At 43.9% G+C, this 61,100-nt stretch overlaps 1 protein-coding gene across 1 annotated transcript; it reads right to left on the reverse strand.

Moving 5' to 3' along the window:
- Positions 1-15,689: 15,689 nt before the first annotated feature.
- LOC147882922 (prohibitin-1, mitochondrial-like) lies at positions 15,690-57,320 on the reverse strand. Its single transcript, XM_087400550.1, has 5 exons — positions 57,042-57,320; positions 37,837-37,953; positions 16,631-16,801; positions 16,233-16,445; positions 15,690-16,063 (listed from the first exon to the last, which is right to left on the reverse strand). The coding sequence occupies exons 1-5, from the start codon at positions 57,213-57,215 to the stop codon at positions 15,860-15,862; spliced, it is 879 nt and encodes a 292-aa protein (XP_087256676.1). The 5' UTR covers positions 57,216-57,320; the 3' UTR covers positions 15,690-15,859.
- Between the last annotated feature and the right edge of the window lie 3,780 nt (positions 57,321-61,100).

Raw genomic sequence — 61,100 nt, forward strand, 5'->3', positions numbered from 1 at the left:
AAATGCTCTTAACACAAAGAAGAAAATAAGGTAGGCTTGCAAAAATACTAAGAAAAGTCAAGCTTTTTTAAATCTAGACTTAACCTAAAAAAACCTTAAAATTTGAAATCTATGACTATTAATAGCTAACAATCAAAAGCAAGAAATTGAAAAGGGTAGCAAAACATGCCATGAAAGATCAAAAAGAAAATAAAGCTCTCTCCATAACATCAAGAAGCAAAGAAACAAGAAGCCAACAGATAGAGAGTTGCTCCTCATCTGAGATTCAAAAGGCTAGAGATGTAGGAGAAGAGCACAATCTCAAGTGCAACAAAGAAGAAAATGGTGCCAAGCTACCAAGCTATCACACCCCACTGGCTCCCCTCTACCTATAATAATAAGATGCTAAATGCCACCGCCGAAAGAAGAACATCAAATCTCCATAAAATCTAATCAAAATGAATCATGATCAATAGAAGCTTACATACCAAAGTAATAAAAATGTTTTTTAAAAACTTGGATGAAACTTTAAGCAAAAATGAAATAACCTTTAGTGCCCCTACATCATATGCTAATTATTGTCACCCCATGAGCCACCTAACCTAGTAAAACATTAAAAGCTAATAGAGCAAGCTAAGAATCTTAGAAAGGAGAAAGCATTGAAGAAAAGGCCCTGAACACAAAGAAGCACATATGCCACCACTCATATAATACTAAGATAAATCAAGCTTCCTTTTACAAAACTAAAGAATTAGACTTAGCCCCCAATAAAAATGGAATCTATATATTAGCCCTCAGGTCAGGCTAACATGGAGGGTCGCCACATCATGGAGGTTTTGACGAGGCTCAAATTCTCTCCTACCATTTTGAATTTGCCTGTGACTATTAGCCATCAATTCAGGCTAACACAATAGGGTTCCAAGTGCAATCATCGAGTGCTGACCTACTTAGAAGCGGTGGAGTCCTGAATTGAGCACTATTTTGTAGTAGAGGTGTAGGAGATTATGATAGTTCCACCAATCAACATTAGAAATGTGACACGCTAAGTGCTACTATACTTTAAAGGGGGTTTTGCTTAGCTAGAGGTGATGCGGTTGTAACAGGGAGAAGAGAAGAGAACAAGATAGGATTGTGTTGAGTTGTCTTCCTCTCATTTGAGCTTGCTAGGATAGTAAGCTACTAAGTATTCATTGCATGCCGAGGAAAATTGGTTGTAAACAAATCAATACAATTTGACTCTATTTGTCTATATCCTTGTCTTTGATGGTGTATTGCACTCAGTACTCTCTTGAAGTGTATGTGTAACTCGATATTTGTCTATCACCATACGGTTCTCTTTTGGACAACTAACCTCGAACTCTAAGTGTTAAGGTTGTCATTTGTTCTATCACCCAAGCATGTTATACTTAGGATTCCAAGAGAGAGCATCTTCACCGAGAACAACACCGGGTTGGGTTAACACCACAAACCACCATGGGTGAGTGAACTGAAGTGTCAACATTTTGGCAATCTTGCTAGGAAAGGATCAATTGAATCACAAGTTGACGAGTTGTTAGTCAAGAGATTTAGAGAACCAAGATAGTAAGTTTAGTGTTGAGGTTAGTGAGGTTCATGTTAACTAGTGACAAAGTGAAATAGTTGTTGGGAATTGTGGGCTACGACAAGAAATTTCTCCAAGTAACTCCACACAAGTTGTGTAGTCTGGTGGTGTGCTTGAAGGCCGGCAGGTGGTGGGACACAAAGTATTTGGGTTGCTACTCAGATACTTTCCACCTTAATCAATGGTGGCTGATGCACGTTTGAAAAGAAGAGAAGATACATGACTAGGCACGAAGAGTTCATGTGCCAAAGGAATTGGTTGCATCCTACCATGAGAACTGGAGCAATCTTAGAACTAAAGTTCAATGCCCAAAGGAGCCTTATAGAAGCATCAACTGTCTAGTAGGAGCGATGATAGTGAGGAGAGAGACTTGGCCACCCTACCCTAGGGGTGAAAGTTGATTACTATATGTGGAGTCAAAATGACAAAACGTTGTTATTATGATAAGGCATACCAAAACATTGGTGGTTGAAGGTCTGTCATGGTAAGTGGAGTCTAAGCATTCATCTACAGAAAGCTTGGATTGCGAGCAGATAAACATTTCCTCTAGAACATCAAATTGAACAAGAAGACCAACTTAGAGAATGAAGAGGATGACTTTGACAATACTCGGCTATCATTCTAGAGGAATTACATCAAGAAAGAAATGATGGAAGAAGTCAGCTCAACAGATGGCTGAAGAAACAACTGACAAGAAGAGAGGTGTACTTCTAATGGGAAGAGACACCACCAAAGGCCTGAGGTGAACATGGAGCAACTAAGGCGATTTGCCCAAGTTCCTCTCACAGTGGATAGAAGTTCTACTAGACTTATGCCTACATACATTGAACTATACCTCTAAGGCCTGAAGATAGTATAAACCGATTGTGGGATAGCCAACAACATCATATGCATGAAGGTAGGTATGATCGGTGGAAGCCCAATGACTTAGCCATTCCGAGTGGAAGACCTATCTACTCAGGCTATGTGGCAGAAAAATCTAAGTCCAGCACCAATGTTGACAAGGTAAATTTCCAAATTTTCAAAGGCACTAATGATGAGATCCATATAGTCACTTGCAAAGTTTCTTGCAAGTCTATCACATCAATTGTGCCACCACAAATGAGGAGTACATGGACTATTTCCCATGTATCCTAATAAAAAATTATGAGAGGTGGTTCAATCAGTTTCCAATTAGATATTTCCCCATGTGAGCTCTTATCAACAATCAGTTGAGTACTATTCCATATGACAAGTATATGCAAGCTTGGTTGATCATAGGTTACACTTAGGTAGATTTTTGCAAGCCAAAGATAGTCAATCCGTCTAGACTTATGAAGAATTGCTAGACCAAGCTATCGCTCTAGAAAAGAGTGAAGGCTTGAGACTAAGGAAAAAAAGAAAGATGTTGGAAGTGACACCAAGGAGATGCCAACAAAGAAAGATAAGCTCACAAACTTGAGCTAAAGAAGGCCTGAAAAGAATTGAGCATTCAAGGTAAACCAGGCAATGATGAGAAATGGTGTAACAAGTGTTCTAGGGGTGGACACTTGGAAGAGAAATTTAAAACTAAGTATTGCAATACTTGTACCAAGTTTGGTCATGATTAATCAAAATGTTGGTTCAATGGTAAAAATCACCAAGTGTGAATGAACTAAGTGATGATAACAAATGCCCGACCATCGAACGGTAAGCCACCAAATCTCAAGTAGACAGACAAAGGTAAGAATGGTAAGGAGAAAATAAACCCATCTAAGATCAAGTGTTTTTGTTGTGGGGAAAATCATCTAGGTTTTGAATTTCCAATATGATCTTATCATTTGAAGCTTCTTAAAACTAACATGGCAAGAAAAGAAGTGGATCAAAAATGCCAAGTAGTTTTGTAGCTTGCATACTAGATATAGTTGATGCCCAAGTGGTTACTTGGTCAAAAGGATCAGATACAACCACAAAGACACTGATCCTTCAAGTAAAGACATCAATTGGAAGGCTTGAAATGAGTTAGCCACTAAAATTGCAAGGGAGTTAAAAGAGAAAGCTCTAGTAGATTTAGCAGTCCATTACGGAGCAAGGGGAATTCTTAAGATCTAAGGCAAATGCATCAGAACTGAGTGCTTCTGCACATCCTCTTTAGTGGCAGCATATTTTCTAAACCTACATCCATGTGCAAGTGGTATACCATTGATCATTAGATTGGTTGGCATGCAGGTATGACCTTTCTGTGTGTTTGTGAAAGATCTTATTTTTATACATGCTTTTAGAGTGTGGAATGAAAGTGTGTGGCACAATTATTCATGCAATCATCTATGTGTCTAAGCGAAAGCGTGTGAGTGCACGTGACTTAGCAATAGCTAGGTAGGGACTAACTATATGATTTTTTTGTTGCTGGGATTTCATAGGGCAGCTAGAACTTAGGCATCACTTCTGAGCGCTAGGTTAAAATCGATTGATGCTACCTATATGTGCGAAGATGTACATATGCAAGTGAGTGTTAGCATAGAGCTAGCCTGAGCATGGAAAATACTTAAGAATATGCAAGTCAGTTTGACATTCATTGAGTTAATGCAGATAGCTCCATACTGTCAGGATTTATTTTCTCAACAACTCAAAGAATCATCCGAGCAACCAAAAGAGGTAGATTCTTTAGCCACTATACCTATGATTGACACTCTAGTATGAAGTGCCGCTATACCTGTGATTGACACTCCAGTACTTCATGAGGAAGTGCCAGTATCACCATCAAGTTTAAGAAAGAAACCATACCGATAATGATAATAGATGGAAGTTTTGGGGTCAACATCATTTCTAAAGAAATTTGTAAGAGAATAAAGTTTGAGTCCTACAAACCATCACCTTTCCAAGTACGTATGATAGACCAATGGCCAAGCAATTTGAAAGGTATGTTACAGGATGTCATCTCCATAGGTGGAATCGATTATATGGTTAGTTTTATTGTGATTGCCATGGAGCAGCATGCCTATCAAATACTATTGGGATGACCTTGGCTTAAGAGTGTAAAAGTACTCCATGATAGGGGTTTAGAAGAGATGATCATTAAAATAGATAGTCAAGATGTGTACATTCTTACAAATCCTTGAAAGTTTTCGAGTAGTGGTCGACCAAAGAATTTGGAGGTCGCAAATCCATTCCCTTAAAATGTGGAATCACAATTGATGGAATTACAAATCCTACCTGTAGGAGAGATTGATATTTTTCATGTGGTTATGTAGATATCAAACAGAAGCTGAAAGCAAAGTAGATTGCTAAGCAAAAAGACCTCTTTTACGTAGCTTCATTGAAGACATTGAAGGGGAATGAGAGTTAGCTAAAATGATGTTGTCTGTTACATGACTTAGTACTAAACAATTAGTACCAGATCCAACACAAGAACTAAATCCCAAAACAACAGATAACCCTGCAATGGTAGTGGTAAGTGCCAATCTTTCTTCCAAGCAATTAAGGGTTACAAGGTATTTACTTGTCTAGTATAAGGATGTTTTTGCTTGGAGTTACACTTATTATCTAGAAGGAATTCCTCCTAAGTTGTGTCAACATAAGATACGTTTGCAGCCAGATGCCAAACCAATTCAATAGCATTAAATCCTAACTGTGCTAAGCAGGTTTTTTATTTTTTTCAACTATGCCAAACTAGTAAAAGTCAAGTTAGATCAATTGTTGCATGTTGGTTTTATGAAAAATGGTAGACTCTAAGTCTGTGTAAACTATCAGAAGTTGAATGCCCAGATAGCTCCTAATTTGTTTCCAATACCCTTCATTGATGGAACCTTGGACCAAGTTGTAGGACATGAGATGTATTCATTTATGGACATTTACAGTGGCTAGATAGTTCCTCGTCTATTTCCAATACCCTTCACTGATGGAATCTTGAACCAAGTTACAAGACATGACATGTACTCTTTTATGGATGGTTACAATGGTTATAATTGAATCATTATGGCTCCAGAAGATCAGTCCAAGACTACCTTTATCACAAAATGGGGTGCTTATGCAACCCGAGTAATGCCATTTGGGTTGACAAATTCCTCGTCAACCCTCCAAAAGTTCATGGTAGAAACTTTCTAAGACTCTCTCACCGAGTTCATTGCTATTTTAGATGATTTCTGATAAGGATTATCTTGGTTACCTGGAAAAGATGCAAATAAGTGGCTATTTCATTGAACCTAGCTAAAAGTGTATTCTGTGTCCGTGGGGATAATGCTCAGTCATGTCATATCTCAAGATGGTATCTGAACCGAGCCAGGTAATATTCGAGCCATACAACAAATGCTTGAGCCTCAAAAAATCTAACTCAATTGCATTCTTTTATGGGGTTTATCAGCTTCTATAGATGCTTTATCAAAGATTTTGCCAGCTTGTAGCTCCATTGTATGAGTTGACAAAGAAAATGCCAAGTTTGAGTGGTAAGTTTGAGTGGCTACTGAGTTGACAATAGCTTTTCATGAATTGAAGAACCGAGCAATGGCTACTCCTATTCTAAGGCAATCAAGGTGGGATGTTATGTTCCATGTGCATGTAGATTCTTCTCACTATGACACCCACCGATTCCAACTACAATACCACTGTGTAAGAAGCTTTGAGAATGACATTCAGTATGCAGAAACTAAGGCATTATTTAATTGACAATACTTTTGTGTTCTATGTTGACCACCAAGCAGTGCTTTATTAAGACTGTTATTCAAGGATGCCTTGTGCGCTGGATGCTTCTTCTTTAGGTTCAATTGTAAAATCATTCATAAGCCTAGGAAAACCTATGTAGGAGCTTACTGTTTATCCAAACTTCGTGCACCCGAGGATACTCAAGGGGTCCCTACTATGCTGAACTCTTTGCAGTTGAGTATTATGGGCATGAATGTGTCGAGTTGATGGATTATTTGTCTAAGGGTACATTTCCTAATAAAATGCCTCAAGATAAGCACAGACAACTGGCCTTGAAGACGTGGAATAAACTTTGATTGGTGGACATCTCTATTGTTAATGTGTAGATGGAGCTCTTCGCATATGGGTGATGCCACACAAGCAAGCGACTATTCTATAGGAAACTCACTCGGTCCATCAAGAGGACATTTCCAAGTGGAATTAACTACTAGAAAAGTCTTGCAAGGAGGCTTATGGTCTGAAAGTTTGTTCAAAGATGCTCAAACTAAGTGTATGTATTGTGACATCTATCAACACACTCGACAATTATCGGCCAATCAGTCTATACCAGTACAACCTACTCGTCTGTGGGAAGCCTTTTAAAGATGGGGTTTGGATTTTGATGGCCTTTCAAACTTGCAAGGTTTACACAAAATAAATACATCATTGTAGCCACTGACTACGCTACTAAGTGGGTTGAAGCTAAGGCACTCCGATATCACTCGGCTCAAAATAATGCTAAGTTCATTTTTTTTAATATCATTTGTAGATATGGATGCCCTTTACAACTTGTTAGTGATCAAGGTACACATTTAAGGATGTGGTATAGCTACATGAGATTGAATTCAAAATCATGAATACCACTACTTACTATCCTTGGAGTTGGGGCAAGGTACCTCCCGCTTGCTTTGAGGCTTTTACCACACCCCCCCCCCCCAACACCCCATGCCCCCCCCCCCCCCTCCCACTCCCCATGCCCCCCCCCCCCCCCCAAACACCCCATGCCCCCCCCCCCCTTGTGCGCATGTTGCTTACCCCCCCCCCACCCTCACCCCCACCCCCACCCCTCATGTCCCCCCCCCAACCCACCATGCCCCCCCCTCCTTTGCGCGAGATCCCTCCCACCCCCGCACTCCATGCCCCCTCCCCCCCCCTGCCGTGAGTGTTTAGCGGAACTTGTGACGAGTGGAGCTGCCACCCTGCCTGGCTACCAGCAACTATATTATGGGGAGTGGTTCTCCTGCTTGTGGGCAAAGGCCGACCGTTGAACGAGGGTCGTGGTGTGGTGAGGCGTCTGGTCCCCCACCCCTCTTGTGACTACCGAAGGCTCCATGGGTGGGTGAACCCTTCTCTTCGCTGAACGTTTTGGCCATTTTCGTGCGTGCCCGTCTTGCGAGATTGGGCACGGTCGTTGCAGCCAGCGATCTAGTAGGCGATGAGGGACTGCGAGTAGCGTCTTGGACGTGCGTGCCGCCGTTGGCATGCCACTGTTTGGGTCCTGCATGATCAAGGATTGCATCGGTGCTTCCCGTCGCGGATGGACGTTGTGGCTTGTATACCTACAGAGGGTGGTGAACCTTGTGCGATATGGTGGCAATGGTGAAGTCGAGTCAACGAACAAAACGCTTAAGTTGATCGTTACAAAAATAGTGCAATGAGCCAAGAGTGAATGGGATACCAAATTCCATTCCACTCTATGGGCATATAGAACTGCTTATAATATCATTACATTTCTGGCTCCCTTTCATATGACCTTTGGTTTGGAAGTAGTGTTTCCCTTAAAATTTATTGTTCTTAATCTTTGGATTGCTAGCGAGCATACTTGGATGACTCAGAAGTAATCAAGGGGCGATTGCATCACCTAAGCCACCTAGATGAGCTACGCCTCTAAGCAGCCTGGTCACATCAAGTGATACAATGCCAAAGAAAGGCATGGCATGAGAGGCATATTGTGCCTATGCATTTGAAGAAGGGTATGCTGATATTACCTGTATAATGCAAAGTTGGGGCCTCTCAAAACAAATGTCAAATTGGGAAGCTTTATGGGATGAGCATCAAATTCCAATTGAGGCTTAAGATAAGATGTTGAGACTACCGGTTAACTGAAGTTCTCTCCAATGGGACACTTCAACTTGAAGATTTGCAAGGGAGTATATTCCTCGAGTTGTATAATGGGAGCAAAGTGAAGCTGTACCGAGGAGTGGGTTCCTCGTCAGTACAGACAAGACTTGGATACATATCACTCGGTCAACAATGCCTTGGTGAATTTTATGCCAATGAGAGTACTAGGTAGCTATTCAGTGACAGTAGAAGAGATGCAAGACATGTCGACACATGGCAGTTTAAATGTTGTGGGCACATTAATGCATAATAATCATGCTAAAGAAAGGGATACTCATGCAGCCATCCATCTAATGGAATGTCCAATTTTAGATCCCATTTTGCAACCTTGGTTAGGGACTTTATTCATCGTCTCCATTTGCTTTCTCAATCTTCTACTACTTCCATCTCCATGTCATTCACAATAGCTCCCATATTTCTATCACTTGCAATAGCTTCCTTGTTCCCATCGCCCCCTATCATTTATTGTGCTATCCCATCCTTTTTCTTCATCATCCCCATCCTCACTTAGCTATCTACTGCTGTGCAATTTTTGCACTCATGGAGGAGTGCAGAGAGCATTATGATCACCAAAAGAGGAGAAGGGCACCATCTCATGTGTTGCCTCCACACCCCATCGAAAAGTTCAAAAGTGACATCCTCACAAGAATCTTGCGGAGCAAGAAACTCATAAAGTTTGAACGTCTTCCATGGAGAGAGGTTTGGAATGAATTGCTAGCAAGAGAAATTCTGGACTCCTATGATAAAGAAGACCATAGTGTCATAATCGATGACATCCATGTCCTAGGGCTTCAGCTCACAATTTTTTATTGGAGAAAGCCTTCAAGTTCAAAGCTCACCCAACTCCCAGAAAGCTCACCATTGCCTCAAGATGTGATGTGTACTTTGATGCAGGTAGTTATTTGTCCTAACAAGGCTACCTCATCAGCAAAAGCATTCAATGAAAACTTGAGGATAGCATGTAGATTCTTGTCCAAATTCATTGGGTCGAAGAGGAGTTGTGGACTATGTCCCACAACAACATGTGGTGCAGATGATAGCAGCACTGGAGGACGACTTAGCTATGGACTGGTTCACTATCTTTAAAAAGGTATTCGAGTCCCAGTTGAAGGCAGTGAGTAGGGGTGAGATCCATTGCAAGCTCAAACTACACCTTTGCATGCTACATCACCGTTTTACAATGGGATGGGTTTCATGGCCCAACACGCACCTAGAAGGGTCGAAAAGGGTGCCAAGGAGAAGGCACAAGAGCAGAATGATAAGGGTATTGGAGATGAGGCACAAGAAAAGATGCCAAAGGGGAACAGAACGGTGAGGACACTTCCAAGCAACAGACCCAAGAAAACTCAGAGGGGAACACCGACAAGGGCACCACCAAGGAGCCAGAGAAAGAAAACTTGGAGGGGAATGGCGAGAAGAGCACCTTCAAGGACCCAGGGCAAGGAAACCTAGAGAGGAACAGCGGGAAGTCACCTCCATGAGACAATTGGTGTAAGAATCTGCCAAGGGGGCCGAAGGCAGTGAAAAGCCCGAGCAGAGGGAAGAAGAGGCTATGCACAAGGAACAAAGGAAAGAAGCTGCCGAGGGAGCGGATAAGGGAAACACCAAGCAGCCTGGCCTGTTGAGCAATAACTCAAGCAACAAAATGGTGGTACAACAACTTGGGCCACCACCATTACTTTGCCTTTGCCTCCCTCTTCTCTACAAAGCTTGTCTCTTGTAAAGCCATTTCACCTTGATCCACTGCTAACTTAGAATAGTCATCAGGATCGGGCTGCCACCATCGAGTCCCAATGGCAAGTCCTAAGGGAGCATATAATGCATCCAACACATGAATTCTTAGCCAATCATTGGCTCCCTCCCTAGGTACTGGACACAATCTTTTCCTGCATATGTTGTACCGAGAGGAGATGATGCAATTCTTTAAGGCATAGCTAGAGCTTTATCGTGTGCAACATTCTAGCTGGCAGACATCTCCGGGATTATGTCAATGGAGATGAGACAAGGTTAGAAACTGTTTCTACACCTATCACTCCTACAAGTGGAGGTAGGGGTAGAGGTCAAGGTACAAGACAAGTGGTAGGAGCAGTAGCTACTACTTTGGTGGCTCCCATAGCAAAACAGAAAAGGTGGGATTCACGTGATGCACAAGCTCTTTTTAGTTATTTCCCTTTCTGTCAAGAGGTTTATCATTCCTCACGTTCGGTCATGCAAGACCTCTAAGGCAACTTGGGATATTTTAGAGAGCATGTTTGCAGCAAGAAATGATGCCCTAGTCTCATTCCTAAAGAGAGAGCTATCTCATACACACATGGATGATGGTGATTCCATGAATGCTCACCTCACCAAGCTTCAGGATTTGAGGGAATAGTTGTTGAATATGGTGGCTGGTCCAGATACTACATCCACTCTTGAGGACGACTCGTATGCTTTCCTGACTTGCAACTATGACCCTTCGATGAATGCATGCTCTTTCAGTGTCAATGAGACACTAAACACTTGGTATTTTGATAGTCCAAGCACATAACTTCAAGGAAGAGTCTTTTTGCATCTCTGCATGCACCACCCACTAAAAAGAAGGTGACATGTGCAATATTTCTTCTTATTCAGTGTGTGGAGTAGGTGACATCATACGAGGAGGATGGCACAGATTTCAAAATTATTGATGTTCTTTATGTGCCAGGTATAAAGAAGAATTTACTTTCAGTATCCTCTCTCAATCGAGGAGGATTTTAGGTTATCTTTGATTATGTCAAGTGTGCAGTCCGAGACAAAGAGAATGATTATTCTTTGATGTTGTTTGGCACTTTGTATCGAGGTCTTTTTCAGCTTGATATTTATGAGAAAAGATCCAATCTTGCACTTGCAGTAAGCACTCCCACTGCTGCCATGTAGAATGCAGAGTTTTGGCGTGCCAGACATGGACACATGAGCTATGGCAACTTGATGACACTTCAAAAGCATGCTATGGTTTATGCATTGCCTCCTTTGGAGTCACCTCCTCCTCATACTTGTGAGGGATGCATCCTTGGTAAGATGCATAGAATTCCCTTTAAAAAGCATGGTGAAGTATGAGCTACTCGCAAATTACAACTCATACACAATGATGTCTATGGTCCCATGAGGACACCTGCTTTTGGTGGTTATCTGTATTATGTTACATTTATAGATGACTACACAAATTATACTTGGGTCTATGGCTTGAAGAAAAAATCAGATGTATTTATGCATTTCAAACACTTTGTGGCCATGGTTGAAAATGAGACAAGACTCAAGGTGCAAACACTTCGCACTGACAAAGAGGGGGAGTATATGTCTCATGAATTTGAGGCATTTTTTAAAGGAGAAAGGCTTCACACATCAGCTTACAGTGAGGCTTACCCCTCAACAAAATGGCAAAGCTGAGCGAAAAAATCGCAGTCTCATGGAGATGGATAGATGCATGCTCACTAGCAAGAAGTTGCCTCACAAATTTTGGCTCGAAGGCCTCATGTGTGCCAATTATGTTTTGAATCGGGCTCCCACAAAGGCTTTGAAGACCATCACTCCCTATGAGGCTTGGCATGGGTGAAAGCGTTCACTGGATCACTCTCGTGTTTTTGGTTGTGTTGCATATCCCCACATGCCTGTGGAGTTTCGACATAAGACTTTGTTGGATATAGTGCACAAAGCAAACGCTATCGTCTCTACAATCTTGCCAACACAAGATTTTTGTGAGTAGAGATGTTATTTTTTCAAAGAATTCAGCTCATACACATGCTAAATTCACTATCTTAGCTTCTTTAGATGATGTTTTTGAGGGGATGCTTCCTATCACTTTTAGTTCCCCAACTGAGGCTCATGCTAAAAATCAAAATTTACAGCAACCTCCATCTGGTTCACACGCCACATGCTGATTTTGTTCCTCCACAGGCAGTGGATGATGTTGTCAGACAAGAGATTCAAGAGATACATGCATTACAGCAACCTCCATCTGGTCCACATGCCACATGCTGATTTTGTTCCTCCTCAGGTAGTGGATGATGGTGTCAGACAAGAGATTCAAGAGATATATGCAGCAAAAATAGTTCTAAATTAGTTGCTACAGACTCTTAGGGAGAGTAGACTTGAAGCACCTTTGCCTGGTAGGACTCGTAGTATAGTAAGGCATGCAGGGTGAGCTCTTTCTATTGAGGCAGCTTGTGTAAGTACTCCTCTTGATGAAGAAGAACCTGACACTTTTGAAGAAGCCAAGGATAATGTGCATTGGATGAATGGCATGCATAATGAATTGCAATCCATTGAGAAAAAACAGACTTCGGATGTTGTGGATTTGCCACCACGGAAACATGCCATTGGTACCAAATGGGTTTTCAAAGTGAAAAGGAAGCCAGATGGGTCCATTGAAAGGTACAAGGCACAACTGGTTGCCAAAGGCTATGCTCAGAAAAAGGGCATAAATTATGAGGAGACTTTTGCTCCTACATCCCGAATGACAACCAACAGGTCAGTTATTGCCATGGCTGCAAATTTTGTTTAGAGTGTCCATCAGTTGGACATAAAAACAACTTTCCTTAATGGAAACTTGCAGAAAGAGGTTTATGTCAAACAACCTCCTGGCTTTGAACTTTCAAGCAATGCACTTTAAGTTTGCAAGCTGAATAAAGCTTTATATGAGCTGAAACAAGCCCCACGTGCATGGTATGCCAAGATTGATGCCTTTCTGGCAAGTAAGGGATTACACAATAGTCCTACAAAAAGCACCCTCTACATCAAGAAGGATGGGAGGGGATATTTTGGTCATCATTCTTTATATAGATGGCATGCTACTCACAGGGTCAAATGAGAAAATAATTGCAAATTTCAAGACTGAATTGAAAGCTAAATTTGACATGATAGATTTGGGCATGTTAAATTTCTATTTAGGAATCCAATTCATACAAGACAAGCATGGCATTGTTATGTCTCAATCCAAGTAAGTGCAAAAGCTCTTGGATAGGTTCAACATGCAAGATTGTAAGCCTACAACCACTCCCATGGAGCCTGGGCTGAAGCTTACTATGTATGATGCAGGTGAATCAATGGATGCCACACTTTATAGCTAGGCTGTTAAATGGCTCATTTATTTATGCAATACACGGCCAAATATTCAATATGTAGTATCTCAGGTGAGCAGGTATATGCACAACCCAAAGACAACACATTGACAAGCTGTAAAACGCATCTTCCGTTACTTGCAAGACACAAAGTCTTATGGCTTGATGTTTCTCAGAGGGGTGACTTACAAATGCATGCTTACAGTGACCCAGATTGGGCTAGAGACTATGACATCAGTGGTAATTGTTCAAAACTTGCATTTCTTGGCTGAGCAAGAAACAATCTACTATGCCTACTTCCTCACATGAAGCTGAGCAAAGGACAACTTTCACGACGACAGTTGAATGTGTTTGGTTGCATTGTTTGTTTGCTAATCTTCATCTCTTATCTTCTCCAATTCTGACTAATAATCATAGTGCTTTAGCAGTGGCAAATAATCCTGTGTTTCATGCTCGCACGAAGCACATCGAGGTTCATTATCATTATGTCAGAGAGAAGTTGCATGCAAGGGAGATCAATATGATCTATGAATCAACACATAACAATGTTAATGACATCTTCACCAAAGCACTTTAACGTGAAGTTTGAGGCATTTGCAGTGCCCTGAACTTATCTCCTTTTGGTGACTGATTACTTCCTTGTACATCATCACATTGGCACTACAAGGGGGTGTTAGAATTATTGGCATATTCTAAGCAGTTGCCAATGTAATCCATAAGTGAGTTAGGGACACTTTTCCCTCACTAGAGGTTTTCTCCCCTAACCACAATTAGTAGGTTAGTGTGGTCTTGTCACTTGGACAAAACCACCTCCTCACTTGAACTCACACAATCTTATCTATTCTAGTTCAACGTTTTGCTCTCTACTCACTCTTGATTCTTGCTCCCACCTTTCAACAAGAGAAAGCCAAGGAATCAGTACGATTACAAAAACAAGAATTATCCTTGCATTGTCAATTGTGGAATGTAGCCCTGCAATTGATCATGGAGGTCAAAGGACTTAGCAATGTCAATTAAATAAATCATAACATGACTTATGACATCCTAGCTTTCATATACACAAATTGAATGGATGAGAATAAGGCTTCAATCGTGTCGCTCATAGGATTTGTGTACCTTTTGTTGGTATTTATTATGTTTCCAGCTTTGTTCAAGGGAATTTTTCAACAATCATTCCATAACAAATTCTGGACATAAAATGGGAATCAAAAAGTTTAGGCAGCTTTTCTGTGTAATGAAATGCAAAGGACTGACAAATTAATAATGAATCCTATTCAAAAGTTTAACTCTAGAGAACTTTTGGTTGAGGACAAAAGAATGTTACATCCCCAAAAGATGTAATCAAAATTGATAGGCTAATACTCAAGGTTAAAACTTGAGCTACCACAAGATGGATAATTCGTACATAGAGAAAACCATCATAAGCTAAGGATGGCTTAACTTTTACCCTTCCACCCTCTACTTGGCTTGCATGCACAAACCCAACCATGTGACGAAGGTAGGTATGCATGGTGATATGTAGCAAAAAATAGGTGGCAGGTGCTGTTACCCTTCTGATCAAAGAGTACCTAGATCTACGGAACAGGCCAAGGGCCTCAGAGGGGTCAGTTTGAGGAGCCAATGAGAAACTTTTAGATTCTTATGCCATGTGGATCTAGCGAGTACGTCAGTTTGCGCCCTCTGTGCTGGATCAAGGCGTCTTGGTACCACCAGAGGCAAATGGTTTTTAATAAAGCAGGGCTATAAGAAAATATTAACAGTATTTCTGATCATGACAATGGTACCCAAAAGGATGGAAATCCCTTGCATGAAGATTTCCCTGCTCATTGCCTCAGTTGCCTAACACTCTATTATTAAACTCCAGCACTATCAGTGCAGCCTTAATAAACTATTAAAGCACTTAATTAACCATTAAATCAGGCAAAACAGCTTTCTTTTTCCCAAGCCTACGACTTCTTCCTTTGCCTGAGTCCTTTCCTCCTATTCTCAAGGAAAATGACTACCGAATAGCTAACACCGAGTCTCCTTGGTTCTAAAACATTCAGTTAAATATAGCAGAGCACACAGTTAAGAAAACATAACGAAGGATATCCATGAAGGCTGAAGTATACTTTTGCGAGTATAATTGCGGTGCATCAGGAAATGGACTTAATTAATTGACCAACGCCTGTGACTTCAATCTTTTGACTCATTCCTTGTATCATTTGATATGTAGATCACTGCCCGTTCCATGAAATTGACATGTAGCTGTTCCTAGTTGACCTGAAATCGATGGGGCAGCCAAAAAATGTAGGCTTCACATGCAGTTACAATAGCTTCATTTATAAAAATATTCCAAGCTTCTTAACGAGTCACAACCCCTTCCAAAACTAGGCAGAAATTTTGCAAATAGAGGGGACTACAGTTCCGCAAAAGGCACCTCTGCCCTTCTCAACCAAGCTATTCTATGTCATTTGCGAGAGGGAACTCCTCCATCTCCAATGTTCAATTCATGGAGGTTAAGCAACAGACCATCCGAGCTCAAAAGCACTTTATTTCCCGAGTTAGCAATGGTATTGGCTATCTCCCTGCCGGCTTCAATTTTTCTGAGGGTGATAAAAGCTGGATTATTGGATATAGCTTCTCCGATGAGTTCAGCACTCTTTGCCTCTCCCTATTCACATGAAAACAAAGCATTCATTTCTTCAACCTTCCAAGCCACACAGTAATCAAAACGCTAGCTTAGAAAAAAAAAGACCCCCATATGCACATCTCATGAACTAGGACAAGATACTCTCTCTCTTGGGGAAAAAAAAAAAGGGACAAGATACTCTAGCACTCACCTGAGCACGGACAACGGCACTTCTCTTATCCTGTTCAGCTTTGTCGACTATAAACTTTGCTCTCTCTGCTTCTTGAGCAGCCACCTGCTTTGCCTCAATAGCAGCTGTGAATTCTTTCCCAAATGTAAGATTTATGATTGAAACATCATCCAGAGCTATGTTGAAGTTTGCTGCCCGCTCTGTTAAAATCTTCCTTATTTCTCTACTGACAGCCTGCACAAAACCTTAGATATGCAAATGAACACTGTTCATAATAGCTAGTCCAGTTCTTGTTGTGTATAACATAGCCTGGCATGTACCATGACAGCATATAGTACCAAATAATATGCCAACTTTTAAAAAAAATGGCATGATTCAATCCATATATTTAAGCCATGATAAAACTCTAAACTTTCTACCTCACGCTGAGTGATCAACTGGCTTGCATTGTATTGGGCTACTACTGCTTTCAAAGTTTCATGAATTATGGATGGCAAAACTCTTTCACTGTAGTTTGAGCCTAAATTCCTGTAAATCGTTGGTAGTGTATCAGCCACAGGTCTTGTCAGAACTCGTAGACCAATTTTCACCTGAACAGGACACCCAAGAAAAAAGTATGAATGTTAGCATTCTCAACTCCCCCCCCCCCCCCCGCCTCCCGCCCCCAAAGAAAAGAAAAAGGTTAGCTTTATGCTAGGCTTACATGCAACAAGCATTTTACTACTATATCAACCGCACCATTGTTTTCCTTATGACCACATGACAGCCTATATCCTTTCACATCATCCCCATCCATCAAAGCTACTTCTTCCATGTAAAGCCAGGTAATATGATATATCAATATCGACTCTTAAAATATCAAGTACCAGAGAAGGATGCAGTTTACATAGAATATAGAATAGACAAACTAAAGTAAATCACCACAGCCACGGGTGACATGAGACACATGCATCGGCACACATCTCCCCCCTTCTGCATAATGATGACCAGAATAGAGAATAGCTCAATATCTCAATACAACATTCAAGGTAGGGACTAGTATCTTTAAATTGTAGAAAAACTTAACTGACATAGAAATAACGATTGTTGCCCAAATGAGTGCCCCTAAAGTGTCCCAACAAAGAGCTTCAAACACCATAATGTAAATATGTGGGGCAAGAAAATCCGAATTGCGTGGTGCCTATCCATGTTGCCCAAAAAGAAACCCTGCAGATTCCTTTGTTGAGAGCCTCTAGCTCAGTTTATCCCTGCAAACTGTTGTCATGGATCTGGTGCTTCACAGGTGCTTTGTAATCTGTACATAGGATAGTGATTTGGGTGGACCCCTTTGAAGGTTCTAATTGTAGAAATGGAAAAGAGTTGCAATTCTACAATTTACTTGTAGGCGAGCAGCAGTGCAAGTTTGATACTGATTGTGATGGGTTCGCAACTACTAGCAATCACAGGACTCAATGCAGGAGGTGAATGTGTGAACCAGGCAGCAGGCAGCAGGTAGCGATTAGGTTTATAGAGGTGCCATGTGGCACTGCTGTTGGAGATATAGGGTCAATACCCCACCTGTGAGCCCTGAAATGAGGAGAGATCAAGGGGTCCACACATCTGCACAGCGTAGAAGGGGGATGGACCAAGGCTGCAATGTGGGCAGCAAGATGGCTGCCACATAAACAGCAGACAGATCCTGTTTCGGGTTTATTTGAGGCAGCCCAAAGGGCCATCAAAATCTGTCTTCATGGGCTGGCTGCACAGCTGGAAAGAGCCTAGCCACTAGCCCAAGCAGAGTGCACAGAACTTGCTACAGTGCGTAGCAAGGAAAGCACCCAAAAAAGGGCTGTGACAGTACCTCGTCGGCAGCGACAGTAGGTGTAGCAAGTCTGTACATCAGGTACAGCAAAAGGCGGGCTGTACAACAGGTACAGCAGCAGATACAGGTCCAGGGCAGCAGGCCAATTCCCAGAAAAGGAGCCTGCAGGGGGCCACTTATAGGTGTAGACTCATCAGCAAAAGACCAGTCTGTGGACAGCCAAAAACCAGGGGGGATGCACCTGGGCAGGTTGGCTGATCTGGTCAAGAACTGGTGGGCCAGATCAGGGAGATCGTCTGATCCAGAGGGCATTCAGCCCTATAAATAGGGCATTGCAGGGGTCCAGTTATTCTTGTAGTCCCACCTGCAGGCCACATATTTGGGTGAGGAGCAGAGGGAGAATCAGGGATCTAATCAACACTACTTGCGGGGCAGCCAGTCAGCTATCTGCAACACACTAGGTACAGATCTACACACTGTTGGAGAGCATAAAGTGGTGCAGCAAAGGGAGCTTTATCTGTAGTATAATCAGCGCATATCAAAGGGAGCAAGGCACGAGCAGCTACTGAAGCCTATACAGAGGCACATGGCAAAAGAGGAGTTTCCTTCACAGGGTGCAGAAAACAGAGCCTTGTTTTACCTCAGGGATTGTTTCTAGATGTGTTGGTACATATGTTGGCAAGTATATTCCTACATATCTATTCTGTCTTGGCTCTCCATCTGAGTTCTCTTTCAGATCTGAGTTGCCCATTTTAAATTTAAGTAAGCACATGTATTTGAGTTGTGTTACACGTAAGTATCTTGTGATCTCGGGGTGAGTCTTCGCTGCCTATGAGTGCTGGCCTTAAGCAACCAGCCTCCCTCAACCAGAATCTCTCTCATAAGTACACATATACGCTCAGCATCACGCAGTCTCCAACTCTCGTAGGCCACAACCATAGTTCCAACAAGTTTCAGAAATGGGCAAACGGAGCACAGTGGGAAACAATATTTTGGAATTTTGGCCATCGGAAGAAACGGTGGAAACGGTGTCATACATATATGATTAATGAAGACATTACAAAATCTAGGGCCTAGGCTGAAGCCTCAAAAAGTCACATGACAAAATCCTGGAGTTATATAAGTACTACAATCAATGATGTAGTCAATACAAAACATGATCCATATCGGATCCAAAAATATGATAAAATCCGAGAGGTAAGTGCAGTAGGATGCTCTGAAAAACACTCCTCAAGATCATCGGCATCCATGGAGTCATCTGTCTTCTCCAACTCCTGAGTATCAGCCTCAGATGAAGATAGGAGAGGATCCTACTCCTATGGCTCTACTGAAGTGATAGTGACTGATCCCCCCCTCGATCTCTGGCTCTGAGAGTGAATGGAAGAGCGATGGGTGCGGGTCAATGCTGTCAACTCTTCATAAAGCAAGGTGTACACATCACGCTCATTCTATTGGATCTCTTGGATAAACTTCAACTTCTCGATGTCAATCTTATCCACATTCACCTAAGAAGGCTCCAGGTGCTTGGCATTCTTATCAAGGAGGTGGAGATTGCAATGACAATATAACAACCGCTCTAGCTCAAAGGTACTCAAACAATTTTTCTCTTCTTTGTATGGAGGAGTGCTCAAGTGCTTCAATTCCGATTCCAGCTAAGCTTGAATTCCTTTTTATGCAACCAACTGAATTATCATAAACAAGCCATACCCAGGTACTCTAGAATAATGTGGGTTGCTTTTTGCACTCCTTGGGAGCTGCCATGTGCCCTCCCTAAAGCAGATGTACTAGAGGGTTTCTTGTTGTCCCATAGACCTTTTGGTCTCCAGTGGACATTAATAGACTTTCTTTCTTTCTTTCTTTCTTTCTCTCATCCCACGATAGCCACTCATCTGAGTACACAACGCGTACCAACTCCCTGTGAGCTTGCAGAAGTCTCTCAAGCAATATATGCAAATCTAGTGGATGCAGGCTGCAGTACCTTAATACTACTGTAGGCCCGAAGTATGTTCAAAAATTTTGGCCTCTTCTTCACAAACTTTACCATGCTTCGTGCAATGCGAAAGATGGAATCAACCCATTGTAACTTACCTATGTTCTCAATCAATAAGTCGAGCCCATGTGATGCACAAGGGGTCCACACAATGGCTGCAAACTCATCCTCTAGCATAGAGCCCATGGACTTACAATTGCTCCCATTATCTGTCACTACTTGCACAATATTCTGCCCTATTTGCATGTGACCCTAAATAAATACACCTGCAATTGTGAAACTTGGGAGCGAGGTATCAATGGCTTTCAAAAAGTGCCTTTGCAGCAAGATGCTAAAACATTGTACACATTTTGCCTACGTAGATCTAACCATCCATCACACAATATAGTGGAACCATGCTTCTTCCATGTTTCCTTCAAGGGCTCTAGCTCACTTCTATGCATGCTCTTTTCACTTGAGCTCTTGTACCCGCAAAGCCTCAGATGAAGGACCTTCCCACTCACATCCAATGCAGTTGATGGCCCTTATGTTCTTCCTCTATTGATTTCTATTGACTACATGAAAGGGAATGGCACACTGTATGAACAACCAGGTGAGCTCTCTAGTTGCCTCTGCCATTGCCTGCTTTTGAAAGCTTGGATGTAGGCCTTTCGTACACATTTCTAGGCGATGGAAGAGTGTCTTGTGATACATCCGCTAGCAAAGGATTCTTCTTTGCAAGCATAGCCAACATAGAGGGGGGGGAGAAATGGTGACTCTCTGACTTTGCATCTCTACCCCTCTTTGTTGCCACTGCTTGACTTGAACAAGATTCCTCCTCATCCAATGGCTCCATAGAATCTTGCTCTTTGGGAACAGCCAAACACTTTCGCCTCCACCCTCCAAGGCTATCCTTAACATCTTGAGGAACATGGGGGCATGGCCCTACATATTTGTTAAACACATGGGCAAGATGGTCCTTCACAGGGGTGATACTCCCCGTTTAGTCCATCCCCCATAATATGCATTTCCATTTTTTACAACCACCAAACCCTTCAAAGCTCCCCAATTTCTCTACATATCGCCAAATGGATCCAGAGCCATGTGACCTATGAGTGAACTTAAGGATAGACAGCGTATTCTAGAGCTATTCTAGAAATTGAAACTTGGAGAGGCTACAAGCAAGCTAGATTGGAGAGGCTACAAGCAGGCTGGATGCTGAAGCAAAGGAGAGAAGAAGCAACTGATGAGCAGTCAGCAGAGGAGGAAGAAGGCTGGAGCAAAGGATAGCATGCTCAAGCAAACGAGGGGAAGAACGTTGAAGCAAAGGAGAGCAGAGGAAGAGGAAGGCTAAAGTAAGGTATGGGAGAGAAGCAAGGGATGAGCAAGCTGAAGGCTAAAGTAGGATGAGAGGAGGAAGAAGGCTGAAGCAAAGGAACAAGACTGAGGGCTAAGGGTTGAGGGCAAGGGCAGGCTGAAGGCTGAGAGCTAGAGAGCAACGGCAAACGCGCCAAGCAAAAGGAGCAAAAAACAATGCATCGCGATGCAAAAAAATGCCACACAAAATTTGGGGCAAAAATAGAGCTCCCCAAAACACCGTTAAATGGTGCCGAAAATGGTGTGCTGTTTTGGGGGCCCTGAAACGCCTTTTGAGGCACTATGACCACAGCACAACCATCCTAGTGAAGAACAGCTCCCACACACTCTCCACATGCATGACAATCCACATCAAAAGATTTGTGTAAGTCTGGAACAACAAGCACTGGCTCAATTGTTAACTTTTCTTTGAAAGTGTTGATAGTTGTCCTTTGCCGCTCTCCCCATCTGAAAACTTCAACCTTTTTTGTCAAATCATGTAACAGGGCTGCAATATCAGCAAAGTGTCTAATAAATCATCTATGGTAGCTGGAATGCTCTCTCTCTCTCTCTCTCTCTCTCTCTCTCTCTCTCTCTCTAGCTGGTCATCATTTATGAATCAGATGCCTCTGCTCAGCCATACATCAGCACTCCCATCCCTCTTCTCTTATCGCAGGAATATTGCCAGATTCCACACACGGTCACATACCTTGGCCATAATGAAAGGAGCTTGGCTGAATTTGCCACGACATGCCAGAGTTCGCAGATTTAGTGATTCACAGACAGTCGAGATAGAGGCACATGTAGCCCTACAATGCCCCAAATATGCACATATCAAGGATGATTACCAGCAGATACTCGTAGACACCACACAGCTCTCATCATTTCTCTCCACTGCCTCTCCGGCAGTGTTGGGGTCTTTTGTCACTCGTCTTTTTTCGTACCGTCAAGAAGTTGAAAACTCTACTAAGGATTAGGTCCCATGGGTAATTTTTGGCCCCCCGAGGACTATAATAAATTCTACTTCTACTTCTCTCTCTCTCTCTCTCTCTCTCTCTCTCTCTCTCTCTCTCTCCCCCCCCCCTCCGACTTGTACTCTTGCGCCTCCCGCATCTGCTCCTCTGCTCTTCCCACTTGTCGCTCTAGTTGCCCACCTCGGCTCTTCCCACCTCCCTCCTCCTGCTCCGCCCGCCTCTGTTCTGCGCCTACCTCTGCTCCGCCCCGCTGCCCGTTGCAGCTCCTTGACCCTTGCTTTTCCTCTACCGCGTCCGCTTAGCCCCACCTACCCTCGCCTAGCTCTACCAGCCCTCCACCTACCCCCACCTAGCCTCACCAACTAGGAACCCCTAGTTGGGCTGCACCACCAACTCAACTAGGGGGTTACGATAGGCACCTACTGCCACGGCAGCCACTTTTAGTTCATCTACCACTACTCCTACAGTGTCTGCTGTAGACCCTCCCACACCGAAACCGATTCGTTGGGATCACAGAGATGCAAAGGCACATGCAGTAATTGCTATGAATAGCAAGAGGGAGGTTATACCTCACATTCAGTCTTGCAAGACAGACAAGGATACATGGGACACTTTGTCCAGTCTCTAGCAAATTCGCAATGAGGCCTGGGTTGCCTATTTACGCAAGCAGCTGGATAATGTTAAGATGAACGAAGGGGATACCTATCTCACCAAGATTAAGGATTTTAGAGAGCAGCTCATCAATGTTAATGAGATTGTCCGTCCACGACACTTGATGGACTCACTGACTCTACCAGGGATTTGCTACGACCTTGAGGCTTGTGGCCATGAGTAACCCCAAACACTATAGCTTCAATCAACTTGTTGCCCTACTAATGCAAGAGGAGCAGAGTCTTCAAAACATAGCTGCTTCTATTCATGCATATCAGACCTTTGCCACCAATCACCGTGGCAAAGGCAAAGGGGGGAAAATCTACAGCAAGCCCAAAACTTCATCTGGCACCTCATCATCTTCTTCTCTTGCTGATGGGAAGAAGAAGAACCTCTCTAATTATTGCAAGAGGCTCGGCCATGGCATCTCTGACTGTCGCAAGCTAATTGCTTCGAAGAAAGAAAAAACAGCAACAAGGGTCTTGCAGTCGCAAATGCTCCTACTACCCATAATCATCCTTATATAACAGTAAACTTAGCTCAAAATGAGTAGGAATTTGTTGTGACCTGCCACTACAATTCGGAGATGCATGCGTCAGCTTAATCAAGTCAGCCTGGTGTGTTGGTTGCAGGGCTTCTTAGCACATTACCTTTTGCAAATCTCTACTTCAGTCCTTGAGTAATGCTCCACACGAGGCATTGTCACTTGTGCCTTTTGCACCTTGTCTGACAGGACAGGAGTAGAAGCCCAAGGGACAGACAGGGATCTCTTAACATTGCCAAATGGGCATGAGTGTAAGGAGCAGCTCCAAACAAAATATGACCAACTTGACAATGCTTGTCACATGCATTTGGGAAAGAAGCAAAAGATAAAGGAATAGGAAATGGATGCGCCAAGCCATAATCAAGATCCAAAAAGAAGATACGGGCTGCTCAATATCCCAGAGAATGCAAATTTGGATGTCCCTACTCAGGACTAAAAAAACCCCGCTTCGGAAGTTGGAGCACCCTCCCCAAAATGCACGGGAGAAGAGGTACTGGTAACGCTTTCAGGGTGACCCAAACAAAACAATAATGTAGGAGATTCTGCACCGGGTCAAATAGGGAATCCCAAGGCATAAAATATGCAAAATAGCCAACGCCATGGATTCCTGCCAAGCTAACCAACGGATATACGGTATCCACATTGATACAACAAGCATAAAAAAACCCTTGCTGAGGAAAATAAAGGATTCCGTCTTATTTGTTCCAATGGCTGCTGACGACCATTCTCGTAACATAGAGGCCATCATAATTCGCCCCAAAAAGTAAAGACAGACACCTCACACAGACGACAAAGGAGGTCCAGCCGCTGAGACGTTGAAGGAAAGCTGCCGAAATCAAATTTTTGTAAGTTATCAAGCTGAACGGAAACATTAAACTGCTGCCCTCTTCTTTAGAAAGTAGTAGTTTAGGCTGGAACCTGAACTCAGCATGAGGCTCACCGGAGCGTTCAAGGCAAGCGAAGGAAGATGTACAAATGTTGGAAAGGTCACCTCCCCATCTGTAAGCCCCCAAATGAGGAGAGCATGGGGGGTGGGGGGGTGAACCTAGGGTTTGAGAGAATGCCACATGGGCAGCATCCTGGCTGCCATGTGGGTGCTAGTCAGACAACAAAGAGTGAATTACCTAGAGAGATCAGCATGGCTGCGTAAGAAGACACCTTTGTGAAAGGGAGATGCCGGGGACAGGATGTCTGGCATCTGCCCTGGCAGAAAGGATCTGATAAGGAGCATGATTGCGTGGTGATCCAAAAGAAGAGGCGCTTGCAATAGGTGTCCACAGCAGCAAGGCCAGCACATGGCGCATTAATGGCGGAGGGAATCAGCAGGAGTGTCTGCCATAGAACTGGCTGGTTAGGGCTGGTTGGAGCCAGCCAACCAGGCCAGATATTGGGCAGAACTAGGGGCTGGACCCAGCCTTTAAGTCTGGGCCAAAGGCCCTTGAAAAGAGGGCCCAAAGGGGCATTTATAGGCAGACCAGGTCAGGGCCTGGTCAGCGTGTTTGGGTCGGCCATAGGCAGCCTGACTGGTCGGTTTTTTGCCAGCCCCTTAGGGCCTATAAAAGCAGAGGCTCTTGGCCTCATTCTACATCCAACTATCCAGTAAGTTCAGGAGCAGACAGGAGCAGCCAGAAGCCACTCCCTTGGGCCTCACTGGGGGAAGGAGAGTGGAGGGTGAGCTGCAGATTGAGTTCCCTAGCGGCTGGACCTTGGTTGTCTTCTAGGGCAGCAAGGTGTTGTGATCATCATATCATCTGGAGCAGCAAAGCCTCAGCAAACTGGAGCAGCAGATCAGTACCTATAGGGCCTACATCCAGGAGGTGTATAGGAGGCTGAAGAGCTGCAGACAAGCTGAGTTAGGGCTGCACACCTAGGCTGACATCCGTCGACAGGATGTCTTGCATCTGCCCTGGCAGAAAAAATATGATGAGGAGCATGATTGCGTGGTGATCCAGAAGAAGAGGCGCTTGCAATAGGTGTCCGCAGAAGCAAGACCAGCACATGGTGCATTAATGGCAGGGGGAATCAGCAGGATGTCTGCCATAGAACTGGCTGGTTAGGGCTGGTTGGAGCCAGCCAACCAGGCCAGATATTAGGCCGAACTAGGGGCTGGACCCAGCCTTTAAGTGTGGGCCAAAGGCCCTAGAAAAGAGGGCCCCAAAGGGGCATTTATAGGCAGACCAGGTCAGCGCCTGGTCGGCCTGTTTGGGTCGGCCATAGGCAGCCTGACTGGTCGGTTTTTTCCCAGCCCCTTAGGGCCTATAAAAGCAGAGGCTCTTGGCCTCATTCTACATCCAACTATCCAGCAAGTTCAGCAGCAGACAGGAGCAGCCAGAAGCCACTCCCTTGGGCCTCACACTGGGGGAAAAGGAGAGTGGAAGGTGAGCTGCAGACTGAGTTCCCTAGAGGCTGGACCTTGGCTGTCTTCTAGGGCAGCAAGGTGTTGTGATCATCATATCATCTGGACCAGCAAAGCCTCAGCAGACTGGAGCAGCAGATCAGTACCTATAGGGCCTACATCCAGGAGGTGTATAGGAGGCTGAAGAGCTGCAGACGAGCTGGGTTAGGGCTGCACACCTAGGCTGACATCCAGGGCAGCAAGGTGTAGAGATCAAGTCTGGACAAAAAGTCTACAGACGCTCAACAAGGAGCACACGGGCTCGAGTCTAGAGATAGCCAGCAGATAGGAGAAGTACCTTGTGATAAGATCAGAGGACCACACCATTGGTGGGACTCAAGATCTATCTCTTTTGTATTGTGTCCATAGTTTTGCACGGAAATATATTATTTTGGTGGTTTCTCTATCTGGCTGGTTCATTGTCTATTGATGAGTCTACACATCTATTTTATGCACATAAGTTAAGAAGTTTGTGATTCCACATCCCACACCACACTGTGTGAGCTCCTGGGCATTACTATCAGCCTTCCGCTGTGCGTACCCTCTGTTGGGTAATTTTTAACATGGTATCAGAGCCCAAGTAGGAGGCTCACAGGTGTGGGAGCCTGAAGGCAGGGACCTTGCTGAAGGACGACCCCGATTCAGAAGCTCTTGGGAATCGACTTCCACGACTCGAGGATTCTGCCCTTGCGAGAAGAAGGGTGACTCAGGTTCAGTCAGGTGCGTTTAAAGTTCACGGTCCAGGTTATCTGGAGACGTACTTTTGTTGCAGACCTTGCCAAAGGAAGGACGGGTTGAAACAGACCCTCAGTGCATAGTGCCGGGAAGACTCCAGGTTGTTCACTCATTATGAGGGGGACAACTGGAAGATCGTGATGACTGATGGTGGTGCCAGGAGGTGCTACCAGAGATGGACCTGTGTACCGGGATGGTGTGTGGAAGCGGAACCAGACCTTGTGGAGCACGAGCCACTTGATGAAAAGCCAGGAAAAGATTTTGACATTGAAAAATTCCAGAGGACTACGACCAGGGAGTTACTGGAGCATCGTCATCGACGTGTTGGCATTGGGCCGAGAGGTGTCGTTAAGAGGGGGTGTTGGAAAGGTCACCTCCCCATCTGTAAGCCCCCAAATGAGGAGAGCATGCGAGGGGGTGAACCTAGGGTTTGAGGGAGTGCCACATGGGCAGCATCCTGGCTGCCATGTGGGTCCTAGTCAGACAACAAAGAGTGAATTACCTGGAGAGATGAGCATGGCTGCGTCAGAAGACACCTTTGTGAAAGGGAGATGGCGGGGACAGGATGTCTTGCATCTGCCCTGGCAGAAAAAATATGATGAGGAGCATGATTGCGTGGTGATCCAGAAGAAGAGGCGCTTGCAATAGGTGTCCACAGAAGCAAGACCAGCACAGGGCGCATTAATGGCGGGGGGAATCAGCAGGAGTGTCTGCCATAGAACTGGCTGGTTAGGGCTGGTTGGAGCCAGCCAACCAGGCCAGATATTGGGCAGAACTAGGGGCTGGACGCCTTTGAGTGTGGGCCAAAGGCCCTAGAAAAGAGGGCCCCAAAGCGGCATTTATAGGCAGACCAGGTTAGGGCCTGGTCGGCCTGTTTGGGTCGGCCATAGGCAGCCTGACTGGTCGGTTTTTTGCCAGCCCCTTAGGGCCTATAAAAGCAGAGGCTCTTGGCCTCATTCTGCATCCAACTATCCAGCAAGTTCAGGAGCAGATAGGAGCAGCCAGAAGCCACTCCCTTGGGCCTTACACTGGGGGTGAAGGAGAGTGGAAGGTGAGCTGCAGACTGAGTTCCCTAGAGGCTGGACCTTGGTTGTCTTCTAGGGCAGCAAGGTGTTGTGATCATCATATCATCTGGACCAGCAGAGCCTCAGCATACTGGGCCTACATCCAGGAGGTGTATAGGAGGCTGAAGAGCTGCAGACAAGCTGAGTTAGGGCTGCAAACCTAGGCTGACATCCAGGGCAGCAAGGTGTAGAGATCAAGTCTAGACAGAAAGTGTACAGACGCTCGACAAGGAGCACACGGGCTCGAGTCTAGAGATAGCCAGCAGATAGGATAAGTACCTTGTGGTAAGATCAGAGGACCACACCATTGGTGGGACTCAAGATCTATCTCTTTTGTATTGTGTCCATAGTTTTGCATGGAAATATATTATTTTGGTGGTTTCTCTATCTGGCTGGTTCATTGTCTATTGATGAGTCTGCACATCTATTTTATGCACATAAGTTAAGAAGTTTGTGATTCCACATCCCACACCACACTGTGTGAGCTCTTGGGCATTACTATCAGTCTTCCGCTGTGCGTACCCTCTGTTGGGTAATTTCTAACATGGTATCAGAGCCCAAGTAGGAGGCTTACAGGTGTGGGAGCCGGTCCAGGTTATCTGGAGATGTACTTTTGTTGTAGACCTTGCCAAAGGAAGGACGGGTTGAAACAGACCCTCAGAGCATGTATGGTGTCGGGAAGACTCCAGGTTGTTCACTCATTATGGGGGGTACAACTGGAAGATCGTGATGGCTGGATTGCTCGAGTTCGAAGGCAGTAACATGACTGAAGATGGTGGTGCCAGGAGGTGCTACCAGAGATGGAAGTGTGGACCGGGATGGTGTGCAGAAGTAAAACCAGACCTGGTGGAGCAGGAGCCACTGGATGAAAAGCCAGGAAAAGATTTTGACATTGAAAAATTCCAGAGGACTACGACCAAGGAGTTACTGGAGCATCGTCATCGACGTGTTGGCATTGGGCCAAGATGTGTCACTGAGAGGGGGTGTTGGAAAGGTCACCTCCCAATCTGTAACCCCCAAATGAGGAGAGCATGGGGGGGTGAACCTAGGGTTCAAGGGAGTGCCACATGGGCAGCATCCTGGCTGCTATGTGGGTGCTAGTCAGACAACAAAGAGTGAATTACCTCGAGAGATCAGCATGGCTGCATCAGAAGACACCTTTGTGAAAGGGAGATGGCGGGGACAGGATGTCTTGCATCTGCCCTGGCAGAAAAAATATGATGAGGAGCATGATTGCGTGGTGATCCAGAAGAAGAGGCGCTTGCAATAGGTATCGGCAGCAGCAAGACCAGCACATGGCGCATTAATGGCGGGGGGAATCAGCAGGAGTGTCTGCCATAGAACTGGCTGGTTAGGGCTGGTTGGAGCCAGCCAACCAGGCCAGATATTGGGCAGAACTAGGGGCTGGACCCAGCCTTTAAGTGTGGGCCAAAGGCCCTAGAAAAGAGGGCCCCAAAGGGGCATTTATAGGCAGACCAGGTCAGGGCCTGGTCGGCCTGTTTGGGTCGGCCATAGGCAGCCTGACTGGTCGGTTTTTTGCCAGCCCGTTAGGGCCTATAAAAGCAGAGGCTCTTGGCCTCATTCTACATCCAACTATCCAGCAAGTTCAGAAGCAGACAGGAGCAGCCAAAAGCCACTCCCTTGGGCCTCACACTGGGGGTGAAGGAGAGTGGAAGGTGCGCTGCAGGCTGAGTTCCCTAGAGGCTGGACCTTGGCTGTCTTCTAGGGCAGCAAGGTGTTGTGATCATCATATCAACCGGACCAGCAGAGCCTCAGCAGACTGGAGCAGCAGATCAGTACCTATAGGGCCTACATCCAGGAGGTGTATAGGAGGCTGAAGAGCTGCAGACAAGCTGAGTTAGGGCTGCACACCTAGGCTGACATCCAGGGCAGCAAGGTGTAGAGATCAAGTCTGGACAGAAAGTCTACAGACACTCGACAAGGAGCACACGGGCTCGAGTCTAGAGATAGCCAGCAGATAGGAGAAGTACCTTGTGGTAAGATCAGAGGACCACACCATTAATGGGACTCAAGATCTATCTCTTTTGTATTGTGTCCATAGTTTTGCACGGAAATATATTATTTTGGTGGTTTCTCTATCTGGCTGGTTCATTGTCTATTGATGAGTCTGCACATCTATTTTATGCACATAAGTTAAGAAGTTTGTGATTCCACATCCCACACCACACTGTGTGAGCTCCTGGGCATTACTATCAGTCTTTCGCTGTGCGTACCCTCTGTTGGGTAATTTCTAACAACAAAATCCTCAAGAAAGTGGGAGTTCAAAGAGAGGGTTACAAGAGTAGACAAAGGTACACACAAGGGGACAAACGAAGGTAGAGACGAATTTGGCAAGGAAGGAGCGGCTGCATCTTGCTCCATCTCGAACTTGAGAGAGTACACACACACACACACACTTTTGTTGGGGGGTAAATCCATGTCTATTTATATTACAAGAGACGGTCCCCAAAGTGGAGACAGCAATGACAATATCAAAATATTTCATTGTATGACAAGTAAACAATCTAAACATTTGTGTGAGTCTTCAGCTGAGGACTTTTTGCATGAAGAGTTACACTCTACCAAGTATGGTTTTATTCCCCCCACACATATTACACACAATATTGCCAATGCCTATCCACGGGGGGGTTGAATATGCCAAGTATACTGAGCAAGATGGATATTGGTACAGACTTTGATACTGTACAATGGGATTCCATTGCACAGACTATGAAATCTCTTGGGTTTGGGGGAAAAATGCACCATGTTATTTACTGGTTGTATCATGATCGTAAAGCTACTGGAATTCTCGTAGGTGATATTACAGATCACTGACTCTTTGTTGTTCGCTGCGGCAAGGCTGTCCTCTCAGTGCATTGTGGTCATCTCTTTTCCTGCGGCAATTAGATAGTATGCATTGGGACAGCATTATAAGCCCCTATGGTATTTATTGTCAAACATGCTCCATGATTTTTAACCAGACCTCGTCTTGAGATTCTTGACCACCTCATAAGATTGAGTTCACCAATTGAATGATAGTGTTTGCCATGCATACCATTAGCTGATATGACGGTTGCATCTTTGTGTAAGGTTTTGCTGCCTCCCCCTTGGGCTTCTCGTCATGCCACTCGCATCTGGTCTATAATACACACCTCTCGATGGTGGCTGAAAAGATTGCAACACATTTGGGCTTCAAAACTCTCTTCAACAAAAGCTCTTCTTATAGCAAATTATGCTTGGGGTTCTTCTATTTGGACAAATCATAGCTCGTCATCATATTGCTCTAATCAGTTGCCATCGATGTCTATCCTCGCGGGAGTCTAAGCCTCATCTGTTTTGGCATTGCCCAGAATCTCATGATTTCTTGCTTTTGCTACAGCAATAGCTTCACGCTAGGTTCCCCAGCTCTTGCTTGGGCAAGTGTTTGGTTTCCATCCTGTGGGGTAGGGATATGATCATTTTTTCTATTGGGTCCCCATCATTGGTCACAAGGGATACTATGGAAAGACCACAACCATCGGCCAAGTCTTTGATGATCCCTCCCTGGCTAAATATTAGTTCTTCCAAGCATCTATACGACAATCTGGGATGTAGATTATCATGCCTTCTTATCATATAATGACATCTTCACACGTTTGCAGCTGGTTGTCCCTTCATTGTTCTTATAATAGAATGACAAATGGTTTTCACACACAAAAAAAGTGTATATGTGTGCGTACTGTAGGCCATCTCCTGGTGGTTCTAGTGATGTCCTATAGGCCATGGTATGTGCCTTGTAGGCATAAATATAGGCACTTGTAGTGTTAGTGCCTTTTAGGCCACATAGGACACTTAGTCCTATGTGACACCTAGGACACTTAGTCCTAGGTCTAGGTACTTGTACCTTGTACTCCTTTTTTCATTTATCCTGGTTGATGTGACGGCTAAGACTTGTGCGACTCTTTACTACCTGCACTCTCTCTTTCATTCGATCCTTCAGTGGTATCAGAGCTGAGGTTGACTCACCTTCCTGTCCCTGTACATTCCCGTACCAGCTGCCCATACACATGTCGTACCTACGATCCGTACACCTACCGTACATTTCCGTACATGTGTCGATGTACAACAGTACCTGCATCGCCGTACATCTTTCGTACAAGCGTACGGAAGGTCTAGTAACTGGTTCGTACAGTCTCCGTACTTGCGTCGTACATTGGATTCACGTACATGTATCCGTACTTTTGCCGTACATTCTGCTCCGTACACTATACTGTACAATCACGTATCTGCGTCGCTGTACATCCGTACAAATCTGTACCTGCACTACGTACTTGCCCGTACAAGGTAACTCTGTACCTAATCCGTACAATTGTACATTCACCGTACACTAGACCTGCACCGTACGTTTTTACAACTGCATCGTACATGTTCAGTACAAAACAACTGTCCGTACAGCTTGTGTGGACTCTCTCAAAATTTGAGGTTTTTGAGGATCTTTGTTGTCCTTAACTTGCTTTTATTGTTTGAAGGTTTATCAAACTTTTCAACAGTTTGGAAAGCCTATATTTTGAGGTCTATACTTTGGAACAGGTGCACTTTTGCAGTCATTTTGTGGACAGCAAGTCCTAATTCTGCAGTTGCAAGCCTTGAGGTTTTTTTTTTTTTGGGATTTTGTCTGCAATTTCTCTTTTGATTGCAATACATTGGGACAAATTCGAGAACATTGAGTCACATTTGTAGGACATTGAGTCTGATTTTCAGACATTGAGTCTTTTCTGCAGAACATTGAGTCGGCTTTTCAGACATTGAATCTTTTCTGCAAGACATTGAGTCAGATTCGCATACATTGGGTCACATTTGCAATATTTCAGCAAAATTTGGGGCTTTTCTGCATTTGCCCTCTGTTTGGCCTATTTGCCCTCATTAAATTTGGGGCTTGCCAGATTTGCTGTTTTTGCAGTGAACGTTGCCTAACACAATCACATTTGGGTCAGATATGCATTTGCCCTTTGTTTTGGGTTGGAAATTTGCAGATATTTGCTGTCATTTTTGGACAGCCAGCTTTTTGCAGTGATAGCCTTGAGGCTTTTGAGTTTTCAGGTCTCTTTCAGGGTATCACATTTGCTATGGCTGGGAACAATCAAGATCTATTTGGCATTCTTCGTGAAGATGATAAGTTGGATGGCACCAACTATCCAATGTGGTCTTATCTCATGAAACATATTCTTGTTGCAAAGCATTTGTGGAATATTGTTTCTAGGGTTGATCTGAGGCTAGCCAATGCTACAGTGGTTGCCTCTACTGCTGGTCCCTCTGCAGGGGGTACTCCTCCTGATGCCTCATCTTCGAGCACTCCTGCTACTACTCTTCCAACTCAGGAACAGTCAAGATGGGATGCAAGAGATGCAAATGCACATTCATGCATTGCTTTATCATGCAAGAGAATCATTATTCCACACATCCGGTCTTGCAGGACAGCAAAGGATGCTTGGGATAAATTGGCTTCTCCCTATCAGATTCGCAATAAAGCACGCGTTGCATATTTGAGAAGGCAATTACAGGAAGTCAGCATGAATGAAGGTGACTCTATGGATGCATACCTGACAAAGGTCAAGGACCTCATGGAACAACTTGCCAACATTGATGAGGTGGTGCCAAATTCACAGCTTGTCAGTACCACATTGAATGGACTGCCAGATACATATCAAGGGTTTGCTACAACCCTTCGATTAGTGGCCATGGGTAATCCAGACCACTATTCTTTTGATCAGCTAGTTACTTTGCTTTTGCAGGAAGAGCAAAGTCGAGCTAATAGACGAGCCATTATTCCTGATCATGCATTTGCTTCACAGCAGACAGGAAGAGGCAAGGCTTCCAAGCCTATGGGAAAGCCTAAATCTGCGCATAGCAGCTGTAATTCCTCCCATGCATCTAAAAATACAGCAGGTAAGTCAAAGAAGTAAAGATGCAACTATTGTCACAAGCCTAGACATGACATTTCAGAATGCAAGAAGCGCATTGCTTCGGAGAAAAAGAAAGCAGGATTGACAGTTAATGCCTCACATGCTATTGAATCCCATGAGCCAGCAGATGCTTCACATGCACATGCTCTTCAGGATGATTGGGCATGGGCTGTCCATTGCTCATTTGATCCCTCCAAAGGTAATGTATTCTTTACTGCTAATGATGCTCAGTCCTGGTACTTTGATAGTGGTGCTTCCAAGCATGTCACATCTTGCAAACAGTTGTTTCATTCTTTAGATGATGCACCTCGAGGGGGGACTGTCACATGTGCTAATAATGCTTCATATGCTGTAAAAGGAATTGGAGATGTGCAGCTCACATCCATTTCAAGCCATCCTGTCACTCTGACAAATGTTCTTTTTGTGCCTGGAATTGAAGTCAACTTGATTTCAATTTCAGCAATTGCTACTTCAGGTTTCAGAGTGATTTTTGATGGCTACAGATGCCTAGTTTATGACCTTCGTGATGACAATGTCATAGTTCTCCTTGGCACTTTGCAAAAGGGGCTTTATCACCTTGATCACCACTCAGTTGCACTTTCTATTGAAGCATTTGCAATTTCAGATTCACAGCTTGCTGAAACTCATCTTTGGCATGAGAGAATGGGTCATCTCAATTATAGAGCTCTTGCAAAGCTACATTCACAGCAGATGGCAAATGATGTACCTCAAACTCACACAATTTCCAAACATGTGTGTGAGGGTTGTCTTTTGGGTAAGATGCATCGGTTTCCTTTTCAAAAGAATTGTCCAAAACTCTCACAAAGGAGATTGCAGCTAGTGCACAGTCTCTGTGGCTCAATGAGGACAAATGCCATTGGAGGGTACAAATATTTCATGACTCTCATTGATGATTTCACAAGATATTGCTGGATATATCCTTTAAAAGCCAAATCTGAAGTTTTCTCATGCTTTCAGAGGCGGCTGAATATGGTTGAGAATGAATCAGGATGCAAGCTTGTCACCCTCAACACACATAGGGGGGGAGAGTATATGTCAAAGGAGTTTGATGCATTTCTGTCTTCACGGGGCATTATTCACTCATGTACTACTCCTTACACTCCTCAGCAAAATCCTGTTTCTAAAATGAAAAACAGGTCCACAATGGAGATGGCTAGATGCATGCTTAAGGCCAAGTCTTTGCCCAATAAATTTTGGCTTGATGCAGTGATGTGTGCCAACTATGTGCTGAATAGATCACCTACACGGTCATTGAAGACTGTTACATCTTATGAAGCAGGGAAAGGCAGGAAGCCTTCACTTTCACACATGAGAGTTTTTGGGTCTCTTGCATACGTTCATGTACCATCTCAGCTGAGACATAAGCTTGATGACAAGGCAATCAAATGCATATTTATTGGTTACAGCCAGGAAAGCAGAGGGTATCGGTTATACCAACCAAATACTGGGAAGATTATTGTCAGTAGAGATGTCATCTTTGCTGAACATTCAGCTTCTCCTCTTGTGGACTGCAAAGCTAAGCCAGATGTTGACATGTTTGATGCCTTTGAATTTTGGTTACCTCTGCCATCCTCAGAAGAGGACTTGGCCAGCAACATGAGCCTCCTGCAGGCCCTCCACCAAGCAATAATCAGACACTACCTCATGCTGATTTGCAAGTTTCTCTTCCGGCACAAAATGATCCCAGTATTCATGATGCGGTCATTGAAGAAAGAGCTGTCAATAGACAGCAAAGGCAAGTTCCCCAATGGCTTCTTGATACATTGAGGGACAACAAACAAGATCAGCCTTTTGCTGCCCGGACAAGATCAAGGAATAGACAGCATGGTCACTTTCTTGAGTTTGCACTCCTTGCTACAGCTTGCAATGAAGAGCCTCTGTGCCATAAAGATGCTTTTGACAGCAAAGAGTGCATGGATGCAATGAGGGCTGAGTTACATTCCATTGCTAAAAATGACACATGGGAATTAGTAGATCTCCCTCCCGCGGCAAGCATGCCATTGGAACCCGGTGGGTCTACAAGGGTCTACAAATTAAGAAAGAAATCTGATGGCAGCATAGATCAATACAAAGCCCGTCTTATTGCAAAAGGGTATGCCCAACAACAAGGCATTGACTTTGAGGAGACATTTGCTCCCACATCCAAGATTACTACCATTAGATGTGTCATTGCCATTGCAGCCCATCATCATTGGCAAGTGCACCAACTTGACATCACGCTGCTGTTCTTCATGGGGATCTACAGGAATAAGTATATGTCACACAACCTCCTGGCTTTGAGGTTGTTAATTCTGAAAATAAGGTATGCCGGCTTAGAAAAGCCCTTTATGGTTTGAAGCAGGCACCTAGGGCATGGTATGCCAAAATTCATGCACTTCCTATCCCTTGGTTTTCAGAATAGCCCCACAGAACCCACTCTTTATGTCCGCGAGAGTGGATCTGATTTTTTAGTGCTGATTTTATATGTGGATGATATGCTCATCACAGGCCCAGATACTCAGCTAATTGCAGCTTTCAAAGCTGATTTGCAGCAAGTTTTTTAAATGTCAGACATGGGACAGCTCCACTATTATTTGGGCATTCAGTTTGCTCATGTTGAGGGGGGTATCATGATTCATGATGTCTCAGTCCAAGTATATTGGACAGCTCCTTGATCGTTTTCAGTTTGAGGATTGCAAGCCAATCTCTACTCCAGTGGACCCTGGCTTCAAATTCTCAGCTAATGATGGGAGCCCACCATGTGATATCACTCTTTATCAACAAGCTGTTGGATGCCTTATTTATTTGTCACACCAGACATGACTTCCAGTATGCAGTATCTCAGCTCAGTAGATTCATGCACATGCCCAGTTCACAGCATTGGCAGGCAGTGAAGAGAGTCTTCAAATATCTCAGAGGCACTCAAGATTTAGCCCTCTTCTATGGTGATCAGGGTTCACTTACCATGCATGCTTACACGAATAGTAACTGGGCAGGATGTTCCGACACCAGAGTGTACAGGGCAACTTTCACCGCTACAGTAGAGAGTGTTTGGCTTCGACAGTTACTTACAGATCTTGGTATTCGCCAGACATCCTCCACTATTGTCTACACTGACAGCCAGAGTGCTTTGGCCATTGCGCGTAACCCAATGTTTCATGCGCGTACCAAGCATATTGAAGTTCAATTATGTTCGGGAGCGGTTGTCAACAAGAGACATCGAGTTGTCCTATCTTCCCACAGAGGACAACATAGCAAATATGTTTACAAAGGCACTTGCTCGTCCCAAGTTCGAAGTCTTCCGACAGGCTTTACACTTGGTTCCCTTTGTTACATGCTCTGACATCCCTTGTACATTCATAGGTGGCTATATCCTTTTGGATGAACATGTGCCACCATAACCAGAAAATACCACGTATTCTGAGACGTTTCCAGAATACTTCAGCCCATCCCATGGAGGGGGGTTTGTAGGCCATCTCCTGGTGGTTCTAGTGATGCCCTATAGGCCATGGTATGTGCCTCGTAGGCATAAATATAGGCACTTGTAGTGTTAGTGCCCTTAAGGCCACATAGGACACTTAGTCCTATGTGACACCAAGGACACTTAGTCCTAGGTCTAGGTACTTGTACCTTGTACTCCTTTTTTCATTTATCCTAGTTGACGTGACGGCTAAGACTTGTGCGACTCTTTACTACCTGCACTCTCTTTCATTCGATCCTTCACGTACATGCACGAGTATGTGCGTCTGTGCATATGTGTGCACGCGTGCGTGTATATATATATATATATATATAGAGAGAGAGAGAGAGAGGTGTGTATACATCCACATATGTATAGAGGCACATAACAAACAAATACAAGTGTGTGTATGGGGAGGGGAGGATCATTTGCATGCATGTGGACACACATACGTATACGTAAATGCATAACTACACCAATTCATGCAAAAACAAAAAGCAAACACAAATGCTTCTTTATGATGATAATATGATCAAACTTATATAAGTAAACCTGTATGCATAAACAATAAGATAGCAATAAAGCCTCCTCTAGAAAATAATACACAACCTGGAAATATTTGACACAAGCAACAACATGCCAATTTGATTTTTCCACTAATTTCAACCATATCCATAAATTTTGAAAGCCAATCCTTTGTTGACAATGTGGCATAAACATGTATAATAAGTTACCATCTGCAAATCCCGGCTTCCTGAAGTACTTTCAACAACATGAGGTCTTGCTCTAACATCGAAAATGATTGGCCTATCAAACCAAGGGATCATCAAATGAGTTCCTTCAGGATAAACCTGCACACAAATTTAGAAATGCAAAATGAGCAAGCCTGTAAAATATGTATGGTCTGCACTTGGCTTTGTACTCATCAACTGACCAACTCAAAAAGAGAAAACACCATAATCTAATGCTCACATGAAATTCGTCCTTCTATAAATGCGCACTAATCGTACAGAAAGAAAATCACTACTTCCAAATATGGATCCCATCTCAAGATGTGACATCTTGAAGCTTGGTGCAGAGTTGTGCAGCCTTTTATTAAATAATACAGTCCAAGAGATGAAGAAAGTCGAATACTCTTCTTTTCCTTCAAGAATCTATTACATTAGCTTGCTAGTAAGTCATATTGAGGTGTCTTTTGGGCATCGAAGAAAACACAAATGCCTTTCAGCTCATTTAACAAATATGAACATCAATTGTATGCAGTTTGCTTCATCATCTGGAGTTTTCATTATATGCTGCAGATTCTCCACAAACAACAACATTAGCAACATGCATTCAACACATTCCTTCCAGCCACAGCATTACTGTTGTTTAAATTTTTGTCTGCTTTTCAAAGTCCTCCATGTAAAAATGAAAACTTATCTTCTATGCCATTGTACTGAAAAATAAACGTCATTGTCAACGTTGTTGCAACCGATACATAATCTCGGTGTATTTTCTTACTAAAGTGGTATGGCTGTTGAGCCAAAATTTGCAGATAACTTCAGTCTTGTGTTGCACCATGAGTGTAACATGTCACTAAAGAGGTTTGAGAGTTTATGAGTGGCGTGTCATGGTCTTGGGGTTTTGCCAACTATGGCAGCTGGATAGTGGTAAAAACATAATGGTACATACGTAGCGTTGTCTTCTATATCTCCACCACCCATCAATATAGTGGCTCTTTGAGGAGGCAAAAAAGGATGCTTATATACTTCAGGTAGTGTAGCAGACAATTAGTCAAACATATGGTAGTTAGTCATCGTATGACTGTTGGGACTTTTAGGCCTATTGTCACGGGGACATGAATTTTTGAACCATGACTAACTTTGGCTTAGGGGACTAGCCCAAGGGAAGCGACAACTCCCAGAAGTCCCTAGGAATGGGTTCAATCCCTAGGAGCACCCACTGAGAGGGAAAGAGTGAGGGAGTGGAACAACAGGGAGAGAGTGAGAGAAGGGGAGACACAAAAGATGTGGGTGTGAAGTGTTGAGCCACACCACAAACTCATAGGTTTTATTAGGATTAGGCTTTCACCCTATGACTGTCTTAAGACAATCATAGGTGTCATATCTTTAATAAAAGGGTGGCAATGTGCCTTTACCCCAACAACCTCCCACCTAAAGGCCAATGTGCCTAAAGGGGAGAAAAGAATAAAAATTACAGCAATATACAGTTACTATATACAAGACCATAAAATAAGAATGGTCTCATCCTAATCCCATGATGTGGCGGCAATGTGCAAACCGCTCTGTAGGCAAGCTCTTAGTGAGCAAATCTGCAGGATTATCATCAGTATGCACCTTCACAAGCTCAAGTCGCTTGTCTTCCAGTATCTCCCTGATGAAATGGTATTTCACATCTATGTGCTTGGTCTTTTGATGAAAGACCGGATTCTTTGCCAACATGATAGCACTCTGACTATCACAATGCAAAACTGGCATATCTCCTGTAATGCCCAAATCTCCCACCAGCTGAGTAAGCCATATTGCTTCCTTGCAAGCCTCAGTGGCTGCAACATATTCAGCTTCAGTGGTTGACAGTGCAATGCATTTCTGCAACCGAGACACCCATGATATAGCACCTCCTGCAAATGTGAAAATATAACCGGTAGTAGATTTCCGGTTATCTGCATTCCCTGCATAGTCTAAATCTGTAAAACCATGCACCAATGCATCCTGCCTACCATAGCATATGCACAAGTCTTTGGTACCCTTGAGATACCTCAAGACACCTTTCACTGCTTCCCAGTGCCGCTTGCCTGGATTTGCCATATACCTGCTGATGACTCCCACCGCAAAAGCAATATCCGGACGAGTGGCAACCATGGCATACATCAAAGAACCAACTGCAGATGCATACGGAACCTTGGCCATTTCAGCCTTATCATCATCTGATCTGGGGCTGTCCTTACTGCTGAGTTTTAAATGTGGAGGCAACGGGGTACTAATAGACTTCCCCCCCTCCATTTTAAACCTCTGCAGTACTTTGTCAATGTACTCCTTCTGTGACATAAACAAAAGTCCCTTGGACCTGTCACGAGTAATCCGCATGCCAAGAATATGGTTTGCATCACCCAAGTCTTTCATGTCAAAAGACTTATGCAGTTGTTTCTTCAAAGCACTAATCTCCTGCTGAGATTTACTGGCAATCAGCATGTCATCCACATACAGAATGACTAGCATCAAACTGCCATCCTTTGCCCGTTTGGTGTACAAGCAATGATCGGTCTCACACCTATGATACCCTTGGGACTGCATGAAGGCATCAAACTTCTTGTACCATTCTCTTGGCGCCTGCTTGAGTCCATACAAGCTCCTCTTGAGCTTACACACAAGCTGCTCTTTCCCTTTAACAGCATATCCCTCTGGCTGACTCATATAGATCTCATCATGAAGATCTCCGTGAAGAAAAGCAGTCTTCACATCCATCTGACATAAATCCATGTCCTCATGAGCAACAAGAGCTAACACTGCTCTCAAAGTAGTCATCTTGACTACAGGGGAAAAGATCTCATCAAAGTCAATGCCCTTCTCCTGCTTAAATCCCTTGGCAACCAATCTGGCCTTATATCTCGGTAAAGCATTTGAATCCACTTTGACTTTGTAAACCCACTTGCATGGCAAAACCTTTCTGCCTGCAGGTAGCTGCACCAAGTCCCATGTATCATTTTGAAGTAGGGAGTCCATTTCAGATTGCATGGCTTTCTCCCACTTCCTTTTCTCTGTTCTTCCCATAGCTTCCTTGAAGCTGGAAGGCTCACCACAATCTGTCAGCATGATAAAATCAGCCACATTATTGGCTCCTGGAACAAACCTGTCAGGAGGCCGTTGTACACGGATGCTCCTCCTAACAAAATGTTCCGGATTAGGCTGCTGTCTAGCCTGTTCGTCATGCATGACGGGTGGCTGTACCACCATATTTGGCTGTTCTACAGCCCCATTTGCTGGCATATCCAGTGGTGCATCATTGGCAAAATTGTCTGGCTGATTTTCAGCCTGTATACCCTCTTGAACAGGGTTATCTACAGCAGCCTGCTACTGCATATAAATGGGCATTCTTTGCTGTCCGACATCATCATAAATAACCCTCCTGTATTCCACAGGTTGCACGGGTTCTTTGTGTACACTATCCTCTTTAAAGATGACATCATTGCTGCGTATAATCTTCCATTTAACGGGATCCCATAACCTGTACCCCATTTCACCTTCGTCACCATAACCCATAAAGATGCATCTGGAAGACTTTGGCTCCAGTTTGGTGCGCAGTTCTTTGCGTATATGAGCAAAGCACTCGCAGCCAAACACACGTAAGTGCTTATATGAAGGTGGCTTGCCAGACCACACCTCCTCTGGCACTTTCAACTCCAAAGCCTTGTTCGGCGACCTGTTAATTATGTGAACTGCTGTTTGCACGGCTTCTGCCCAAAAGCCATGGGGCAATGCAGCATAAGACAACATACATCGAAACTTCTCCTGAATAGTTCGATTCATCCGCTCACTCACACCATTTTGAGATGCATTATGAGGGGCTGTGAGTTCCTGTTTAATGCCCTTAGCTTCGCAAAACTGTATAAAAGCATGTGACACATACTCACCCCCATTATCGGATCTGAGGCATTTCAGCCTGCGACCTGTCCGATTCTCAACCTGAGCGACAAACTTCTTGAAAGCATCTAAGGCATCGCTTTTATGCTTCAAGAAATAGACCCACACTTTGCGTGTGGCATCATCAATAAAAGTAATGAAATACTTTGCACCCCCTAGTGATAGCTGTGGCATCTCACACAAATCAGTGTGCACTAGATCAAGCGGTGCTCTATTTTGGGGAGTTCTCCTCTTATGAGGAGTCATAGAATGCTTGCCAAATATGCAATGATCACAAGTAGGCAAATCTGAAAATGAAAGAGACGGCAGATAACCCAAACGTGACAGTTCTTTCTTTAGCAGAAGTACATTCAAACACTGTTCTGCCCATAATGCATAATTGTGTGCCCCTTCCAATTTCTTTATGTTCAGAATTGATGATTCACTTCCCCCTGATGCCATATCAGATAAGGAAAGTACCTAACTCCCTGTAAGTCAAAAAATGACTAAATAAAATTCTGATTTCTCAGAAAAACCTGCTCTATCAAGAGCCAGGAGCACTCACAATAGTGCTGTTTTTACTGTTTAAAAAAAAATCTGCAGCAAAACAGAAAATTTTCCCTCCAGTTACTGTACCTTCTGACACACTGTACCGTGCTCAAATAGGCATAAAACAGTAATTTCAGAATGCTGCAGCTGTTCCACAAGTGCTTTATCAGTGCATCATCAGCTGACGAAGCACAAAACACTGCTGTCAAGCAAAATCTGGGCAAAAGCCCCTTGATTTGACACCTGTACCAAGTGAAAAACACCTCAACACTGAGGTAGCATACAAAATACAGCGCTCTCCTGGCACTTTCACCTGACAATGTAATGCATAAACGGCCCTGTGTACACAATAACAACACAGATCGCAACGTACAAACACTGAAGAGAAAATCTTTTGAGCACTGTCAACGATGGACAGTTAGGGACCGAGTAAACTCGATGCGCCCTGGCCAAGCGTGGCTCAACTGAGATTTTTCAAGGTGTCGTACACAGAATGTGACCTGCAAAAATGTCACTGAATACACTGCGGAAACAAGACCAATGTGGGCACCCTGGCTCCACACTGCCTCAAGGCATACACTGCATAAACTTCCAGGCAAAAGCCCTTTGAAAATGTCACCCAAAAGCTGAGATTTGCACTCAACAAAAGCATAAAAGCCCTCTGCAAAATCAAGGCATTTGACCTTCCCGAAACAAGATAACTATGCAACCACCACACACTCTGGTACTAGTCACCTCAAGCACGAGGGACAAGAGGGTACTTGCGGTACCTTCAACACACAGTTGTGAGAACTGAACAACCGGGAATGTGAAGCAGAGTGCTCTCTCTTTTTCTTCTTCCCAAAAAAAAAATGCCTGCTGTACCTGCTGTACCCGCTGTACTTGCTGTACCTGCGCAGGGTACAAATCCAAAGAAAAAACAAACGATCTGGTCCTCCCTGACGCAGCCTCCTCCCTGACGCAGTGACCGTACGGCGGCGTCCGTACAGTACGGCCGCCTATACGGTGTCCGTACGGCGGTACGGACGGCCGTACCTGACCGTACGACGGCTGTACGGTGCGCAGTTATGGCTGCGCACGCGTAGCTAGCAGCAGCTAGCTGCTGCTGCGGCTAAGGCTGCCCCGCTATGCCTGCGCGCTGCCCTGCACGCGTCGCCTGCGCGACTGCCCGCGCGCGCTTTCGCACGCTGCCCTGCTCTACCCGCGTGCGTTGCCGGCGCGCTGCCCAGCTCTACCCGCACACGCTGCCTTGTGCGCTGCTCAATGCAGAGCTCGCTGCTGCCGCTGCTAAGGGCACGAGGCCCGAGGGGAGAGGAAGGGATAGAGGGAGGGGTAGGCAGAAGTGGAGAGGGAGAGATGAAGGCTCTGATACCAGTTGAGAGGGAAAGAGTGAGGGAGTGGAACAACGGGGAGAGAGTGAGAGAAGGGGAGACACAAAAGATGTGGGTGTGAAGTGTTGAGCCACACCACAAACTCATAGGTTTTATTAGGATTAGGCTTTCACCCTATGACTGTCTTAAGACAGTCATAGGTGTCATATCTTTAATAAAAGGGTGGCAATGTGCCTTTACCCCAACACCCACTAGGCCTAAAAGCTAGGGGCAAGGCAAGGTTTAGAGGGGTCATAAAGTTGGGCCCAAGGAAACCCAATGTCGTCATTGGTTTTAGGGATTAGGCCTTTAATGAGACTTTAATGAGGAGCCAAGTGGCAATCCCCCTCATGCAAGTCTACCCACCTCTTCCTCTCCTTCCAAGGCTAAGGTACGGGATTCCTTTTTTTTGCGTTCATCTTCTTGCTTCCTTCACGCATTCGGAGGTGAAGGGTAGGAGCTGTTGCAGTACAAGGCAGCTGTACAGAATTTGCTGCACACTACCCGAGATAGATTTCTGACAGTACAGGCTGTATCGATCAACTAGCACGCATCCCAAGGTGTGGATATTGCGGTATGGCTGTTTTTTTGCTGTTGTGCAGGCCAATTTGTTGCTGGTACGGACGATTCTGCTGGCTGTAGGGCTGTTTCTTGCTACTGGCACCATCCCGATACATATTCAAAACTGATGTGCGCCTTGCTCAGCTCCTCTCTCCTGCCCGTGATCATCCTATTCTCTTTCTCTCTCTGATTCCAGCCCATATTCTCTCTCCCTTCCCATATCCAAGCTGCCAATTCCTCCTGCTGCCTCTTGCTTGCTGGATCTCCTACCCCTGGAGGTGTTCTGGATTGGATTGGAGCACCTTGGAGCTGATTTGGGACCATTTGGAACTAGTTTGAGTTCTCTTGTCACTCTTCCTTTCATTTCTGATTGCATTTGGTCATTTTGGAAGCTTGTTGTTGCTCCTCTGCTGTTGGAAGTCCCCTCTTGAACATTCAGGTTGTGAATAGACACCCAGTTAACAGGGGGTGTACCCAAATGGGTGTTCGAGGGGCAATGTGTGGATTTTCTTCCTATATTGAGGTCACTTGTTCAGCTTGAGATCTGTGTTGATGCATTGTCGCCCTGAGAGGCTGGTAAGTGGATTGTGGGATTGCCAAACCCTTAGAGCAAGTTGGATGTCTTGTGGAATGCTTGGACAGCTTTACAGTTGGTCATAGACAATGGTGAATGCCTTACCCTTGCCCTGGCACTTGGGTACTAGCGTGTGCACCAGGATTGAATGCACATTGTAGCCGAGGCTTGGATTTGACAAGGGAATAGCTTGAAGCACAGTGCAAGGGTGAGCCCTTGTTGTATGAACAATTTCCATTCCTAAAGATATAAATAATACCGGAAGGGACGCCAAGTGTTTGGGGCCAGTGTAGTGTCTTGTATTATGTTTCATTGAGCAAGGGCACTCTAGCCTCCATCCTGTTTATTTCTAAATGTTTTTCAATGGTAGTTAATTAATGGAAGTGGCTGGAAATGATGCGATGTGGCTGTAATCAGTGTGGTGCTAAGATGGTTACAGTTTACTGCCCTTTAGTTTACCGAAGGCCGGTTGCAGTGGTTCCTTTGCATACCCTAGTCCTAGACTAGGACTATTATCTTTACTTGTACTTTCACATTCACTTCTGCAATAGACTTCCTGTTCGTGTGCTGTTATTAACCTTTGGTTTTGCCTGCTCCAACGAGGTATGTCCGCAATCTGGGTGGGGCCAATCTGCAGCCCTAGCCCTGGTCGGCTGAGGTGGCAGGGCATAAAGCCCTATATCAAGAGCCCAAGGGGCAGGGCAGTTTTCAGTGTTGGAGCTTCTGGAACCTCAGTCTGGCTGCACATTTAGCAGCAAGGAGGTCCAGGGACACTCACAACAATCTGTCTATCAAGGCAAAAAGGAGGACAGGAATCAGGGAGACTTGTGCCTCACCATTGGATGAAACGGAAGCAGCAAGGAGGTCAAGGATCAAGGTGCAAACACCTCTAATCATGGATTACTTTTGCACTCTTCAGCCAAGGTCTTCCCAATAGGATTGGGTAGGCATGCCGTTCCATAGCAATCACAATGAAACTAACTGTATAATAGATGCTACCTATAGAAATGACTACATCTTGCAACATACCTTTGGGGTCATCTAGTCGTTGATCTGCCATGTGCACTTGGAAAGGGGTCATTGTTTGCTTGGGTGTAGCCATTTTTTGTGAGGTTCAGGGAATTTTTTGTATACAGGTATCTTGCATGACCCAGACTTATGCATTGCTCAACGGAATTCGGCAAACTTTATCTTCAAGTTAAAGTACACATTCCAAACTTGAACATGAGAACAAAAAATCATGGAATAAGAATTTGGAAAGAGACCATTAAAACATTACAAGTGCTATGTTGCATGTGAAGCATGCATCCTGAAGACTATAGGATATAACAATTTATTCAAAAACATCCAAATTTTGCTATGTACATACATGCAACCACGTAATCATTCAAAAGTACAATACTTGAGCTTCCCCTCAACCCAAGGACACACCTAAATGAGAACATTAGGCATGTATTAACGGGCCTTCAATGTTGTGCTAAAGTGATGCACACCCATTTGAGGGCACGCTCCATAACTTTTTTTTGATTTGTTGAAAACCAAAACAGATTGAAAATTTAGAATCCAAACTTGTGGGACTACTACATGGTTGTATTAAAACATTGATAGTTAGTTGTTGATATTGGTATCTAGATTTACCCTTAAATGGAAGAAGCCAAAAATGTGAAATTTGAACAGGTGCAAAGATCTTTTAATAAATCCAACACTATTTACAATTTTGAATTGTTTCTTTTTCCATGCACTTACTCGCTATATGGCCCATAAGCATGCCAAAGGTCATTGCATTTCATAATACATGGCATCAAACCCGATAACGTGCCCTTTGGCCTATTTGTGTTTTGAATTATTTTAGGCCACATTACACTTGTTTGGGATATCCAATTCTGCTGACGTGTATCACTGGAAGGGGAAAACTTGACAGCTGAAAATTTTGCTACTCCCACGAATTTTAAATTTTCACCTCCCGCCCATCGAATCTTGGAATATTAAGTACTTGCAACCTGCCCACGCCCTACCTGTACGCACCTAGATTTGACCTTGTGCAGACTTTGGTTTGGCATTCTGGACTGATCGTGGCCATGGCGTCAATGGTAACATGCAGCTCACCATGACTTGCAAGAGAAACAAACAGAGGTTGTGAGACAAGAAAGCTGAAAAGCCTGGTCAAGGCACAAGGAACTGCCTTTGTCTCATAGGCCCGTGAGGCCTCCTACAGACGTTAATACATCTCTCTCTCTCTCTCTCTCTCTCTCTCTCTCTCTACAAGGGAAAGTAGGCGGTAGTACAGGACGGACGACTCCTTACCTGCCCTCGTCGGGCACCCGCCCACCCTCCCACTTAGGGGTGCAGGGTCTATGAGACTCGAGAAACCATGACCTTGTCTTGTACCATTTGGAACTGCAATGGTACCTTATGGTCAAAACCAGGCAACTTCTCGGAGTCCTACATAGAATGAGACATAGTTTTCTACACAAAGACACACTAGAGTCCAGAGCCCTCACTACCTGAAACCGGCCTTCAATAAATTAAAGGGCAATAGAACTAACAAGTAACTAGCCAACACTGTACAATTCAGCAAAAGTATAGCTAGTAGACTGGGAGCTAGAGTGCCCCTGCACCAAGACAAAGACACAGATTGGCCCCAAATCTTGGCGCCCGTTTCGGTATTTCTTTAATTAAGTGAGAGGCCTAGAATTCCAGGCTACACAAAGGATACATTCTTTCTTGCATCTGGGGCATTCCACATCCCATTAGGATCCACATACCCTGCATAGCCTTTTCTATTCACTGCTCTCACCACTCCTGGAATAGGTCTCCATCCCTAATTCAAGAAGCTTGCACACAGCCCATAACTGTTACTAGTAACCACCCTTGGCCACACAATTTTCCATAGCTGTCACTAGTGCCCAAAAAGCTAACTATCTTCTCAAAGCATAAAAAGAAAGCATACAGGAGCTTTCTCCACTGTCCAGGACTGCCATGACCAATAGTCTCACTCTATGGGTCGCACATATCCTAATACATCAACTTGTTTCCCATAAGAGAACTGGCATCACAACAAACAAACAAGCTGAAGGGCACAAGGATTTGGATCTCCGAGGAACTCACCTTAACTCAGCTCAAACAGAGGAGTATCAAGCTCACCAAAATGAAGGATGCACGTAAAGCTGGAAAATGGACTGTATATCGAGATCGAACAACATTAATTAGGGATTTCAAATCTAAACCTAAAGACTCTCAATCCTAAACTAATGTTATGAAGGCCACTTCTATTAGTTTTATAGTCTTAGTATGTATCGGTGTGATATAACAATCGAGCTCATGCCATGTGCACTCCTCGACCCTCTGGACTATCCAAATGTGGTAAGTCTTTTTGACATTTTGTACTTTGTCCCATAGACCCATCAGGTATCCTGCCGACGTTAATATGACTCTCTCTCTCTCTCTCTCTCTCTCTCTCTCTCTCTCTCTCTCTCTCTCTCTCTCAGTGTCGCCTAGCTCCTGCAACAGGTCTCGCAACAACAGGGGGATCGTCGTCCAACCCAACCTCAGACTGAGCTGAGCCCCTAGCTCAGTCTGGGGCGTTAGCTTCAACAAAGGATCCCAGATTGCACAGGTCTTTCCCAGCATGGAATTCCCGAAAACGAAGCTCTTTCCATCGACTCTAGCTAACAAGAAGCCATCCTACACTGTGTCAACACCTTCACCTTATGCCTTGACTTTTCACAGATTTCAAAGCAAGCTTGATCCACATGAGCGGACCTACTTCCTACAACACGAACTCAGAGATTCAAAGCTCCGCATTGCTTGCCTGGAGAAGACAGTTTCAGAAATGAAGAATGAAGGCAGATAGGAGGTAATCCAAGAAGTCCTACAGCAATGCAATACTGCAACTCCTACACCACAGCTTGTAGCCAAGGTCCAAGAAATGGTCACAACTTAGCTCAAATCCATGGGACATGAAATTACAGCAACAATACATAACAAGATCGACAAATGTGATGTTTATACAGAGGGAAGAGAGCAGCAAGCCATAGCAAGCAACAATAAGATTTTACGTATTGGGGATTGCAAGATAGTTGCCTTAGCTATTTTGAAATGGAAGAGGAAGAGGAATGCATTGATGAGGAAAAGATTATCCAACTCAAGAAGGCAGTGCCGCAAATCGGTTGGGATTAAAATAACATAAGTCTTATCACTTGAAAGGGAAACCAAGCACAGATTTATTTCAAAGAAAGGATTTTAAGAACCAAGATCCTTAGACAAACCAACAAGCTCAAGGGTACTTGGATTTGGATATCTGAAGAGCTCACTCCGACCCAACTCAAACAAAGGGCAAATGAACTTATCGAAGTGAAAGAAGCAAAAAAAGAAGTAAATGGGCTGTTTATCGAGACAGGCAAGCACTCATAAGAGATTTCAAACCTAAACCACAAAGACTCTTAGTCTTAAACTGATGTTATTCAGACCACCTTTAATATAGTACTTGAATGTAGTTATGCTATAATAATTCGGGGGGCTGAGCTGCTATACTCCCCCATAGACTCTCAATCTCTAACTGATGTTGATGATTTTGGTGTGCATTTTGTCCCATAGACCCGTGAGGTCTCCTGTGAATGTTAATATATCTTTCTTCTTTCTTCTCTCTCTCTCTCTCTCTCTCTCTCTCTCTCTCTCTCTCTCTCTCTCTCTATATATATATATATATGTACATGTACATATACATATATGTGTGTGTGTGTGTGTCACTTCAACCACTTAGCACAACTAAAAACAAACTTCAACAACAACGAAGGGAAGGCTAGAATGCCCCTGCTCAATGAAAACAGTACACAATGCACCCACTAGCCCTGAAGGCCTTGGCGCCCCTTACGGTATTTATTTATTGCTTTTGAATGTAAATGCTTTACTCCAGGGGCTCACCCCTGCACTGTTTCTCTCTGCAAGTCCTCCAACTGTCTTCAAGGCATCTAATCCAAGTGCACCGCTAGAAATCCAACTGGCAAGGCATGCTCAAGCATCCACTTCTGATCTGACCCAACTGAGAGGCATTCGGGCATCCATACCACTAGCAAACTGAGCTCAAGGCAGCCTCAAGGCTTTCACATGCATCCACATTGTCCTTAGGCCTTCCACAAGAACACCTTTGCCTCTGGGTGCTTGCTAGAACCTGTAGAAGTCCTAAAAGGACTGCAAACAACACACATGCACTGCAAAAAGCTCCAAAGCAAGAAAGAACAATGAAAAACAGAACCATGAACCAATTCCAGCAGTCTGTGGCAGAGGGGCAAGCTCCTTCCTGGCACCTATCCTCTGTCCAGGCTCCTCGCAAGGTGCAAGTGGCTTCCAACAATCAGGATAAGAGAGAAATGAAGATAGAGAGTGGAGGGTGAGCAAAAAAGAGCTATAGAGGATCTCGAGCTTGCAGATCTACGAAGTCCTAACCCCCATACCAAGGACAACGTTGGTTGTCCTTGGGCCAAACTTTTAGACCCCTCTTTAAAGCCTTTGCCTTGCCCCTAGGACCTAGTTGTGCACCTGGACTTTGGCCCTAGGAAGTTCTAGGAAGTGTGTGCTTCCTCTAGCCAGTTCCTCACGGCCAAACCATTACTACACGTACCCATGGTTAACCCTAGGTTAAGCGTGGGTTGAGTTACAAAGATTCTTTACTTATTTTTTTCATGCCCGTGACATACCCTCCTTTTAAAACAGCAAACTACCCAAGTTGCTACTGAAAAATTACAGTGAAAGTAAAGTAATGCAAATAGGGAAAAATAGCCCATACCAAAAGATACATCATCTGTAAGATACAACATGCAATGATAATATGGGCTAGGAGAGCTCGAGAGTCCATCCATACATCAATGCACCCTCTATCTTGAGTATCGCAAACACCCATCATGGAGACTTCACTGCAAAAATACTGTAAGCAAGCAGCATCTCAGGTGAGACAATCGGTGTCACCAAGCGATCTTCAAATACACGAGGAGTCTACATTAAGGTAGTGGAGGTGCTACCCTCCTCTCGAGCACCAGGCAATGCTCCAGATCTCTGCTTTGCTGAACTTGTAAGAGCGTGCACTACAGTAGGCTCAAGCTGAAACGCCTCCAGGTAGAGCTGCAAAATCTAAGGTGACTCTGCTAGATCACACTCCTCCATCCACTTCGCATCCTAAGGATGGTTCCTGAACTTCACCAAGTAGTGACGGGAAACTCTACCTTTGACTATTCTTTCCATGTGTGCCAAAATATGTTCCGGAACCAAGATTTCATCCTATTCTTCAACCTCGAGCTGATCCTCATGAAGCAAGTTAGCAGGCGCATCGCCTTGGAAAGGCTTCAATAAACTCACATGAAAGGCATTGTGTTACGTGTATCGTCCAAGTGGTAGGTAGCTTCAGCCTGTAAGCTACATCATTAATGCGTTGAAAAACCTGAAAAGAACTATAGTACCTCATCTTCAGCTTTGTGTACACTTTGGTCTTGCCTTTCATCTTCCTGAGTCGTGCTTTCTGAAAACGCAGCAGCACCCAATCGCCCTCTTTCAAGAGTAACTCGCAGCGATGCTTATCTGCTGCCCATTTTTGCTTCTCTTGGCTTTTCTGGAGGGCTGTTTTCACCTTCTGGTAAGCAACATCCAAACTTTCCACAAATCTGTGCGCTTCGAAAATCTTCTCTTTCGTATGCAAAATGGGAGGTAGCGTCCATTCTCCTGCCACAATTTCAAAGGGGGCTTTCCTTGTGGATGAGTGTACAATGTTGTTGTAGGCAAACTCAACAAGTGGCAGAAATTGCTCCCATTTCGATTGCTAATCCGAAACATAGCACTGGAGAAGATCAAGGGCAGTGGAGTTGGCTTCTTCGGACTGCCCATCAGATTCAGGATGAAAAGAGGATGAGAAATTCAGTGTGGTACCCATATTCTCAAAGATACTTCTCCAAAAAAGACTTGTCATCTGCGGGTCTTGATCACTAAAAATTGATTGAGGCATCCCGTGATGTTTAAACACTAGACATAAAGAGTCTCGCCATCTAATTTGCTGTAATTTTCTTCCATATGGGACTAAAGTAGGTTTGCTTGCTGAATCTGCAAATAATGGTCCATATCCCATCATGTCCCGATGCTGTGCGAGGAAGATCGAAGATAAAATCCATGGCAATGCTTTGCCACAGAACACACTTCTAAAGAGCTCACTGTGCACACATAGAGCAGACCCAAAGACCTGAGAGGTAACGCCGACCAATACCGAGACCTTGATGCTGTCCACACTGACAATGTAGGACGCTTCTGCAAGGCAAGGGAGAGGTGCTGTCCACCAGAATGCAAGGTTATTGCGTGAGTGAGAGAGTGAAAGCTAGGAGTGACGGATCCTATAAGAGAGCTAAGAGATGACTGAAATAAAGAGTTGAGAATGAGCTGTGTAAAACTGTAAGAGATAACTGTAAAGAGCTGCTGAAACAGACCCCAAACCTTGCTCCGTTCGCTGTCCCGACTCCCCGTATAATGTGCTGCGTGAACACCTTCCCAGAGGGCTTAACTGATGCCGAACGCTAAGGCTGGTCAGAGAGCCACTAGGGGTGAGTGTCGGGCTGTTCAGAGGGGGCTGAGGAGGAGCTGTAGGAGGCTGAAGTGCTGGGAGAACTGAATGAGGGAAGAGGGCCTGGAGGCACCCTATTTATAGGGCTTTTGGGGCTGGTTGACTGGTCCCTTGGCCCCATAAAGGCAGCCCTAGGCCCCATAAATGGCAGCCCTAGGCCCCATAAGGGTAAAGGCAACCCTTCCCCTGCCATTCTCTTCACTTGTTCCAGCCCTGAGGGGGCCCAGAAGGGCTCCTATCCTAGGCTGGACCTAAACCTATCCCGAAACCTAAGACGGAAACACTACCCTACCGTTCTCCACTGGGTACTAGTGAACAAGGACTGATCTTCTGACTTGACCTAAGGCTGAGAGATTGACTTACGTAGCTTGTTCCTGTGACTATCCCTGGACAAGGGCTCACAAAGTAGGGCTCCTATCCTAGGCTGGACCTAAACCTATCCCTAAACCTAAGACGGAAACACCACCCTACCATTCTCCAATGGGTACTAGTGAACAAGGACTGATCTTCTAACTTGACCTAAGGCTGAGAGACTGATTTACGTAGCTTGTGCATGTGACTGTCCCTGGACAAGGGCTCACAAAGGGGTCACAGCATACGACAAAATCTCCCATTAGGGAACTATTACGCACTTGTAGATGTAGCCAGTGTGTCACTTTGCACCCAAGTGCAAGGGTGCATGTGACAAATAGGTGTCCTTTTGTAAAGTTTGAGAACCCTCCCCGTTTATATCTAACTAGGACGGTAAGTGCTTGGTAGGAAGAAGACCTTGAGAATTGGGAGAACTTGTGCAGTAAATGAAATTTATTCTTTCCAAAGCAATCCAAAGAAGAGGTTCGCACTACTTGGAAATCTCAAGAAAAGAAAACAAAGAAAGGCTCCGAGAAATATATAAGGCTAAGTATCTCTTTTATGTTGATAAAGTTTGCCTTACAAAGATCAAACCCTTGTATGGTAATGCAAGGAGAATAGTGGATTGTTTTCTTGAATTTGTTTCAAGGAAACACTACTCATAAATGAGAAGTCTTTAGAGCCTGATCCGCTCAAGTATCGGTACAAGTGATCATTGGCCAAGTGTTTCTTTCTCTGATTTGGGAATTAAAGGTGAAGTAGCAGCCAAAGAAGTCGAGCAGGATACAAAGCCCTTGAAAGAAGCAGCCCGTCTTACAACGGAACTGTTGAGGTTATCTACAAGGAAGATGATAAGCAGAGTATGGAAAAACTGATGGATTTCTATTATTAGATTCTTATAACTATTTTGGAACACTTTCCTTCCACCACCAGCATAAATGGCAAGAGTCATGGCCTATGAAAGGCAAAGCCATCAACTACACAAGAAACAAGGGCATGGATTTGCCAAGGCAAAAAAAAAAGGGTCTGAATTTGCCAAGAAAAGAGGGCATATGGCTGCCCAGTGCTTGAAACGCCAAGAAAAAAGAAGGGCGTATGGCCGCCCAGTGCTCTACAAGAGTAGGAAATGCCAAGAAACAGAAGGGCCTATGGGTGCCCAATGCTCTTAAAGAGCAGGAAATGCCAAAGAAAAACAAGAATCTCCATATGGAAAGCAAGTGCTTTAGATGTTCTTTCTGCTTTGTTCACATGTACAAAAGCAACACAACTGAAAACCCTTAAATAAGAAATGACTGACTTTAGCCTTCCATTCCTCAAACTTACTGAATCCCTGAGATTTTATGTGCTATGCAAAAGACCCATTTCATCCTACTGAAATCATCAACGAAAATAAGAAAATACCCGACTTTGGGGAATGATTATGGTAGACACTTTTCCATATGTCAAAATGTACCTACTCCATCAGAATCTTGGCTCTTTGTCTAGTCTCCTTCGGGAATGCCACATGGTGTGCCTCCATACAAGCTTATGAACTGTTTGCGATGTATGAAAGTCCATCCACAAATCCATCCCTATACATCTCTAAGAGCGTCTTGTAGTTGATGTGACCAAATCTCTCATGCCACAATTTTGAACTATTTGCATGCAAGTGGCTAGCAATGCCCTAATCCTATACAATCCCTGTTCCTTTGTTCCTCATGCCATAAACTTTCATGTATCCTTTGAACAGATCAAGACTTCTCTATCTCCAAATTCTAGGTTCATCCTGTTCTTCATAATCTGACTACCAGAATAGCAGATTCTCACATAGATCATGTACGTAAGGAAACCTTTCCTCACCTAAGTCCTGTTACTGTTAGAGTTGAAGGGCCTCCTAAAGAGTAACCCTACATAGTAGAATGTATTCAAACTCTCACTGATCTCTTTCTTTTCTGAATCCTCACTCAGAAAAGTACAGCAGGAAAGAGAGAAGAAGATCTCAAGACGTTTATTCATCTACACGCGTGGAAAAGCAGCTCAGGAAAGAGCTAAACACATCCAGCAAAGATGTAAAACAACAATCAAGGATGATTGTCATGCTGAGATCTATAGGGACTTGAGTGCTCAAACACTCCTCAGTCTACATTGCCTTGGAAGGGCTTCGTGTGGCTGATACAGTGTGCAAAAAATGCCCCTATTTATAGGGGAGGACCGGCTAGAAGCCATCCCAAAATAAGCCAACCCAGCAGCTGATCAGCCCAACCAGACTACTGCCGACCCTGACCTGGTTCTGTAGCCACCTCTAACCTGTTGTTGGAGCTACTCTACTGCCAGGCCTATAAATAGGCTCTGGCAGCGCTGTACTGCCCTTCTACTGTGCTGCCACGCACTGCTGTGCATATATTCCTCCACACAGGTACAGACATTTCGCTCAGTTTGCTGATGCTGTACCAGCCCATACTGCAGTTCCAGGTAAGCCTACCTTGGTCTACTAACCCATTGTCCTCATATGGGGGCTCACGGTTGGTTCATGTTAGCCACTTGCTAAGCACTAACCCACATGCATTAACAACCTTAGACCCTCTTGGGTACTCACATTATTTATTAGCCACACCTTTGCATGTCCCTAACAAATTAATCCAAACAAATACGCCTGTAGGTCCATTGAACCTCCTAGTCGCCTCGAAACCCATCATCAAAGACCTTGACAAACAAATCCTTGACCGTTACTATTTCAACACAACTTAACCACCACCTATTTGTAATAACACAACTTAACAACCACCTTGACCGTTACTATTTCAACGCAACTTAACAACCACCTATTTAAATTTATACACATTACCAACCCACTTCCTATGGATTTTCTGTCACAGATCCATTTGAGGTCCTATTACATTCTAGTTTGAATGTAACATTCCTTTCCTCTCCAGGCATCAACATCTCCATGATTAAATCTAGGAATGCTCTCCATATTGTAATAAATGGATTCCCAAGTAGCCTTGGATAGAGGATGTCCATGCCAAGCAATAGTCGTTTCTGCACAGTCTAGGATTCTGCATGACTAGCTCTCAAATTTCCACTTCTTTCTCTAGAGAGTAGGGGAAGGGATAAGTTTGAGGTCACATCAAAAAAAAACTATGAGAATGATCATTTGGACTTATATAGCCCCTCCACAATCCCCACTGTCACACAAGGGTGCTGAGACAGCAAAGTGATGCTGATCAGCCTGGTAAAAGATAGATAGGGTACTCCTAGACAATGCTCTCTGGCTGCCATGATTGTTCATCCTCTGACAGTCCTTTCCATCTGATAAGGTACTCAATGTATACCTTGTTGCGAAGTACTCTACCTCTGAAACCCAGGTACTCAATGTATACCTTGTTGCGAAGTAATCCATCTCTGAAACCCACAATGCGTTCAAGGACATAGAGTATTGTCAAAGTGCAGCGGAATATACAGACAGATAGAGAGCAGATATGTAAGTAGAGAGAGAGCAAACTACGACTAGAGGGAGAATAGACTGCGCAAGAGAATACAAGAAAAACCTCTGCATATACTGCTGAGGAAACCTCCAATGAATGATTACGACCCAAGAGCTGAACTCGCCTCTGGTGGACTGAAAACTGAGGCAGAACAACACCTCTGAGTTCACGAGGAGTAGGCTGGACTGCACCTACAAACTAATACAAACCCAAGGCTGGAACTGTGCCTAGGAGCACTCCAATCTGAGGTAAGAGACACGCCTCAGTTTGATCCCACATCCAGGGCTGGAAACTGCACATACAACTGTCCAACATCTGCTGGAGACTGCGCAAAAGACTGCCCCAAGAACTATAGAGAAAAGGACAACTAGAGGGCGTACCTCTAGACACTGAAGCCAGAGTAGGAATGGACACAAAAAACATCCATAATAGCTCAGAAAGGATGAATAGGAATACTTCAATTTACATGATGAAGTTAGCATCATCCCATCTCACACTCAGTTGGCAGATTGTGGTTGGAGAAAAAAGATGCTTCAGAATCGGCCTAAATATCCATAGGCACAAGAGTTCTCAGTCAGCTTCTATTATGGTGTCTTACTTTCAGCATTCTATTATGGCCAGTTGTCACTTTTGGCGTACAACATGGCTGGATGGGGACGATTATTGCTGATAAAATTGGTCTGTATCATTGCATTCACTCTATCCGCCTCAGCTATATCCTCAAGACTGGAAAAGTGTAAAAACACGTAAAGGGCAATATTCTTCCTTCCGCTTTCTTTAAGCAACTTCTAACCATATTCTTTGCATGCATGATGAGCAACTCATAGTAAAAACAAGCAGGATTCCCGCACCTCTTCCTTGATACCGACAAGACGATTAAATACGATTGCACGGTGACCACCTTCAACGTTGTAGAGACTGTTGGTGAGTAAGTACAGGCCGGCACTGCCGAACAGGACGGACTTGCCAAGGTTCCAGAGAGGGCCGAGGTTGGGGAGCCTAGCATTGCGCCCGGCAAAATTCATGGTGTGTACACTCGAAAAAGAACACTAGGTCGGGTTCAAATCTTGTCGGGGACAAATAAGACAACTCAAATTGACTGGGTATTTCATCACCAAAGGCCTTCATATTTTAGCTTCGTGCCACCGTTATGATTTTTTGCCGGTAGGTTATACGCCGGGGGGTGGCGGGGTAGGTAGGTTATACTGGCCGGTGGCTCTTTTTCCTAAGTTAACTAGGGTTGGTTAGTCAGCCTTTAGACTACAGTCAAAACTAGACAAGCAAGAGCGCAAGAAAGCTCAAACACGAGTCAAAAAAAACATAAAATATAGTGTTGCGAGATTATGGGTCTTTAAGTGGCTTTTTGAGTAGCACGATGCCATGAGAAACAGTCAAAATTTAAATCTGTTTCTCATCACTTCCCTTGTTTGCCCTTGAAATTTCTTCATGCATTGATCACTTCCTATTTTGTCCTTGGCATGCATTCATTCATTCATTTATTGCGCTCTATGCTTCACAGTTCCATTTTCACGTTATTACCACCTTGAAATTGAAGTTAAATTGTATCACTTTATTATCTTTTAAAGGAAAAAGAATGAGTAAAAATATGGACATGAGACACGACACTAGGCTCATTAAGACTCGATCCTCTCTACAAATGTAAGGGGTGATGCTTTCTTATTGACTTGGTAATGTCCAAAGATCATTTGTGCCTTTTGGGAATTAAATGCCAACAAATACATGAATAAGGTGATGCTCGTAAGAGGCCATAATTCATCCTTGTTGTTGCAGCTTATATAACATTGTGACATGGACTACACTCATATAAATAAAGGTGTTGTCATCCTTCGATCTTGCATCCAACTCGCCTTTTTTTGCTCCCTCACATCGAGAACATACATGAAAAGAGAAAATGTAATAAAAATTTATTGAAAACTAGCAATTTTGTTTGAATGAGCAATTAAAAATATTTGTATGATAATATATAATATAATTATTATTGCCACACATAGTGTGGGTGGGGAGGCGGCGCGATTCCTTCCCAAAGAGTTATAATCTGAGGAAACAGGCCGTTTCCCATGCATCGATATTGAGAGCATCGAGAATCTTCACATCGAGTAGCATCATGATTAATTCTCACGAGAATATAAGAGAATGGCATATTACCTAAATATTTGTCAATGGTCGCATCCATATTGTAACTTGCAAACTCAATATCTTGCATGCACTAGTCATGTAAATCTCTTTCGTATTTTGCAAACATGGAAAAATACATTCAACAACAAAAGCATATTACTTTTTGCCTCCCTCTCTCCTAGCTAAATCTAGGAATTCTCATAAAAAGGATGGTGAACCATGCCATAACTAACTCATCCCAAAAAGTAAAGTCATGGGGTCGTGTTTTGCATATGTGGACAAAGCCCTTCAATCTAAACATGGCGCACTTCATTCATAGTAGTAAACCACAATCCATTTTACCATTAGTAGGAGAACTCATAGAGAAAGAAAAAAATGACTTGAGATTGCTATGTGATTAATCGTTCACGTATCCATATCTTACATATTGTAAGGTCTTAGCTCAGTGTTGCATGACACTAGATCTCCATTATAAGGTGAAAGGTGTCAATAGCACGCAAAGTGATAAGGGGATAAGAAAATATCTCTAAGTAGAAACTAGAGGTTGGATAAGGGACAGGGAGAGACGTGTCTATTCAAAGTCAAATAGAGAAGTATTGAATTACCTAGATACGGAGGAACATCTAGCTTGACAAGTCCACTCTACCATAAAGAAGAAGAATTCAGACAACATCAAAGTTTGTGGTAAGATCTTTCCTAGTAGTAAGAGAAATAGCAAGACAATGTCTCATAGGATACAAGCTATGGCCTATCGTTGCATTATCTTCATAGTATCAAAAAGTATATAGTCCGTTGTAAATCCATTATTCATAGTCTGATAACACTCAGATCCAAAATAAAAGCTTCTAAAAATAGCTACAAATGTTCCAAAGTCACCCACAACAAATAGCATACTGGGGGTTGTGTCAATATCATGCATAAGATAGTCTACCACTTGAGGTAAAAAAATAGCATCAATTGAAGGAATGAATAGAAGAAAGACATGACAAAAATTCCATGCAAGAGGCTAAGGATCATGCAATATTAATGTGTAGCAAAACTACCTTAAAAGTTGTCGATCATGTGTGCATAAGCTTTGCTAGCTAATTACAAGTCATCCAGACACTTTGCAACCACCATTGCATTGATAATGTAAAAAATGCAGAACCCATTGGTCAAAGCTGCAAATTTTACTACCAAGAAAGGTCAAGACCATGACAGCCATGTTGGGCAATTTGAGACAAGGTGGACAGCTAGTGGATTTGGACAACTGCCAAATGATACGAAGGAGCAATTTAATCTCTCCATAACTCAATTCCAAGACAATAGTGCATAAGTCCAAGATCTTTCATGTCAAACTTTGCAGATAAGTCTTGTTTTAGCTTTTTGATGAAGCTGCTTTGGTCACAATCAGATCATCTACGTATAAAAGTGCAATAGTAATGTCCTCCCCTTGAACTTTATAGTAGAGAGTATGATCTGCATTGGACTTCATGTATCCCAAATCAGCAAAATACTTGTCGATTCTACTGTACCAACTTCTAGGTGCTTGCTTTAAGCCATAGAGACTTTTCTTGAGATGGCAAAACTTTTTCTCCTTTCTTGGCTCAACATAACCTGCTAGTTGTTGCATGTAGACTTCCTCATCTAGGTAACCATTGAGAAATGCATTCTTGACATCGAGCTAGTACACATTCCATCTGTTGAGTGTTGCTAGTGATATGAAGAACCATATGGAATCCATGTTTGCAACTGGAGCATAAGTCTCATCATAATCCTGACAATATTGCGATGCAAATCCTTTTGCAACTAGTCTGGCTTTGTATCTTTGAATACTTCCATTTGGATTGTTCTTCACTTTGTATACCCATTTGTTTGCTATGGCCTTCTTTCCAAGTGGAAGGTCACCTAATTCCCAAGTATTATTCTTGTACAAAGCTTCCATTTCTTCATTCATAGTAGTTTGCCATTCTGGCTTGTCAACTGCATCTTCGAAGTGCACTGGCTCTTCTGTAGCCATGATGATAGTCATAAGAGCATAGTCGGTTGTTTCAACCTGAATTACTTTGCCTTTCTGAGGATATGTCAATTTGGCTGGAGGTCTGATTTCCCTAGTAGACCGTCGGAGTTGTTGTGGTTCTTCTTGGGGTGTTTCTAGCAATTCTTGCTCTTCTTCATTAACCTTTTCTGCAGATGACTAAGTAATCGATGAGTCTATCTCCTATGTGTTTGAGGTTTTCCATTCTAATTCCTCATCAAAGATTACATCTTTGGAGATAATGACCTTTCGGTGATGGGATCATACAACTTATATGCTTTGCTTTCTTCACTGTAGCCAACCATGATGCATTTGCGTGACTTCCCATCCAATTTTCTACGATGGTTGCCATGTATGTGGGCATATGCTATGCAACCAAATATGTAGAGATGCCCAATGCGTGGCTTGTGTCTAGTGAATGCTTCATAGGGTTTCATACCCTGAATCGGTTTAGTAGGAAGCCAATTAAACAAGTAGTTTGTTGTGGCTATTGCTTCTATCCAATACCGATTCGGAAGATGCTTCTCACTAAGCATTGCTCTAACATTGTTTGCTAAAGTACCATTCTTCCTTTCAGCTCTTGCATTCTGCTGAGTATCTACACATGTGAATTGTCTTTGAATGCCATGACTTCTGCAAAAGTTCATGAATGCTAAAGACATATATTCACCTCCTCTATCTGACCTTATGACTTTGATATTTCTGCTTGTCTGGTTTCCTACCATGGCTTTGAATTCTTGAAATCTGAAAAAGACCT

The sequence above is a fragment of the Dipteris shenzhenensis genome, chromosome 29, assembly GCF_047967505.1.
Source record: "Dipteris shenzhenensis isolate YYH24624 ecotype China chromosome 29, Dip_SZ_1.0, whole genome shotgun sequence".
Classification (NCBI taxonomy): domain Eukaryota; kingdom Viridiplantae; phylum Streptophyta; class Polypodiopsida; order Gleicheniales; family Dipteridaceae; genus Dipteris; species Dipteris shenzhenensis.

Coding starts and splice junctions, on each gene's coding strand:
- LOC147882922 (XM_087400550.1), bottom strand. CDS start 57,215: ATGAATTTTGCCGGGCGCAATGCTAGGCTCCCCAACCTCGGCCCTCTC. Junction 16,802..37,836: donor GAAGCCGGGATTTGCAGATG/GTAACTTATTAT, acceptor TGTCCTGTTCAG/GTGAAAATTGGTCTACGAGT. Junction 16,446..16,630: donor AGTTGATCACTCAGCGTGAG/GTAGAAAGTTTA, acceptor GGTTTTGTGCAG/GCTGTCAGTAGAGAAATAAG.